Raw genomic sequence first — 72089 nt, forward strand, 5'->3', positions numbered from 1 at the left:
GCTGTTTATGTGGGTTAAATCTATCAATGTGTTAGAAGTTAAATAAGAACTTTAAAAAATGCTTATGTGTTCACTTAAAAATAACAACTTACTACATGTTACCATTAATACTCTTAAGCAAAAAATAAGTATATTTTTCTAAACAAAAATCATTAATGAGAAGAATAGCAGTAATTTTAATTTCTGCAAATCTCTTTTGGACTGGAGACAGCTGAATTATATCTGCCTCTACATTCCCTGTTCTGTGATATCACAGACCAGGTTCTCCCTGGAAAACCCCACAGGTAACTCAGGAGTGCAAGAGTGTGCAAAAGGCAGGTGACATACCGGCGTTTCTACGAAAATAGTCTTGCATCTCAAGGGCCTCGGACACACTTTGATAACTGCTGTTCTACCCTAGGCAAGACTCTCCTACACAAGAGCCAGGCAAGGGTCCTGGCTTCTTTAATGAGTTACCGCAGCCACACCCCTCCTTTCTCTGTGTTAATGTTTCCCACAACCTCCATTACTGCAGATGAGGATGTAATCCTCAACTGGGGCCTCTTATCCCAGAAGACTGCCAACCTTGAGAGGGAGGGCCCATTTACCATCCCTACACCCCACACAGTCTATTTTGAGTCAAGCCCTAGATAACTGCTAATCGGCACTGACCCTTGTCTTATTCCTGAGGTTTATCAAAGGAGCCAACATCTGGATGGAACTGAAATTTCCCTGCAGATAAACAAGGCTGATAAACCACCCCATTCCAACATCTGATTCTGGGGCTCTTCAAAACCCAGATAAGGCCCCGCTTCATAAAACACGGGTCCTCCACCTGCCCTTCCCAGGGGGTTCTGGGAGGCCGCGGCCACGCAGGGCTACCCGGACTCGCGGTCCCAGCCCCAGCGCCCGAGGGGGAGGAAAGCCTGAGGCTGTGCCCCAGCCCTGTTCCCCCCGCCCCAACCCGCTCCCCGGCAACACAGCCCCTCCCCGGCCGCCACACCAACCAGGATCCCACCCCGGTCCATGTCCACTGGCCCCGCCTACGGCGCGGCCGTACGTTTACCGTCTGTGGGACCCCGCCCCAGACAGGATGTTGGCCGCCGACTGACCAGGCTAGAACTAGTCGCCCGGTCGAGCAAGCCGCCATCCCCAGCAGCAAGCACCGCCATGGTCCCGGGCAGCTGCACACTTCCGGAGCCCGCTGCCCGCCCCAGAAGCGCACGCCGGCCAGCGCGGAGCGCGGCGCCTGTAGCCATGGCAACGCCGCGGGGCCCTCCCCTAGGGCTTGCGTCTGCGTCCTCCCGAGGCTAGACGTGCGAGGGCAGAACTTGCGGAGCCAATGGGAGCCAGGGCGCGGCGAGGACTGGGGTGGGGAGAGGCTTATGGGACAGCTGGGCGGGGCCGGCGCGGGCGGGGCCTCGCGGACATCCTCACCTGCAGGTGGCGCCGGCCGGAGGCTGGGGCGGTGCTGCCACCAGTGGGCGGGGCAGCGGGGCAGCGGGGCAGCGGGGCAGCGGGGCAGCGGGGCAGCGGGGCAGCGGGGCAGCGGGGTGTGGGCACCCTCACCTGTCTGTGTGCGGGGCTCAGCCTGGGCTCCGCGGCCTCCGCTTGCCCCGGACGTGGACCCAGGCTATTGGTGGGCAAGATAGAGGACTGAGCCCAGGCACGCACAGCTGGCTAGGTAGGGCACCTGAAGTGCAGATCCGCCAGGCCCACTGCAGGCCTTGAATTCGCGCTGCTGGGCAGTTTCCAAGAAGACGGGATCTGTCCCAAGAGGGGAGGTAGGGCAGGGTTGCCAGATGCCGGGTTGGGTGCGGTCTTACAGGAGAGCCACAGTGAGAGGGCACAGAGCGGCCCCTGTGTAGGTGGGGATAGGAATTTGGGGTATGGGGTGGGGATGGTTTGTGTCTTCCTCTGTGGTCTCCCCAAGAACTCTTACCCCCAAGCAAGGGACCCTGCTCCCTCCACCCTTCACTGCATCCCCTGCCTTCCCCAGCACCACCGCCCCTGCCCCCAGAGTGTCCCATGACTTCTCCCCACACAGGGCACTGTCCCTGTTACAGGTAATGAGCTCCTGGTGGTTCCAGCCCGAGGGTGGGGGCTGTATCTAACCTGTTAGGATGCCTGGAGCCTTTGTATGAAACCTCAGACCATAATGTAGGCATGCACAGAGGCCCCTCAAACAGCATTTCCTGCATGGCCCTCCCCACCACGCACCCACATCACAGCTGCCACACTGGGCCAAGCCTGTCGGAGGACCCCTGGTTCCTCTCCTCCTGTCCCTGATCAAGAGTGCACCGCCCACACTGCTGGGTATTTAGGGGGCCTTAGAAGAGCAGCTGGTATTTTCATGGGCAAATATTTGCTCTTTTGGGAAGATTTGAGTGCAAAGGGATCTAGGGTATGCTTTTTCTGTTGCCCTGGAACTGGTGACTAGGATGCAAACTATAGTCAAAGCAGTTTTTACAGAGAGCCGCAAAATATCTAACCCAAAGATCACTGTTCCCCAACAAAGGCAACACCTCCTGGCGGGTGGGGGCCTGGCCCCTCTTTCTGGAGGTTGGAGTTTGCACCCTCCAGCTGTGACAGAGCCCGAAACAGCTCTGAACACGCTGCAACAGGCTTTCCCAGGACAAACTGCCTTTATTTTGAATCTGGGTGAAGGAACCAGCTGAGAAATCTGGGTAAATCTTCCCGGGTGTAACCATGCCTTTTATGCTGAATGAAAGAGCGGCTCTCCACACGCTAACATCTTAGAACTGAATGTGCGTCGAAGCCTTCATGCATGTAGCATGTTGGGAACAGCGTTTCATGGTGAGAGGAACTATATAACTTACATGTGTATGGGGAAGCCCTCACTCCAACAGGCTTTTCCTGCGCAAACTGCCTTTATTTCAAAATTGGCTCTTGCTGAGAAATCTTGGTAAGCGTTCCTAGGTGTAACCATGCCCATTATGCTGGGTGAAACAGCGGCTCTACACTTGTTCACATCTCAGAAATGAATGTGTGTTGAAGCCGTCATTCATGTAGCTTGTTGGGAACACAGAATTTCGTGGTGAGAAGAACTATGTAAATTACATGTCTATGATGAAGCACTCGCTCGAACTGGGTATTCCAGCGCATACTGCCTTTATTTCGAACCTGGCTTCTCAGAAGACCTGTGGTCTCCACTGCAGGTCTGTCTCCAAGCCCAGGGCCAGCATGGTGACTCGCTCCCCCTGTCTATTCTGGGAGGTAAAGATGTCCTCCATGGCCCTTCCACCATTGTTTCTTTTGGAAACACCCTGCAGATGAAATGGACCTGAGAACAGGAGAGCTGGATGCCAGCAGCCACTGCCCAGTGTGTGGCTCCTGGGAGGGGCATCTCCTCTCTGTGGGCTCTGATCTCCCCTCCTCTCTCCCCTACCCCCACCCCTCTCCTCCTGAATTTCCTGATTGATCCCTGGATAATGGTCCATACCAGGAATGACCTGGGAGAGGTTTTATGAGACTTTAAGGAAAAAAAAAAAACTTTAGACAAATTACTGAAAGTAACTTCCAGCTTTCCCTGGAAAGTCCTCTTTCCAATGTTTAAGGCTAGTTGACGTGGTGTCAAATTGCCTAACCACTCACATCTGAACAAGTGCTACCTCTCTCTCCAGCTCCCCGCAGCATCCACCTGTGGCAACTTGGCCACAAGAGGGCAAGAAAGCTCTTTCCCCACGCCAGCGCCAGCATGGCTCTGGGGGCAGTGGAGGCTGAGAGAAAGGGCCCCCCCCTTGAGGTTTGGGGGGCCTCCAGCCACAGCCAGAGGAGCGGGGGTTTTCAAAGTGGCCCAGCAGGGAAACCAGGCAAGGCCGCCTGGCCCAAGTCTTCCCTGCCCAGAGAGCCCCATGAACTGCTTTGGGCCCCACTCCCCATTTGGGCCCCCTGCAAAAAGTTACCACGGGATCCACACCTTAGAAGTCAGAAGGACGGCCTTTTGGCCTGGGGTCCCAGCAGGTGTGTACTGTGAGACTTGTGGCCACATATCTTCCTTGTTTCTCCAGGTCACTGGAGGTTCTGTGCTGGGCACCTTGGTGGTCAGGGACATGGGAAAAACTCTAAACTCTGAAGAAAGACAGAGAGACTCTTCCTGGAAGCAAGGATTCCAGGGAGATGCCTTGCCCAGAACTGGGGGACTGTGTCCTGAGTAGACCCCTGGGAGGCAGTGTGGGGCTGTGGGGTCCTCTTCAGAGAAGGGAGCAGGTGTGATTTCCGGGGGTGGGGTCCTGCTTTGTCCAGTCATGTCCTTGTGTAAGACTCATTTACAAACACCTCCCAGTCCACCTATGGGTGTCCCCGGGGGGGGGGTAGAGGAGGAGAATGAAGGGTGCAGACTTAGGGCCCCCTGACCCACACAGGGAGCCAAGGGTCAGTGGGAACATCTTGGGAGTCTAGTTCAGGGGTGGAGGAAGAGCACTAAGAACATGGCAAGTCATGCAATAAAGTGACCCGTGACCACGAGACACAGGTGTCCGTACACCAAAGGAGGGAGATAGAAATTTAGACCCAGGCTCTGAGAACCTTGAGAGGGGCTGGAAGGTCCCAGGAGCCCTCAGGAACAGCTCTTCTAGGGGCACAGATATTCCAATACACTCATTTCTCATGGATGCTTTTTGGGGTGCAGAGTGAGTTACCATGATCCTGAACTTAGTATGGAATCCCAAACCCTTGTTCATCACGGTTCCTGGCAATAAATTGCTGTCATTTGTCCCTGGACATGCACAGGAGAGCTGACTGCTGTGGGGGTCACTGCAGGACAAGAATCTTGTGTGTGGGCACTGTGACCACAGAAACCCAGGGGGATTCCTTAACGTGAGCACCTGGAGACCATGCATGCAAGGACCACCCTCATGGGATGGCCAAGGAGCCCGTGGTACCCAGGTCACCAAGTGACGAAGTTGTGAGGTTGCCTGGGGTATGGTGGGGGCATGTAGATTTCTGTGGTCAGCACATGGGCCCAGCACTGCGGGTTGGTCTGCACAAAGAGGGGCCTGCCCTTCTGATGATGGCTCCTAACACCTGCAGGGAAACTGCTCCCAGAGCTCCTGGAGGTCCATATTGAGAGTGTCCTGCCAGCCATGTAGGGTCACCTTCCCCTGATGCAGAGGCAGACCTCTCCCCCTAAAGACCCACGGGACACCTGGCTCCGGTCCCACCTGTGTGCCCTGGACACGTAGAGCCCCAGAGCTCTGGCACAGCCTGGGGTGTGGTCGTGTCGGACCAGGAAAGGCCCAGGGAAGGGGCTCATTCAGGGGCATAGGCCACTCTGCAGGGATGCTGGACCAGGCAGCGATGCACTGCTTCAGAACTCCCCTGGGCTGGGTTTCCAAGCTGTGGGATGGAAGGGCCTCTCCTTCCTGCGGTGCAGTGGGAGGAAATAGATCCATCATTAATGTCAGCCCTGAAAATGGAGGCTGCGCTACCTCCATTCCTGGGAAGAAAAATCAGGCCCCTCCAGTCCAGGTGACCCAAAAAGTCATTCAGCAATGTTCGGGGTCCCCACGTTAGGCTTTGAATTAGAGCTGAACGGCTCAGGAGGCCAGATCTTTGTCCGTGGCTCCAGGAGTAGTCTTTCTGCTGGGGGACAGGATCCTCACAAACACCTGTGTCTTTGTGGGTCACTCCCCTCTGACCAGCTGGGAGGCAGGGTGCAGTTGTGGGAAATCGTGTTTCCATGAGGAGAGGGCCACCAAGTGTTGGGGGCACAGGAGACTGTGAGAATGAGTCCCACAGCCTTTCTGGAATCAAAACACTGGCAAATGTGAAAAAGTGCATAATTTGTTTTATTGAACAGGCTGCTTATGTAAGTTTGGAGGGCCAAGTTCAAGGACTCTGCATCCCTCCAGGAAAATAGCCTCAAGAGAAGAACAGACAGAGCAGGAGGAGATCTGGAGTTTCTCCCAGGAATGAGGCGGAACAGGGATTTCTGCAGATTTGCAAGGAGACCCAAACCACTGAGTACGGGATTACAACCCCACGTGACCCCTGTCGTGTTTGGCTTGGGCTCTGGGTCTGGCCTGATCATGTATTCTTCCAGATGAGTTCTAGAAACTCAGAGGGTGGACTTAGAGGGGTTGCATTTGGAACCTAGTGAGGAGGTGGAGGGTCCTTTATATTGAGTCCCTTCAGCCTAATCACCATAGCTGAAGCCCAACACCCCCCCAGACCCCTAGGGTGGCCGTGGAGGGAGAGCAAACCTGGCAGGCGACCTAGGGGTCCCACTGCTGTGTCCCTCCCTTGTCTTCGTTCCCGTTCACCCCGGAAGGTGTAATTGTCTCGTGTCATGGTGGCCACCGCAGTGTCCCTCCCAGCAATCTCTCTTCTCCGTCAGGTGGGGTTCCCACCCCCGCTCAGCCTTCTCTCTGCATGGATGCTGAAGGTCCAGGCACACCTGAAGTTCTGAGCTTGAGCAGTAAGGTGGAAACAAAGAAACCAATGGAAAAAAAGAAGCAAGTGATTGTGGCAAAGCTCCCCACCACAGAGAAGCTGCCCTGAGTGGAAGGGAGGGTGTGGGCATGCCCATTTGTTTCCTGTCTCCCAGTGCTCTTCGCTTTCTTATTGCAGACCTGCATGGTTACAACAAAATGATCTGCAAAACTGAAAATATTTTCTCTCTGGCTTTTACAGAAAAGGCTGGCCAGCCTCTGGTCCCGGTACCAGGCAAGTGATTGGAGTTCCTTTCCAGTTTGGAATCATCTTGGCAGGCTCAGGTTTGCAAAGGTCTTTAAGAGTAGTTATGGAGTTTTGCTTCTAAAATTTTTTACGGCTGTGTATACTTCTGAGATGCGGTTGTGCTGTGTAATTCTGAGCCGGGATTTTCTCAAACTGTTTCTCACTTCTTATTCCAGACATTCCTAAATTTCAAGGGGAACTGCATATTAAGGAAGCCATGGAATTTAGGAAAAGGATACAGATCTCATTTCCTTTTAAGCATCGGTGTACCTCCATCATGGCAGTATTGGTTATGTGTTATTGATAGGGAACTAAATAGTAACCAGATTAATAGAAAATAGGGGATTTTAGGTACACAGTTTCATCTTTTCAACATTTTTTGTAATGTTTGCAGTTTAAGATGAACATTCCTGAGAAACAGGCAGCCTCTTAGAATAAAATAGCATTTCCTCTGAACCATACTTAATTTTTATTTCGTAGACAGCAGGAAGGGTAATCACACATCACACATTTGGGGACGTCAAAGAGAAAATGTAACTTTCTGGGAGCGCACTCCCCCATCTCCCCCTGCTCTTTTCACTGTCCCATTCTCCCTAAAGGCTCTTTCTTATCTTCTGCTCACGGCTCCAGTAACTCTTTCTTCCTCCTCTTTCCTCAGCTGGTAATGCTACTTTTCTACTTTGAACAAGCAAACAAGCCAACAGAAGAGAAATTTCACCAGCAACTCCCAGCACATCCGCTCGCCTTCTGATGTCTGTGACCTCACTCTCGGTGCCCCACCTGTTATTACAAGTGGCAACGAAAGCCAGATCCTCCAAAAGTCCCCGGGGCCCCATCCCTCCCATCTTCTCTGGTTTGTCACTCCCAAAACCATCCTCTCTTTCACTACCTCATCTATTTTGTTCTCCTGCTAGTTGGCTCCTATCAGCATATAAACGTCCATCCTCTTAAAAGTAACAAACAGCACTCCTTGACCCTAATTCACCCCCATCAATTGCCACCCTGTGTCTTTGCAGCAAATCTTTAAGGAGTTGTTTAAACTCACTGTCTGCATCTTCTCTTGAGCCATCCCGTTTTACACCCACTCTGGCTTTTCCCTGATCCCTTGCTCTATGGAAACTTCCCTGTCAAGGCCATCAGTGACCCCACGTTGCTAAATATAGTGGTCAATTTTCAGTCCTCATCATGCGTGGCCCCTCGGCAGCATTTGACCCAGCTCTTCCATCTCTCCTCCCCCATGTTCCTGCTTCACTCAACCTCCAGCCCATTGCTCTGTCTGTTTTCTGCTTTTGGTCTACTGGCTGGTCCTTTGCCAATATCTCCACTTCTTTCCAAACATATACTGTGGGTGTGCCCCAGGGTTGGTTCCTGGGCCTCTCCTCTCTCTTTCTGCTATTTCTTTGTGGAAGGAACTCAGCCTTGCAAATTGGCATGCCATAAATTTCTCGAATTCTCCAAAACTCCCTGATTTGCCCTTTCCATCTGGATCTTTATCCCTGAGACTCACATTCTTTTTCTTTCATTCATCTTGCTTTCACATTCATACATATGTTCTACTATGTAATTACTTTTCCAAATTTTGAATCAGTACATATATATCATGTAAAAAGCTCAAATCTTTATTATTTCCACTAAGATGCTTATTCTACCTTAGAACATTTCTGCATTTCTGTATTTATGTGAATAAAGCGAATAGTATTTCTACAAGCCTCATAGTTAAACAGTGTGTTTGTTTGGGGCTATTACATAACATGAAATAATGATACATCAACATAGTCCTTTTTCATTTAATTTTATGTAACACCAAGAAGAGGTTTTTGCACTGAAGACTGGTTTTATTGCAATTTTACCTACGTTAAGGACAGTCAGTTTATGTGAAAGCCCTCATTTCTCCCCTTTTCTGATATATTTTCCATTTGGCTATATATAACATATACCTTGGCATGAAATAAAATTCCCAAATCATTCACATAATACAATTATTTCATTTAAATTATATTTATTAAATGTTAAAAAGGAAAAGAAAACAGACTCCTGTCCCTATTAAGCATGTCTGTGGCAATATGTAATACACTCCTTAACCGTGACATTGAAGAACTGAGGTGATTCCAGCCCCTTTCCACCTGCTCAGCCCCACCTCGTCCCATACCCTGTGGATGGAGAGGACATCCCTCCCATTGTCCAGGTCCAGATGTTGGAACCATGTCCTTTCTCTCTCTTTCTCTTGCACACACAGACAGAAAATCCAGCTTGTTAGAAAATTCTGGATACTCTGTCTTCATTATACACCTGCTCCCTGCTCCCGGCCCTCCTAAGAGCCACCTTCAGCCCTCCTGGACACCAATAGCCTCCTGTTTCCATCTTTGCTTTCCTACAATCTCTCATCCACACAGAGTCAGAGGGAGCCTGTAAAAGCATACATTGAAGGGGTGGGTGTAGCTCAGTGGTAGGGCGCATGCTTAGCATGCGTGAGATCCTGGGTTCAATCCCCAGCATCTTCATTAAAATAAATAAATTACCTCCCCCCCAAAACACACAAACACAAAAGCATAAGTTGGACTACATCACCCCTCCCCTCAAAACTCACTAAACGGGTCACCATTTCATTAGGAGCCAAAGTCATCACAAAGGCCTCAGGACCCGGCGTGCTCTGCCTCTCTGCCCACACTCTCCCCCTCACTCTGGGGGCCTCTGGCTCCGGCTCTTCCTTCTTCCTCTGGATTTATTCTGCTTCAAGTTCATTACTCCGTGAGATCTGCCAGGATTGCCTTATTCCCTCCTGCCTGCCTTCCACCCCACTGCCATCACCCGAGTTTGCTCATATGACTTTTTTTTTAATTTTTCCAAGCTCTTGCTACCCCTAACATGCTGCCTGTTTCCTCTGCTAAAACTCTGAGCCCCTAGTGATGGGGAGTCATGTCTATTTTGTGGACTGATAAAGCCCGAGAACCTTGGGAACGGGTATAGTTAGGAGATTCCCGTATGTAGTAGGAGCTTATACACATGTGCTGAATGAATATAGATGCCCTGGTCCAATCCGATGGAGCACTTCTGTGTACTTTTCAAAGAATAACTCTCCTTTCCACCTGAGAGGGGGTGACAACTTCCTTGGCGATCAAAGGTAAAATCTTTTTGCTTTACGCTGTTAAGCTTAGGCGGGGAGACTAGGGGATCTTCATATATATTTTTAAATTTGGTTCATTCTGCAGTTTGTCTTTGGTCTCTGTATAATTTTGAGAAACTCTTTATGAGTGATCATTCTTCCATCAGATTGAACAGTGTCCAGGGGTTAGGACCAAACCTGTCCCATCGGCCATGCTGTGTGTCATGTCCTGGGACCCAGTGGATGCTCAGCACGTAAGTGAACCGACAGGAGTGAGTGAAGAGATGGGAGCATCTCCTTATTGTGGTGGCTGTTCTCTGTCCGATGCCTTGAGATTTGGAAAAGGGTTTACAAGTGCGGAGGGGAGAGATCAGGTACTCTGTGCTCTTCCTGAGTGCCCTGTCCTTACCCATTCCCCCAGCCCCCTCTGGGCAGCGAAGTCGAGGAGCTGGGCAACCGGGGGTTGTGCTGATCAATAATCCACCTTCACCCCAAGTCCGGGGGCTAGGTAGACCAGGCTGTAGACTCTGGAGTCAGGTCCTTGGAGGAATTCCTCACCGAACTATGTTTTGGACCTTTTACTTTTCTCTATAACCTCCAGCTGAAGAAGAAGTTTGTCTTAGACACATGAAATTTGAGGACGCCTACAGTCCCCTCGGAACCCAGGTGGGGCTGGGAGTCTGCTGTTTGTACAGCCGGTGGGCTCGTGTTGCTTTGGGCATCCCTGTGCCTGAATTCCTGCAGTACACTCGGTGGTAAGGACAGGGGATCCTGGCAGGGAGGGAAGCGGGTCGGGAGACTACACAGCTGGGGAGATGTTAACCTGGAGTGAGCGGGAGCCTGCTGATGCATGGCATGTCAGTGCAGGGAACTCTCCACACTCATAGGGGTTCCCACTCCCGCAGGGGTCTTTTGATCAGGGTGCTGGGCTGTCAGGGGACCGCAGGGGTCCCAGTGAGGATTATGGTGCCTTCAGGCGGTGGGAAGTGAGGGGTCCAGTGGCACTTAAATTAACTGTGGACCCAAAACCAGCCCCCACCTCTTTCAGCCTGTTTCCTAATCTGCAAAACTGGAATGATATTAACCATCCCACGGGGTCGTTGATGGGCTGGGACACACTAGACAGCCAGGAGCTGGAATTCCTCTGTCCCCTGACTGTTTTCCTACTTTCTGACTATTTGCTCTCACAAGCTCAGTCTCTCTGTCTCTCTCTCTTTCACTTCTAACTTTCTCTAATGCTCTGATTTCATTTGATTTCCAACCACCGCCCCTCCCCCTCACCAATCCCCAGATGAGTGAACTGGATTTCTGTGTGTCAGTACCAAATTCCCAGGGAAGATGCTCTGTCTCCCTCTGAATCTGTTATCCAACCCATCAGTTGTGGCCAGAGGAGCGAGTCCGTCTGGGACCAGCGGAGGGTCTCTGCCCAGCCCCCCAGCCGCCACTGTGGGGACACATTGCTCTCCGAGGAGGAGGTGCTGGCTGTGATCTTGTGTCAGTCAATATGAATCTATGTCTCCTCTTGCCCCACATTCATCTCCTAAACAAAGATGAAAATTAAACACTCCCAAGATTTGTGTCATGGAACACTCAGGGTTGGGGCTAAGGGGGCTGGAATCTCTGCTGTATTTAAGGGGCTACAGTGAATCCCCAACGAGAGCCTGCAAAGGGAACACCACTGGCCCCACCCGGCACTTAGGGGGCTGAGTCTGCGTGACATTGAGCCAGGCTGCTGACCACAGCTCAGGGGTCTGGTCTGACCAGATAGCCTTTGAAACCAACTAGCTTTGGATTCCTCAATCCCTCCCTGAGGTTTTACCTGAACCACCAGCTTCTGTATCTCTGAAGACAGATGATGAGGACCCTTCACGTAAGCCGTTCTCACAGCCCTGTGCAGGCCTTTGTGCTGCATGGTCTGCCCTGCGAGCTGACCGAGGTTGGTATTTCTGATGTCAGAAATAGTTTGGTTTCCCGATGCACTGTTTCTCTGAACAAGCAACAGAAGCCACTTCTCGCTGATAAAAGCAAAAAAGGGACTTAATGAAAAGATACTGGGAGGGTGTGTGGAGTGGCCAGGACCGGAGCCAAGCCAGGAGCTGTAGGAGGTGTTAGGGAGCCCCAGGCACCAGGCCGGGCGGGGTGCTACCGGGCCCCCTGCCACCCCAGTGTTACGGAAATGACAGGTCAGCCAAGAAACAAGCACCACTCGGAGGGTTGGAGTACTCAGATTTATTACCCCGGCGGGCTCAGAGGGGCTTCTTCTCCAAACCTCTGAGCACCTCCAAGACGTGTGCATGGGGTTTTATAGGGTTAATTAAAAGCTTGGGGTATTTGGCCAATAGGCATGGAACAGCTTTAGCAACATCATTATCACAAAAGTAGAGGCAGGGAGGCAGCAAACCAACATTTCAAGGCCAGATATTTCTCTTTGAAAATCCAGCAGGCTAGCAAAAAAACATGAACAGGGAATCAGCAAAACAACAATAATTAACTCAGATTTACAAGTTAACCCAGCAGAACTCAGATCAGTAATCCGACACTTGTTGCACTTAGATTTGTGAGTTAGCTTGTTAGCCCAGCTGGGCTTTTCCTTCACATTCCCCCCTCTTGATGCTTTCACAACCCTTGTTGGAGTAAGCATCATCATTTACCTGTTGCAGGGGCTCATAATTGGAGGCTAACATCTGAAGTTTTATAGCCTCTATCCACTCACTGACAAAGTGGGTCAGGAAGTTTAGGACACAGGGCCCAAACAGCAGAACTGCAAAAATCAGGAGTAAGGGACCTATGAACGGTGCCAGCCAGGAGGTCCAGCCCCAGGGTCCTGTCCATGGGCTCTTATCAAAAATATGTTTTCTTTTTTTCACTCGGTCTTGTAACTCTTGAACCATTCCTCTGACAATTTCTATTTGATTGGCATAAAAACATCACTCTTCGTTTAGGAAGAGGCATAGTCCCCCCTCTTTGGCCGTGAGTTAAGTCCATACCCCTCCTGTTTTGTAAGACCACCTCGGCGAGAGAGTCAGTCTAATTTTGCAGAGTTCCCAGTGTTTCTACTATTTGTTGGAGATCGTGGCTGAATTCACCTGTAAGCTGATAACAGTAATAAGAGGAAGAGGTGATGCCCCCAATTCCTGTGCCTACCCCTGCTGCCACTCCGAGCCCCACTTGGAAGGGGATCAATTGTATAGCTCGTTTTATTCTCCGTGGATGCTGGTGAGTTATGACAGGGATGGGCAGACTTTGATTATTAGGCATAATGTCTATTCAGTGAGTGAGATAAGCCAAAGCACATAATCCAGCCCATCTGGCAGGGAGGCACCGTAGGCAAATTCGCCACATACAAAATAAGTCCCGTTATTAGAACACCATCCTTGTGTGGGTTGGCACCCTAGTCCCATACAGTGAGTGGTTTTAATACATTGATTTATAGTTAGATTGCCTTCTAAAGGATTAGTTCCATTGTTGAAATAACATTCTGGTGCCTTGTAGGCGAGCTGTACCCAGTTCAGCCTGGAACTCCTAGTGGAAGAAACGGCATCGCTATGAGTTGTGGTGAAAGTCTTATTGAGGCTTGTCAAAGGTAAAGCCAGGTGCTGGATGGGGCCAGGACACAAGCATAGCCAGCAATCTTTAGCCAGGTCTGGATTGGAATGTTTGAGAATCCCATGGACTGCGGCAAACAGCCCATTTATTTGTGGATCCAGATCCCGAGGCTCGGCTAAAGATGGAAGTTTTATTGGCTTCCATGTAGGTAATAACTTCTAGTGTTGCCTCTGGACTGCTTGTTGAACAGCTTGCTGGCATGCCTAGTCCTGTACCCCTCCTCCATCACTCATCCCATAATGTGTTTGCTTGGTCCAGCACACCAGCTTGCAGGGTGTGCCATAGCATTTGATGCTAGATACATAAGAAGCCTTAATTGTGCCAATCCAGTAGGATTTTCCCTGATATGTGCACTCTGAAGCGCAGTCATAGCATTGACTCGGCTGATAAGTATAAGCTGAAAATACAGGCCGGTACATGGACCACCTGTCACCCGGTTCCATGCAGGTGCATTGTACAGCCAAGGAGAGTGAGGGTATTAGCGTCAGTAACATCAGACTTATGATTATCTTAGACATGATGCTGCGGTGATGGCACTAATTAAAAGAAGATATAAAATAGCTATCAGGATTCTATGGCCTATGTTCCAGTCAGGTGGGGCGGCACTAGCTAGCCCCACTGCTAGTACGCAGACTGGTATAGAAAACAAGGAAAGAGGCAAGGGAGCACAAAAAAATACATTTAACAGCTGCGTTGAGCTTTCCTCAAGCTTCAGCCGTGCGTTGACTAGCCAGCTTCCGGGTGTGGCTAGAGCAGGGCTCGTCGATCCTTTTCTGGTCCCTCTTGATCTTGATCTTGAGCGGGTCTCCCGGGACACTCTCAATTTTCCAGGCACCCTCTGTCTGAGGTGCAGTCGCTCTCTTGACCCTGGAGTGGTGGATCCAAGGGATGATTCCTGCAACTTTAACAGCTGTAGGAGTAGTTAATACCACTAAATATGGTCCCTTCCATGTTGGTTTGAGAGGTTCCTTTTTCCAATCCTTCACCCATACCTGGTCACCTGGTTTATGGGGATGCACTTGAACCCCTAATGAAATGGGGGTTTTCTCTATCACCCAACCCCAAAATTCTCGTAGTACTTTTCCTAGTTCCAACAGTTTTTGGTGGATCCCTAAATTTCCTATTTCTGGGGTGGGATTTCTCATCCTGACTAAAGGTGGTGGTCGCCCATAGAGGATTTCATAGGGAGAGTACCCAATATTAAATCTTGGGGTGCATCTAATTCGCAACAGAGCCAGGGTAGAATGTCCACCCAGGGGAGTTGGGTTTCTTGGCTGATTTTAGCTATAATTTGTTTTAGAGTTCTGTTCATTTGTTCCACCTTCCCTGAGCTTCGAGGCCAGTATGCTGTGTGCAGGTTTCAGCGGATGCTCAGTGCCTTTGCCACTTGCTGTACAATTTCTGACACAAAGGCATGTCCATTGTCAGACCCGATGGAGGTAGGCACTCCAAATCGAGGGATAACATCCCTGAGGAGAGCCTTTGTCACTTTTCTTGCTTTCTCTGTCCTGGTGGGGTAGGCCTCTACCCACCCTGTGAAGGTGCAGACGAAAACCAGCAGGTACTTATATCCCTTACTGGGCCCAAGTTCAGTAAAGTCCACTTCTAAATCTTCAAAGGGAGCCAATCCACATCGTTGTATTCCCATTGGCCCAGTGAGCCCTTGTTTTGGATTGTTTTGTGCACAGAGCAAGCAGCGTTGGGAAACTGATGCACATAGAGTAGGGAGACGAGAAATTAGGAAATATCGCTTTAAGAGGGCCTCCAAAGCCGTTTTTCCCATATGTGTGGCTTCGTGTTGTTGTTGGACTAAATGATAAGCTAGTCGTTCTGGGGTGAAAACCCTTCCATCCATCATGATCCACCATCCGTCCTTTCCTTTCTCCCCTCGTTCAGCCTGTGCCCACTTGTTTTCTTCGTGACTATATTCTGGAGCAGTGGGTAGCTCTGGCGCTGCCATAACTTTAATTGCTGAGTGTTCCCAGGCGGCTGCTTCTCTTGCCTTTTTATCAGCTAGCCTGTTCCCCTGGCTCACAGGGTCATTTCCTCTTTGGTGTCCCTTACAGTGAAAAACAGCCACTTCCTTTGGATCCCATACTGTCTCCAGTAACTGTAAAATTTCTTCTTTGTTTTTGATTTCTTTTCCCCTGCAGTCAAAAGTCCTCTCTCCTTATAGATGGCTCCATGTACATGCAAGTTTGCAAATGCATATTTGGAATCAGTGTATATATTGATTTGCTTTTCTTTCCCTTCCCTTAGTGCCTGGAACAGTGCCCAGATCTCTGCTCGCTGAGCAGACCATCCTGGGGGAAGGGACTCTACCTTTATTACCTCTCGGGTTGTAGTTACAGCATAACCTGCACGCCGTTGTCCAACTTGCATTTAACACCTGCCGTCTCTGAAAAGTTCCAGGTCTGGGTTTTGCAGGGGCTTGTCGGTTAGATTGTGAATGAAAAGCCCAGGTGGACTAACATGCTAACTCACAAATCTATGTGTAACAAGTGTCGGATTACCGATCTGAGTTCTGCTGGGCTAACTTGTAAACCTGAGTTAATTATTGTTGGTTTGCTGATTCCCTGTTCATGTTTTATTTTTTCCTAGCCAGCTGGATGTTCACAGAGAAATATCTGGCCTTGAAATGTTGGTTTGCTGCCTCCCTGCCTCTACTTTGGTGATAATGATGTTGCTAAAGCTGTTCATGCCTATTGGCCAAATACCCTAAGCTTGTAATTAACCCTATAAAACCTCATTGCACACGTCTTGGAGGTGCTCAGAGCTTCGGAGCAGAAGCACCTCTGAGCCCGCCAGCATAATAAATCTGAGTAATACAACCCTCCGAGTAGTGCTTGTTTCTAGGCTGGCCTGTCATTTCCATAACATTTCTGGAGGCCCCAGCGAGATACTACCATGCCGAATTTTGAGCCGCTGGACTGGTGGCTCCGGCCGACCGGGGGACGGATCTCAGGCAGCGAACGGAGGTGGCGCAGACCGACGGTATTCAGGGTTCGCTTTCGTGAAGGCAACTCGGCCCCCCGGTTGGCTGGGCTACAACCAGAGCCAGACTCCGTGGAGGACGGACAGACTCACCAGGTGGCCGTCCGGACAAGGTAGGATCCCCTGGGAGGAATCAGGTCCTGTCCCATTGGACACAACAGGAGGCTGATCCCCTCCTACAGGCTCTCCGTCTGATGGTATTTCAGACGGGGAAATCAGGAATCAGGTCAGGAATCAGGTCCTGTCCCAGTGGACAGAAGAGGAGGCTGATCCACTCCTACAGGAAACAGGATATTGGAATTGGTGGGAGGACTGTTGTTAACCTGTGTGTGTGCGTGTGTGAGGGAATGAGAGGCCTGTGAATCATGCGATCAGGCTCGAGTTTGTAGCTCCATGGCATTCTTCTACGGAGTTCGAGAGAGTCCCAACCTGCGGTTCCGTGGTGACCTCATATGGCTCAGGGAGCTATCGGTCCCTCAGGGTCCCCATCGGGGTCAGCGGCTTATACTGACCCGCCAAAGCTAAGAGGCACCTTCGTCCCCACGAGGGGAGCGGCCAGGAGGATGCAACGAAAACCCTCCCTTGTCATGTCTGCGACACCGGCACAGGGTGGCTACACTGGGAGGGAAAAGGATATAGACAGCCAATGAGTCAACGCCCCTGTGCCCTCGGAGGCTAGGATGCTATTTCTTTGAGAAAGTCTCCTACCTGTCCCTGTCACAGAACACCCAAGTCTTAGTGTTCCCCTACTGAACTGAACCAAGTCGTGCCCCTTTTGCCTAGCATCAGACCATCAGGATTCAAGTTAAGAAGACGAATTCCTTTAGGACCGGGCTTGCCCGGCCCTGAAGGTCCCTTTTCTAGTCCATTTGTTTTACCATCTGCCGACAGGCAAACGCCCCTGATACGTTAGTTCAGAATGTAGAGAGGATTTAATGAAGAAAGTCCCTGAAACTGCTTGAGGCCTTGAGATCCAGAGACATTAGCTGTGACTGGAATCCAGAGTCCCTGAACAAGTTAGCCTAAAAACAAATCATAGACCCAGCAAGAGAGCAGTCTCTCTGGGAACTCCGGTGTTTTGAAGAGTGAAGAAGAAAAAGATATAAAGGCTACCTTCCCAAACATCTAAAGCAAAAGAACTATTATCCTTAAACATCTAAAAGACTGGGAGGCCCTAAGTGAAAACCCACCACTCTAGACTGCATGATAAAGAATTTCAAAACGGGGTTCTCGGGAGACTGTGGAATTCGAATGACCCCTGGCAGGCTCCGCACTTTGTGTGAGCTTGAATGGACTGCCTTTGGAGTCGGGTGGCCCTCAGGAGGAACTCTGGACCTAGCAACAGTGCCAGCAGTCTATCAAATAATCACTGGAACCCCAGGCCACCCAGATCAATTCCCTTGCATTGACTCCTGGCTGAATATCGCCCACAATCTACCCCCATGGTTTCGGTTTTGCTAAAATGGACCTGGACAATGCAAGATATTAGCAGCTCAGCCGGTGCAGACCAAAGAGACAGACAGAAAGAAGCCGATTTTCTAGGGAGATGCAGAAGACGAGATGTGCCTGCCCCCTCCATATGCCCCCAAGGCACAAACACCTCCAGTCCCATTGGAGAACCACCACCCTCTGTGTCACCACCTCCCCAAACTGAGGACCCAGAGGCAGAGCCCAGCCCCCAGCCTGAGCCGGTAGGGAGGAGACTCCGCTCAGCACAAGCCGAGAAGCCAGCACCACCGGCCCTCCAAATGCAGCTGCCGGAGACACAAGGGCCGCAGCAAGTTGGGGAAGACGGGACTGTTCAGCCCGGGCACCCCGTACACTACTACCAACCTTTTAGCACCACAGACCTTCTCAATTGGCGCCATCACACTCCTTCCTACTCTGAAAAGCCGCAGGCTATGATTGACCTCATAGAGTCTATCTTCCATTCTCACCGGCCCACCTGGGAAGATGTCCGCCAGCTGCTTCTGACTCTTTTCAATACAGAGGAAAGGAGACGCATTCTCACTGAAGCACGAAAATGGCTGCAGGGCCCAGCACCTGGGGACACAATGGATGTTGAACTGTGGGCCATGACACGTGCCCCTGACACCAGACCACATTGGGACTTTAATACCCAAGAAGGAAGAGAAGCACTACGTGAAAACTGGGAGGCCATCCTACAAGGGCTAAAAGCAGGAGCCAAGAAGCCAACTAACATGTCTAAAGCGACCACGGTGACCCAGAGGCCAGACGAAACCCCCACTGACTTCTATGAGAGACTATGTGAAGCATTCCGAGTCTACACTCCTTTTGATCCTGAGGCCCAAGAAAACCAACGGATGGTCAACGCTGCCTTCGTAGCCCAATCATACCCAGATATACGCCGGAAACTCCAAAAACTGGATGGATTCGCAGGGATGAACACTACACAGCTGCTGGAAGTAGCAAACAAAGTTTTTGTAAACAGAGAACGGGAATCCCAACCAGAAGCAGACCAGCGAATGAAGCAGAAAGCCGCGCTCCTTGCAGCAGCCCTGGGGAAAGCAAGCTTCAGCCAGAATCCTGCACCACTTCGGAACAGGGGACCCCAACCAAGGATGCCTCTGGGCCGAGACCAGTGTGCATACTGCCGGGAGACAGGGCACTGGAAGAACGAGTGCCCAAACAGAAAGGATAGAAAGAGAGCACTCCCTAAAAGGCCTACTTATCAGCTGGAGCCACCAGCCAGTAATCACATCGGACTGGCTGGGATTAACTCAGAATAGGAGAGACCGGGCTCCCTGCCCCTGGGCCCCCGGGAGCCCAAGGTCAAGATGTTTATAGGGGGCCAACCAATGACTTTTATGGTAGACACAGGAGCAGAGTATTCTGTGGTGACCCAAACTGTAGCCCCCCTGACCAAGAAAAAGGCGACTATTATTGGGGCTACTGGGGACTCAACTGCCCGCCATTTCTGCCAACCACGATCCTGTCAAGTAGGGGGCCATCTAGTGACACATGAATTTTCATATTTGCCTGAATGCCCAATACCATTGCTCGGAAGAGACCTTCTGTCTAAATTGGGGGCACAAATTACCTTTGTCCCCGGGAAACAGGCACATCTGACCCTACAGGGAGAGTCTACGATTCTAGCCATCTCAGTTCCCCGAGAAGAAGAGTGGCGTCTGTATGAGAGGAGAGAACTCCAGGAAAATCCTTGTAAACTCCTAGAAGAGTTTCCACTAGTCTGGGCTGAAAATGGACCACCAGGCTTGGCACATAATCAGGTACCACTGGTGATTGACCTCAAACCTGGAGCCAGCTCAGTCAGACAGAAGCAATATCCCATGCCTCGAGAGGCCCACCTAGAAATCCAGAAGCATATACAGCGTCTCAGACAAGAGGGAATCCTAACTGAGTGTAGATCTCCTTGGAACACACCGTTGCTCCCAGTGAAGAAAGCAGAAGGAACAGATTATAGGCCAGTGCAGGACTTAGAAAAGTAAATGAAGTAGTCACTACAATACATCCAGCAGTGCCAAATCCATACACTCTTCTGGGCCTCATTCCGGCAGATGCCAAAGGGTTTACATGCCTAGACCTTAAAGATGCTTTCTTCTGTCTTCCACTCTCACCTGTGAGCCAGCCCATATTCGCATTTGAATGGGAGGATCCCCACACAGGAGGAAAAACTCAACTGACATGGACACGTCTCCCCCAAGGCTTTAAAACTCGCCCACCTTGTTCGGAGAGGCACTAGCCGCAGACCTTGTAAAATTCCCTAGGAAAACATTAAACTGTACTCTGCTCCAGTATGTGGATGACTTGCTGTTAGCCAGCCCCAGTGAAGAGGACTGTTGGAAAGGAACTCGAGCCCTCCTAGGGTTACTCCAAACAACTGGGTACAAGGTCTCGTGGAAAAAGGCCCAGATCTGCATAAAGACAGTCAAATACTTGGGATTTATTATCTCAGAGGGACACCGAGCCCTAGGACCAGAACAAAAGCAAGTTATCTGCACCATACCCATACCGAGTGGAGAAAAGAAAACATATTTTAGATAAGAGCCCATGGACAGGACCCTGGGGCTTGACCTCCTGACTGGCACCGTTCATAGGTCCCTAACTCCTGATTTTTGTAGTTCTGCTGTTTAGGCCCTGTGTCCTAAAATTCCTGAACCACTTTGTCAGTGAGCAGATAGAGACTGTAAAACTTCAGAAGTTAAAATCCAATTATGAGCCCCTGCAACAGGTAAATGATGATGCTTACTCCAAAAAGGATTGTGAAAGCATCAAGAGGGGGGAATGTGAAGGAAAAGCCCAGCTGGGCTAACAAGCTAACTCACAAATCTAAGTGCAACAAGTGTCGGATTACTGATCTGAGTTCTGCTGGGCTAACTTGTAAATCTGAGTTAATTATTGTTGGTTTGCTGATTCCCTGTTCATGTTTCTTTTTGCTAGCCAGCTGGATGTTCAAAGAGAAATATCTGGCCTTGAAATGTTGGTTTGCTGCCTCCCTGCCTCTACTTTTGTGATAATGATGTTGCTAAAGCTGTTCCATGCCTATTGGCCAAATACCCCAAGCTTGTATTAACCCTATAAAACCTCATGCACACGTCTTGGAGGTGCTCAGAGCTTCGGAGCAGAAGCCCCTCTGAGACTGCTGGGGTAATAAATCTGAATACTCCAACCCTCCGAGTGGTGCTTGTTTCTTGGCTGGCCTGTCATTTCCATAACAAGGTCAGGCCTGCTTGTATACACCTCTTCAATGATTTCTTCGCAGTTGTGGTCAGTCTGCCCTTCCCCCTCAGGCAAATGTGTGTCTGGGTTTAAGGTTTGCACAGTCTCTAGACGGATTCTTGGATTTTCACATAGAAGCCACTGGTAGTGAGTCATCCTTGTGTTAGTTATCCCTTTGTAACCTGGGCCATTCATCAGGGCCACCACAGAATTGGGCACTTTTGCATATAAATTCTGTCCCAGTGTGAGTTTGTCTGCCTCATTGACCAGGAGGGCTGTGGCATCCAGGGCCCATAAACAGGGTGGCCATCCTGATGCTACAGGGTCCAGTCTTTTAGATAAATAGGCCACAGGGCGCTGCCATGGCCCCACATTCTGAGTTAGGACTCCAAGAGCAGTTTGGTCTCTTTCATGTACAAACAAATTAAACTCTCGTGTTTCATCTGGTAAGTCTAGTGGTGGGGATAGAGTTAGTAGTTTCTTTAATTGCCTAAAGGCATTTTCTTGTTTAGTTTCCCATTTGAGGGTTTCTTTTCCTGATCCAGCAGTTGCTTCGTAGAGGGGCTTGGCTGTTCTTGAAAACCCAGGGATCCAGATCCCTCAAAACCCAGCTGCGACCAGGAACCCTCGCAGTTTTCTTCCTGTTTCTGGTGTGGGTATGGCGTAAATAACTTGCTTTCGTTCTGGTCCTAGGGCTCGGTGTCCCTCTGAGATAATAAATCCCAAGTATTTGACTGTCTTTATGCAGATCTGGGCCTTTTTCCACGAGACCTTGTACCCAGTTGTTTGGAGTAACCCTAGGAGGGCTCGAGTTCCTTTCCAACAGTCCTCTTCACTGGGGCTGGCTAACAGCAAGTCATCCACATACTGGAGCAGAGTACAGTTTAATGTTTTCCTAGGGAATTTTACAAGGTCTGCGGCTAGTGCCTCTCCGAACAAGGTGGGCGAGTTTTAAAGCCTTGGGGGAGACGTGTCCATGTCAGTTGAGTTTTTCCTCCTGTGTGGGGATCCTCCCATTCAAATGCGAATATGGGCTGGCTCACAGGTGAGAGTGGAAGACAGAAGAAAGCATCTTTAAGGTCTAGGCATGTAAACCCTTTGGCATCTGCCGGAATGAGGCCCAGAAGAGTGTATGGATTTGGCACTGCTGGATGTATTGTAGTGACTACTTCATTTACTTTTCTAAGTCCTGCACTGGCCTATAATCTGTTCCTTCTGCTTTCTTCACTGGGAGCAACGGTGTGTTCCAAGGAGATCTACACTCAGTTAGGATTCCCTCTTGTCTGAGACGCTGTATATGCTTCTGGATTTCTAGGTGGGCCTCTCGAGGCATGCGATATTGCTTCTGTCTGACTGAGCTGGCTCCAGGTTTGAGGTCAATCACCAGTGGTACCTGATTATGTGCCAAGCCTGGTGGTCCATTTTCAGCCCAGACTAGTGGAAACTCTTCTAGGAGTTTACAAGGATTTTCCTGGAGTTCTCTCCTCTCATACAGACGCCACTCTTCTTCTCGGGGAACTGAGATGGCTAGAATCGTAGACTCTCCCTGTAGGGTCAGATGTGCCTGTTTCCCGGGGACAAAGGTAATTTGTGCCCCCAATTTAGACAGAAGGTCTCTTCCGAGCAATGGTATTGGGCATTCAGGCAAATATGAAAATTCATGTGTCACTAGATGGCCCCCTACTTGACAGGATCGTGGTTGGCAGAAATGGCGGGCAGTTGAGTCCCCAGTAGCCCCAATAATAGTCGCCTTTTTCTTGGTCAGGGGGGCTACAGTTTGGGTCACCACAGAATACTCTGCTCCTGTGTCTACCATAAAAGTCATTGGTTGGCCCCCTATAAACATCTTGACCTTGGGCTCCCGGGGGCCCAGGGGCAGGGAGCCCGGTCTCTCCTATTCTGAGTTAATCCCAGCCAGTCCGATGTGATTACTGGCTGGTGGCTCCAGCTGATAAGTAGGCCTTTTAGGGAGTGCTCTCTTTCTATCCTTTCTGTTTGGGCACTCGTTCTTCCAGTGCCCTGTCTCCCGGCAGTATGCACACTGGTCTCGGCCCAGAGGCATCCTTGGTTGGGGTCCCCTGTTCCGAAGTGGTGCAGGATTCTGGCTGAAGCTTGCTTTCCCCAGGGCTGCTGCAAGGAGCGCGGCTTTCTGCTTCATTCGCTGGTCTGCTTCTGGTTGGGATTCCCGTTCTCTGTTTACAAAAACTTTGTTTGCTACTTCCAGCAGCTGTGTAGTGTTCATCCCTGCGAATCCATCCAGTTTTTGGAGTTTCCGGCGTATATCTGGGTATGATTGGGCTACGAAGGCAGCGTTGACCATCCGTTGGTTTTCTTGGGCCTCAGGATCAAAAGGAGTGTAGACTCGGAATGCTTCACATAGTCTCTCATAGAAGTCAGTGGGGGTTTCGTCTGGCCTCTGGGTCACCGTGGTCGCTTTAGACATGTTAGTTGGCTTCTTGGCTCCTGCTTTTAGCCCTTGTAGGATGGCCTCCCAGTTTTCACGTAGTGCTTCTCTTCCTTCTTGGGTATTAAAGTCCCAATGTGGTCTGGTGTCAGGGGCACGTGTCATGGCCCACAGTTCAACATCCATTGTGTCCCCAGGTGCTGGGCCCTGCAGCCATTTTCGTGCTTCAGTGAGAATGCGTCTCCTTTCCTCTGTATTGAAAAGAGTCAGAAGCAGCTGGCGGACATCTTCCCAGGTGGGCCGGTGAGAATGGAAGATAGACTCTATGAGGTCAATCATAGCCTGCGGCTTTTCAGAGTAGGAAGGAGTGTGATGGCGCCAATTGAGAAGGTCTGTGGTGCTAAAAGGTTGGTAGTAGTGTACGGGGTGCCCGGGCTGAACAGTCCCGTCTTCCCCAACTTGCTGCGGCCCTTGTGTCTCCGGCAGCTGCATTTGGAGGGCCGGTGGTGCTGGCTTCTCGGCTTGTGCTGAGCGGAGTCTCCTCCCTACCGGCTCAGGCTGGGGGCTGGGCTCTGCCTCTGGGTCCTCAGTTTGGGGAGGTGGTGACACAGAGGGTGGTGGTTCTCCAATGGGACTGGAGGTGTTTGTGCCTTGGGGGCATATGGAGGGGGCAGGCACATCTCGTCTTCTGCATCTCCCTAGAAAATCGGCTTCTTTCTGTCTGTCTCTTTGGTCTGCACCGGCTGAGCTGCTAATATCTTGCATTGTCCAGGTCCATTTTAGCAAAACCGAAACCATGGGGGTAGATTGTGGGCGATATTCAGCCAGGAGTCAATGCAAGGGAATTGATCTGGGTGGCCTGGGGTTCCAGTGATTATTTGATAGACTGCTGGCACTGTTGCTAGGTCCAGAGTTCCTCCTGAGGGCCACCCGACTCCAAAGGCAGTCCATTCAAGCTCACACAAAGTGCGGAGCCTGCCAGGGGTCATTCGAATTCCACAGTCTCCCGAGAACCCCGTTTTGAAATTCTTTATCATGCAGTCTAGAGTGGTGGGTTTTCACTTAGGGCCTCCCAGTCTTTTAGATGTTTAAGGATAATAGTTCTTTTGCTTTAGATGTTTGGGAAGGTAGCCTTTATATCTTTTTCTTCTTCACTCTTCAAAACACCGGAGTTCCCAGAGAGACTGCTCTCTTGCTGGGTCTATGATTTGTTTTTAGGCTAACTTGTTCAGGGACTCTGGATTCCAGTCACAGCTAATGTCTCTGGATCTCAAGGCCTCAAGCAGTTTCAGGGACTTTCTTCATTAAATCCTCTCTACATTCTGAACTAACGTATCAGGGGCGTTTGCCTGTCGGCAGATGGTAAAACAAATGGACTAGAAAAGGGACCTTCAGGGCCGGGCAAGCCCGGTCCTAAAGGAATTCGTCTTCTTAACTTGAATCCTGATGGTCTGATGCTAGGCAAAAGGGGCACGACTTGGTTCAGTTCAGTAGGGGAACACTAAGACTTGGGTGTTCTGTGACAGGGACAGGTAGGAGACTTTCTCAAAGAAATAGCATCCTAGCCTCCGAGGGCACAGGGGCGTTGACTCATTGGCTGTCTATATCCTTTTCCCTCCCAGTGTAGCCACCCTGTGCCAGTGTCGCAGACATGACAAGGGAGGGTTTTCGTTGCATCCTCCTGGCCGCTCCCCTCGTGGGGACGAAGGTGCCTCTTAGCTTTGGCGGGTCAGTATAAGCCGCTGACCCCGATGGGGACCCTGAGGGACCGATAGCTCCCTGAGCCATATGAGGTCACCACGGAACCGCAGGTTGGGACTCTCTCGAACTCCGTAGAAGAATGCCATGGAGCTACAAACTCGAGCCTGATCGCATGATTCACAGGCCTCTCATTCCCTCACACACGCACACACACAGGTTAACAACAGTCCTCCCACCAATTCCAATATCCTGTTTCCTGTAGGAGTGGATCAGCCTCCTCTTCTGTCCACTGGGACAGGACCTGATTCCTGACCTGATTCCTGATTTCCCCGTCTGAAATACCATCAGACGGAGAGCCTGTAGGAGGGGATCAGCCTCCTGTTGTGTCCAATGGGACAGGACCTGATTCCTCCCGGGGGATCCTACCTTGTCCAGACGGCCACCTGGTGAGTCTGTCCGTCCCTCCACGGAGTCTGGCTCTGGTTGTAGCCCAGCCAACCGGGGGGGCCGAGTTGCCTTCACGAAAGTGAACCCTGAATACCGTCGGTCTATGCCACCTTTGTTCGCTGCCTGAGACCCGTCCCCCGGTCGGCCGGAGCCACCAGTCCAGCGGCTCAAAATTTGGCGTGGTAATATCTCGCTGGGGCCTCCAGAAATGTTATGGAAATGACAGGCCATCCTAGAAACAAGCACTACTCGGAGGGTTGTATTACTCAGATTTATTACGCTGGCGGGCTCAGAGGTGCTTCTGCTCCGAAGCTCTGAGCACCTCCAAGACGTGTGCATGAGGTTTTATAGGGTTAATTACAAGCTCAGGGTATTTGGCCAATAGGCATGAACAGCTTTAGCAACATCATTATCACCAAAGTAGAGGCAGGGAGGCAGCAAACCAACATTTCAAGGCCAGATATTTCTCTGTGAACATCCAGCTGGCTAGGAAAAAATAAAACATGAACAGGGAATCAGCAAACCAACAATAATTAACTCAGATTTACAAGTTAGCCCAACAGACCTCTGATTAGTTATCCGACACTTGTTAAATTTAGATTTGTGAGTTAGCTTATTAGCCCAGCTGGGCTTTTCCTTCACACCAAAAGGGACCCCCCCTCCACCCGACCCTCCAACTCAATCACTGCAGGTTAATATCCCGGCTTAGCCAGGTCACACTGAAGCCACCAGCACAAACCTCAATCGGTGTGTTGTCCCCGTCTCAGCTGATGGCGTGTCTGGTGTGGGATGAGGCCCAGTTTGAGGAAGGCTGTTCCCCTACTGTTCCGATTTAACATGCAATTCAGTGCCCATCACTCAGGAGAGTCAGGCTGGTCGGATCTCAGTGTGGTGACTAGGCCGTCTGAGTTCACTTATGTTTTTTTTAACATTTTTCAGTGTTTTATAATCATTTTACAATGTTGTGTTAAATTCCAGTGTTCAGCACAATTTTTCAGCCATTCATGGACATATAGACACTCATTGTCACATTTTTTTCTCTGTGAGTTATCATTACATTTTGTGTATATTTCCCTGTGCTATACAGTGTAATCTTGTTTATGTATTCCACAATTTTGAAATCCCAGTCTATCCCTTCCCACCCTCCACCCCCCTGGCAACCACAAGTCTGTATTCTCTGTCTGTGAGTCTATTTCTGTCCTATATTTATGATTTGTTTTTATTTGTTTGCTTGTTTATGCTTTTGTTTTTTAGATTCCACAAATGAGCGATCTCATATGGTATTTTTCTTTCTCTCTCTGGCTTACTTCACTTACAATGACATTCTCCAGGAGCATCCATGTTGCTGCAAATGGCATTATGTTGTCGGTTTTTATGGCTGAAAATAATTCCATTGTAGAAATATACCACCACTTCTTTATCCAGTCACCTGTTGATGGACATTTAGGCTGTTTCCATGTTTTGGCTATTGTAAATAGTGCTCCTATGAACATTGGGGTGCAGGTGTCATCCTGGAGTAAATTTCCTTCTGGATACAAGCCCATGAGTGGGATTCCTGGGTCATATGGTAAGCCTATTCCTAGTCTTTTGAGGAATCTCCACACTGTTTTCCATAGTGGCTGCACCAAACTGCATTCCCACCAGCAGTGCAGGAGGGTTCCCCTTTCTCCACAGCCTCTCCAGCATTTGTCATTTGTGGATTTTTGAATGATGGCCATTCTGACTGGTATGAGGTGATACCTCATTGTAGTTTTGATTTGCATTTCTCTGATAATTAGTGATATTGAACATTTTTTCATGTGCTTTTTGATCATTTGTATGTCTTCCTTGGAGAATTGCTTGTTTAGGTCTTCTACCCATTTTTGGATTGGGCTGTTTACTTTTTTCTTATTGTGTCGTATGTGCTGCTTATATATTCTGGAGATTAAGCCTTTGTCGGTTTCACTTGCAAAAATTTTCTCCCATTCCGTAGGTTTTCTTCTTATTTCACTTCTGGTTTCCTTTGCTGTGCGGAAGCTTGTAAGTTTCATTAGGTCCCATTTGTTTCTTCTTGCTTTTATTTCTTCTAGGAGAAAAATTTTGAAACTTATATCAGATAATGTTTTGCCTATGTTTTCCTCTAGGAGATTTGTTGTAACTTGTCTTATGTTTAAGTCTTTAATCCATTTTGAGTTGATTTTTGTATATGGTGTAAGGGTGTGTTCTAGCTTCATTGTTTTACATGCTGCTGTCCAGTTTTCCCAACACCATTTGCTGAAGAGACTGTCTTTATTCCATTGTATATTCTTGCCTCCTTTGTCGAAGATGAGTTGACCAAAAGTTTGTGGGTTCATTTCTGGGCTCTCTATTCTGTTCCATTGGTCCATATGTATGTTTTGGAACCAATACCATGCTGTCTTGATGACTGTAGCTCTATAGTATTGTGTGAAGTCTGGGAGAGTTATTCCTCCAGCCTCTTTCTTTCTCTTCAGTAATGCTTTGGCAATTCTATGTCTTTGATTGTTCCACATAAATTTTATTATGATTTGTTCTAGTTCTGTGAAATATGTCCTGGGTAATTGGATAGGGATTGCGTTAAATCTGTAGATTGCCTTGGGTAGTGTGACCATTGTAACAATATTGATTCTTCCAATCCAAGAGCATGGAATATCTTTCCATTTTTAAAAGTCTTCTTTAATTTCCTTCATCAATGGTTTATAGATTTCTGTGTATAATTCTTTCACCTCCTTGGTTAGATTTATTCCCAGATATTTTATTAATTTGGGTGCCATTTTAAAGGGGATTGTCACTTTACTTTCTTTTTCTGTTGATTTATCATTAGTGTAAAGAAATGCAACTGAGTTTTGAACGTTAATTTTGTAACATGCTACTTTTCTGAATTTTTCAATCAGCTCTAGTAGCATTTGTGTGGACCTTTTAGGATTTTCTATATGTAGTAACATGTCGTCAGCATATAATGACACTTTTACCTCTTCTTTTCAAATTTGGATCCGTTTCATTTCTTTCTCCTGCCTGATTTCTGTGGCTAGGACTTCCAGGACTATGTTGAATAGCAGTGGTGATAGTGGGCATCCTTGTCTTGTCCCAGATTTTAGTGGAAAACTTTTGAGTTTTTCACCGTTGAGAACTATGCTGGCTGTAGGTTTGTCATATATAGCTTTTATTATGTTGAGATATGTTCCCTCTATACCCACTTTGGCGAGAGTTTTTATCATAAATGGGTGTTGAATTTTATGAAATGCTTTTTCTGCATAGATTGAGATGATCATGTCGTTTTTGTCCTTTCTCTTGTTGATGTGATATATTACATTGATTGATTTGCATATGTTGAACCAGCCTTGTGTCCCTGGGATGAAACCCACTTGGTCATGATGTATAATCTTTTTTATGTGTTGTTGGATTCTATTTGCTAAAATTTTGGTGAGGATTTTGGTGTCTATGTTCATCAGTGTTATTGGCCTATAATTCTCTTTTTTTGTAGTGTCTTTGCCTGGTTTTGGTATCAGGGTGATGGTGGCTTCATAGAATGAGTTTGGGAGTATTTCCTCCTTTTCAATCATCTGGAAGAATTTGAGAAGGACTGGTATGAGTTCTTTGAATGTTTGGTAGAATTCCCCGGTGAAGCCATCCGGTTCTGGACTTTTATTTGTATGGAATTTTTTTATTGCTAATTTGATTTCATTTTTATTGGTAAGTGTGTTCAAGTGGTCACTTTCTTCTTGATTCAGTCTTGGTGAACAGTATGTTTCCAGAAACTTGTCCATCTCCTCTAGGTTAACGAGTTTGGTTCCATATAGTTTTTCATAATATTCTCATAAGATATTCTGTATGTCTAATTTGTTTGTTGTAATTTCTCCATTTTCTTTGTTATTTTGCTAATTTGTGCTCTCTCTTTTTTCTTCTTTGCGAGGTTTGTTGATTTCCTTTACTTTTTCAAAAAACCAGCTTTTGGTTCGGTTGATTTTTTCTTATGGTCTCGTTAATCTCTATTGTATTTAATTCCTCTGTGATCTTTATTATTTCCTTCCTTCTGCTGCTTTTTGGCGCTTTTTGTTCTACTTTTTCTGATTCATTCAGGTGGTGGGTTAATTTGTTTATTTGAGATTTTTCTTTTTTATTGAGGAAGGCCTGTATCGCTATAAACTTCCCTCTTAGCCTTGCCTTTGTTGTGTCCCATAGGTTTTGAGTGGTTGTGCTTTCATTATCATTTGTCTCAAGGTATTTTTTAATTTCAGCTTTGATATCCTCATTGATCCATTGTTTTTTCAATAACATATTGTTTAATCTCCATGCTTTTCTTATTTTCTCCTTGGTATCTCTGTTGTTGATTTCCAGTTTCATGGCATTGTGGTCAGTAAAGATGCTTGAGATAATTTCTATCTTCTTAAATTTGTTGAGGTTTCTTTTGTGCCCAAGTACATGATCGATCCTGGAAAATGTTCCATCTGCACTTGAAAAGAATGTATATTCTATTTTGGGGGGTGTAATTCTCTGAAAATATCCACCAAATCTAGTTTTTCTATTGTAGTATTTAATTTCTCTGTTGTCTTGTTTATTTTCTGTCTGGAAGATCTGTCTAGTGATGTTAATGCAGTGTTAAAATCTCCAACTATGATTGTATTCCCATCAATATCCCCCTTTATCTCTGTTAGTAATTCTTGTATGTACGTAGGTGCTCCTATATTGGGTGCATATATATTAATGAGTGTAATATCTTCATCTTGTATCACTCCTTCAATCATTATAAAATGTCCCTCTTTATCTTCCTTTATGGCCTTTGTTTTAAAGTCTATTTTGTCTGAAATCAGTACTGCAACACCTGCGTTTTTGGCTTTTCCATTTGTATGGAATATCCTTTTCCATCCTTTCACTCTCAATCTATGTGTGTCCTTCTCCCTAAAGTGGGTCTCTTGTATGCAGCATATTGAAGGCTCTTGCTTTATTATCCAGTCTGCCACCCTTTGTCTTTTGACTGGAGCATTTAGTCCATTAACATTTACAGCAATTAATGATAGATGTGTGTTTATTGCCATTTTGAACTTTTCTTTGCAGTTGAATTGGTATATCCTCTTTGTTCCTTTCTTCTTTCTTTTGTGGTTTTGTAATTTTCCTTTGTATTATCATGGATTTTATTTAATTTTTGTGACTCCCTTGTAAATTTTTGAGTTGTGGTTACCCTTTTTGGTAAATCTATTAACCTATTACTATAACTGTTTTGATTAAACTGATAGTAACATGATCTCAAACACATCCTACTATTAAAAAATGTTTAAAATAGAAAGAGAAAAATTTCTTTATTTCCCTGCCTCCCTCTCCCACTCTCAGTGATTTGTATGTCTTCTTTTATAATTTCGTGATTCTTTATTTGTAATTCATGATTTATCACCTTTCCAGTTGTGAGTTTCTCATTTCTGTAGCATCGTGCTGCTTTTCTATTTAGAATAGCCCTTTCAATATTTCTTTTAGCATGGGTAAAGTGTTGCTAAACTCCTGCAGCTTTTTTTTTTTGTCTGTGAAACTCTTTATTTCTCCTTCTATCCTAAAGGATAGCCTTGCTGGGGAAAGTATTCTAGGCTACATGTTTTTTTCATTCAGGTGTATTAATCTATCTTGCCACTCCCTTCTGACCTGTAGTGTTTCTGTAGAGAAATCAGCTGAGAGCCTTATGGGGGTCCCCTTGTAACTTACTCTTTGCTTTTCTCTTGCTGCCTTTAGAATCCTTTCTTTATCCTTGACTCTGGCCATCTTGATTATGATATGTCTTGGTGTTCGTCTATTTGGATTCTTCCTGTTTGGAACCCTCTGAGTTTCCTGTACTTGGATATCTGATTCCTTCTTTAAGTTTGGGAAGTTTTCAGTCATGATTTCTTCAAAAACCTTTTCAATCCCCTTTGATCCTTCTTCCCCTTCTGGGACCCCTATTATGCGAAGATTGGGATGCTTTATATTATCCCATAGGTCCCTTATGCTATTTTCATTATTTTTTATTTGCTTATCTTGTAGTTCTTCTGAATGGGTGCTTTCTATTGCCCTGTCTTCTAGATCACTAATTCATTCCTCTGCATTAACTAGTCGGCTTTGCACAGCTATTGGATCATTCCTCATCTCTGTCAATGTGTTTACCCATTCTATTTGGCTCTTCTTTGTAGCTTCAATTTCATTTTTGACATATTTTATATCTCTAAACACTATCTCTTTTAATTCCTTCAGCAATTTGATCACTCCTTTTTTGAAATCTTGATTTGTAGGCTATTGATATCTATTTCATTGATCTTTCTTTCAGGGGATTTCTCTTTTTCTTTTAATTGGGAAAGGTATCTCTGCATCTTCATCTTGCTCTTACCTCTCTGGCACTGTGGTTTATGGGGTATCAGTTTTCTATTTTGGATCTTAAGGATTTTATCTATCTAATGCCTATTTAGGAATAGAACTTAGGCACAAAAAGAAAAAAAATAAGAGAGAGAAAAAGAATTTTAAAAGAAGGGAGAACGAGGGTTTGAAAACAGTGTATAATGAATAATAGAAGAGAGAGTTGAAGCAGAGTATTAATCGGGTTCAGACGTCCTTTTAAAACCTTTAAAAAAGGGGGGGGAGATGAATAGATATATTTGAAACCTGTGTCTAATCAATAACAGGACATCAAAACCCAAAAGAAATAGAAATGTATTAAAAAGTAAATATTAAGAGAGTAATAGAAAATTGAACATGTAAAAACAGGTTTAAAAAAAAAAGGGGGGGTGACGGTGTCCTCCTGGAGTCTGTGTGCTTTTAATGTGAAGCCTTTCTGTCTTCATCCTGTTTTGGAAGCTCAGCTTGTGGTTTTCAGAGGCCCTACGTTGGCTCCCTCTTCTGTGCTGCTCGCAGCACCTGTCAACAAGTAAATCGCGCCTCCTCCTAACACGGGGTCAGGTGCAGCTCTTCTCTGCTGTGGGCAGGCGGTCACTGCCCCTCCGTATGCCGCAGTCAGATGTTGCAGACTGGCCAGATAGGTGGGCGGGTCGTGCCCCCTCCCAGCACCTCGGTCAGGGGCTGTGTTCCTGCCCGAAAGGCGGGGGGCAGCTCTCCTTCTATCTGCACCGCTGGTAGCCCCGCTGCTCTCTGCAGCTGCGCGCTCTGCCCTGGTCGGGCGGAACGGCGCTCCGCATGTGGGCTCAGGGAAGGCCGAGGGAAAGCCTTGTCCCTGCTCCGAGCCAAAACCCAGCTCCTTGTTGGTCTTTGTGGAGCAAGTTCTCTGAGGGATCAGGATGGAAGGATCCTATCTGCCCCGGGCTGTAGGCCCGTCTCAGTCTGGCCCTTGAGGCTGCTAAGCCCTTTGGTGCGGATGCAGGTTTCTCTCCTGCCCCCGCCTGGGTGCTGAGCACCAGAGAATATGGCGGCTGTGCCTGAGCCCCGCCTCTCTTCCCCTGAGAAGTTTCCGCGGGTTTTCAGATATGAGGGTATGCACCCTTCCCCCGAGAGCACATCAACCTTGCTGTTTTATGGAGGGCCCAGGTTGTTCTGCTCTGTGTGCCCACAGCCAAGGCGCCCAGCCCCTTGCAGTCCCCCGGGGCTGCCTCCGTGCAGCCGCCCCCGTCCTCCGCCCGGCTTGTGCAGCCTGGCCCTGCCCGCCGCTGCCAGCCCGCGTCTCAGGCTGGGTGTCGGGGGGACGCTCTCTGCCCGTTTAACTTAGTTCTGTCAGACAAGGGCCGCTCTGTACAGATCCGAGCCTCGGAGGCTCCCCCTCCGTCCCGCTGGCCTCTCAGTTGGAGAGGGGAGGCCCAGCGAGCGAGCGCCAGTCCTCCTTTGCCGCTCCCTCCCCGCAGGACCCATCTCGCGCAGCTTTGCCTGTTGTTCTTTCTTTTTCCTTTTCTCCAACCAGATTTTTGGCGTCTTTATCTTTTGAAGAGGGCGATGTTCTGTCGGAGTTCCGCAGGTGCTCTGGTTGGCTGAGTGGGTCTGTAGATGTGGGTCTCGGTGTATTTGTGGGAGAGGGTGACTTAAGAGCGTCCTTCATCTCCGCCATCTTTTCCGTCCTGAGTTCACTTATTAATTTCTATATTTGAAGGCCCTGGAGGGAGAAAAAGTGAAGGTTCTAGTACTTATTTTGTGTTTCCCTCCCTCCAGGTGCGGTAAGCAAGCCGCTTCAGACAAGGCCCAGAGCAACCACGTTAATAGGCCACGGAGCAAGTCGTGCAGTCAGGCCTCTGTGGTCCCGAAACCCGTGTCCCCATCGACTCCGTAGTTACCAGTGGAAACTGGGGGGATTTATGGGACTGTGTGCTCCTGTGGGGGCTGGGATATGTGTGTTTAAATCCACATCTTCAGAAACTCGGCTAGAACCACAGCCACTGATTGCACGGAGGCAGAGGAGGGGAGGCTTCCAGTCTCTGGTCCAGCTCGTGTGGAGCTCAGAAGTTGCTCCTTCTGTCCTGAAAGCAACAGCAGAACTGAGGGAGCTGCAAACGCACTGTTCTTATTAGATCCCAGAAAACTGAGGGGAAAAGCTGCTCCCAACACAGAGAGACAGCCGGGCGGGTTTGGAGAGTCACAGCTCCCAGGGCAGAACCCGCTTTTGTAAGAACCCCAGGGGCAGGCAGATTTAACAGGTCCCTGAGGCCAGCGGGAGGCTCAGCATGGGGAAGTCTGAGTGTGACAAATCCAGGGGGCCAGTCACAGGGGCCCCATGCTCTTTTTCATGCATTTTACCTCCAGGACCATGCCCTGTTCTCAGAATGAAGGTCAGAGAAAAGCCCCTCATGCTTCCTGCCTGGAAAGGAGAAAATAACTCTATTGAAATACACCCAGAACATTCTGTTTCATTGGGGGAAGTTGTTTTTTGCTTGTTTTTTTTTTAATGAGAAATTATTTTACCAGAGCCTAACCAACCCGGGGGAAGTTAAATCCCTTCTGTCTCACCCAAATTGTGGTGGGGGGAAAGAGACACACTAGTGGAGGTCACAGTTCAGGGCACAGGCTCAATGAGAACTAACCACAGAACTACAGATGCTCCCCTCTGTCCCACCACCACATCGCCTTACCTGCATGTCAGTAGGGCCCCTGTGTAATAACAGGAATAAAACTAAAAGAAGTAAATGTCTCAGGAGTGTCTAGGGAAAACCCAAACACAGCGGGGAGATGAAAACAAGGACACACAGGTGGCTTTAGCCTCTCACACCAATAGCTGTAGCAAACTACACACAGCCCAGCCCCAGTAGATAAACAGAAAATCTCACAGAAGAAACTATTTATTTTGGTTCTCTTACCCAGGGCATCCCACATTGCATGCTCGCCTAGAATTGAGTGGAAGCAAGTCCATCTCAGAAGAGACATAACTGAAGAGGGAAGGCTTTCCAGACTCTGAGGGGCAGAGAGAGCACCAGTCTGGGTTAGAGAAAGGTGAGGGGTGGGGTAGGGGGTGGGCTGCCTTCTTCCCCAAATAAGGAACCTTCCTGAGGCCAGCACAGAGGGAGGGAGGGCCATGGGGTGGAAGCAGCCAGGCTTCTTCCTCAGAACTGATGAGATGCCTCCAAGGCGCCATTCAGGTGCCCAAACTGGGCCCTGAGGGTGGGAGCCAGTCTGTCAGCCTCAGAGCCCAGGACTGAGGTGGGCGCACAGCAGGCCGGTCTTACTTGGCTGGATCCATTTCTCTTCTCTGAAGCCCTGTGTAAAACATGAAGCGTGGACGGCCTGGTGAGCACAGCTCTGCCCTCAAGAGCGGTTTCAACTCCTCTCTTCCCAGAGAACAGCATCTCTGAGCCCGTCCTGGGTGACCTCACAGAGTTCACCCTAGTGGCCCAGCCTACTGGCAGGGAACATATACTTTCTGGCAGGCAACCCCAGAGGTTCACTGATGCATCATGTGCTGGCCAGGATAGGATATGAGTCCCTGCACGCTGGTGCAACAGCAGAGGCTCTGCCACAGGCCTAAGAGGTGGCGTGTGGGACATGCAGGGGTGCAGGGGTGTAGGTGGTGCAAGGTGAAAGTTGTGCCAGGGGTGCACGGGCTGTGGAGGGTGCAGGCAGTTCAGGGGCGTAGGGAGTGCAGGGGTGCAGGGAGTGCAGAGGTTCAAGAGCGCATGCAGTGCAGGGGCTGCAGGGTTTGCAGGGGTGTTGGGGTGCAGGGAGGTGCTCAGGCTCTTGGCCAGAGTCAGAAGGCTGGTGCACATCCTCGCAGTCAGCCTGACCCCTGGAGGCGGATGCGGTGCGTTTGGGGTGGCGGCGGCGGAAGGGGGCTGCCCAGGGAAGCCGCTTGTTTACTTCTCTTCCCCGCAGCCTGGCCTGGAGGAGGCCTTGGCCACAGGAGATTTCCCGGAAGTCGGACTCCAGGTGAGCTTGCTCCTGGGAGGCGGGGCGGTTCGGTCAGGGGCGGCCGCAGCGGCAGCGGCAGCAGCAGCGGCAGAGGCAGCGGAGGGGAGTAGCACTGCCCCTGGCGAGCTGGTGGATTAGCTCCCATCTCCCCGGAGACCGGGCCTGGGAGCGGCCTCTGCTGCCCGGGAGCCCGGGAGCCGGCAGTTTGCTCCGCTCCACCCCGCGGCATAGCCTGGGGGCGGCCTCTGCTGCCCAAGAAGCCTGACTCCCGTCTCCAGGTGGGCTTGCTGCTGGGGGGCAGGCGCGGTGCGGTCAGGGTGCGGGTAAGCTGGCGCAAATAGTTTCTCTCTATGGCTTGTCTTTTCATTTGCTTAGCAGTGTTTTGAAGAGCTTTGAAAAGTCTTCATTTTGATAAAGTTCACTATATCAGTTACTTTTTAAAATAGATTATACTTTTGGTGTCATAGCAAAGAAGTATTTGCCAAACCCAAGGCCATATTGCTTAAGCCTATGCTTTTCCTCCTAGCTGTTTTATAGTTTTGGATTTCCTTTTAAGATCTATGATCCATTTTGAATTAATTTTTCTGTATTTTGTGAGGTATGGGTCAAAGTTCATTTTTCTCTTTTTGCATACGGATGTCTAATTGTTCAGCATGACTTGTTGAAAAGATCCTTTCTCCACTGCATCCTTACTGAGATTCAACTGTCTATCTAAGTGTTGGTTTAGTTCAGAACATTCTGTTCTGTTCCATTATTCTATTTTCCTGTTTTACAACAATACTATACCATCTGATTACTGTAGCTTTATTTTAAAAAGTCTGAAAATCAGATAGTGTAAGTCTTCAAAATTTTTCTTGTTCAAAGTTGTTTTGGATATTTGCGATTTTTTGCACTTTTATATGAATTTTAGAGTTAAGTTTTAATTTTCTTACATCCTGTTCTGCCAAATTTCCACCCATGTTTTTGGCCATCTTCAAAGCTACATTTTCTGAAGAATTTCTCTAGATCCCAGGTGAAAGGAATTTTTCTTCTTCTGTGCTCCATACACACTTCATAATATTTGATTGTATTTATTCATATTTAGCTGTATTTATTTGTCTGATCTTTCCTGCCATATAGTAAACCTCTCAAGATTAGAAATCTTGACTTGGTTCCCTGCTGAGAAAACTAGTTCTGTGCTTTGCAGGATTGAGCCCTGCAGTAAGAGGTATCTGCAGCACACATCTAGCTCATGGCTTGCATATTGTCAAGGAATCCTGCAGATTTAGAATTGTTTATTGTTTATTATCTCCAAGACAGGTCAGTGTTTATTATTTCTGTTGCTACTGCTGCATTTTCAGAGAGCAATGGGCTAATTATTTTCCAATATCAAAACATGATACAATTGACTTGTGATGCTAGTTATGTACTGCTGTGTCTTAACAACCTGCTCAGAGTTCACAGGCTCCTTGACTCATGAAACTTTTGGTAGGATGTCTTTGGCTACTTGAGCAGCACTATCTGAAGTGACTCCCCCTGTATTTCCAGCGTCCCCTCAATCTTTCCTCCAGCCCTGCCTGGGGGACCAGTAGTTCTGCCCTCAAAAAGCCTGTTGTTTCTCAAGAAGAGTTTCCTGTGAAATATAATCATGTCCCTCTTGTGGGGACATTCACTCCAGAGATTTGGTGGCAGGGGAAAATGTTTAGTCTGCTTTTGGTAGAGGCTAAACTGTTCCATATTTATTAGAAGCAAATCCAATGAGGGAACTGTGTTGGCATCTAACAAATCAGCATAAATGTCTGATGAGGAAGATCAGCTTCCCCATCCCACTCAGGCGTCATGTTGTTGTGACACTCACCTTGGCTAACGTGTTCTCCTGTGTGCAACGTAAGTTTGAAGACATTATGAATGGCTTTTTGTTTTTCTTCCTTAGTCTTTCCACATTCAGTGTGTCTGGTGAAATTATATGAATCCTACTTATTTGCAGCCCAGCACTAACTTTTTTTTTTTTAAGAATCACGTGTTTAAAAGGCTAGTGGACAATTTGTTAGAAGATAGAAGTCCTCTTAGATTTTGGTCCTAAATTCAAATCTTGGTTAGTGGTGAATGAAAATTCACCTTAAAATTTAAAATACAGTGATATAAATTTTTAAAAATAGTTAAATTTTAGTCGATTTCATTAAACACTATAACAGTTATTTACCTTTAACCGGTTTCTGGGGCAATTTTGCAATAATTCCCTCTCTTCTTTGATTCCCTCTTTATCAGAGTCCTTGAGAGGCCCCTGTCATCACTGTCAGTATCATCATCATCACCATCATCATGATGGAACGGATTCCTCTGGAAGATTCTAGTAAAATAAAGAGATGGGTGGGGAGACATGTAGGTGAGTGTGTACGTATACACTGAGGACAATTATTAGACGTTAGATGCACAATATCCATTCCATTTAGAGAAGAATGTGGTCATGAAATCCTGATGTGCTGAACGAAGGAAGGGGTGGGAACAGGATCGTCAACGGAATGGAGGGGGAAGTGAGCAAAGCTGGGAGCATAGATCCTCTGTTAGGAGACCAGCACGTTGGTGTGAATGAAGGGACTGTGGTGGCAGAACAATGTGTCCCCCACCCCCACAGAGAAGCCACCTGTGACATGTTACTGTAGACAGTAAAAGGGATGACAGGTAGGACAAAAATCTTAAAAAATCATAGAGGGTTTTCCTTCTAAATTGGCTATTAGCCTTTTAAACGCATAATACGTTGTTAAAGATTAGTGCCAGGTTACAAATAAACAGGATTTGTATAATCTCACCAGACGTACTGAATGTGGAAAGACTTAGGAAGAAAAACAAAAAGCCGTTCACAAATGTCTTGAACATTTAATTGCTCACGAGAGGAAATGTTACCCAAGGTGAGTGTCACAGCCACATACATAATGCCTGAGTGGGGTGGGACAAGGGGATCCTGAGATGAGGTGATAGGGAGAGTAGCCTGGATTTTCCAGGTGGGCCCAGTGTAATCATAGGGGTCTTTACAAGCATAGGACATTTCCCATCTGAGTTTAAGTTCAGAGGGAGGTGCAGCCATGGAGCGATGTTAAGAAAGGCTGCTGGCCATGAAGATGAAGGAAGTCGTGGGGCACAAGCTAAGGAAGGTGGGTGACCGCTGGAAACTGGAAAAAAGAAAAAAACAAAGAAACATTTTCTTCTAGACCCTCTAGAAGGAAGGCACCCTGCTGGTACCTTGAATTTAGTCCAATGAGAACTGTGTTGGATCTCTGACCTCCACAGCCATAAGGTGATAAATCTGTGCTGGTTTAAGCTATTAAGCTTATGGAAATTTGTTACAGTGGTAATAGGAAAATAACATAGTGAGCGGTAGTGTAAGGGATTAAAGGTCTAGGATGGGGTGTGGAGAGGATTCTGACATTTACACCTAACAAACAACCAGGTGAAGTGGGAAGGTATTTTAAGGAAGACCTACCTGGCAGGGCTGTTAAGCAGACTGTTTGGAGTGAGGAGAGCATTGGAGTAGAGGAATCAGTTAAATCTCTACCAGAAAAATAAGGAATAAAATCTAACAGGGCTTCAGTGTTAGTGGATTTATGAATGGAAATGGGCAGAGAGATATAAACATGACTTTGAAAATAGCTACAGGTTTGATGACTGCATGTTGGGGAGAGTTAGCCAATGTGTGGACTAAAGGTTTGCATCCCCTCAAAATCCATATGTCAAAACCCCATCTCCCAGGGTGATGGTATTGGGAGGCAGGGACTTTGGGAGGTGATTAGTAGGATAAAATGAGGTCAAGAGGGTAGAGCCCTCATGAATGGGATTAGGGCACTTATAAGGGGCCCCAGAGTGCTTGCTTCTCTCTGCTCTCCACCCCATGAAGATAGTGGGAAGACAGCCATCTTCAAGCCATGAAGGCAGTCCTCTCCCAGATACCTTGATCTTGAATGTCTCAGCCTCCAGAACTTGAGGAATATGCTGGTTGGTTAAGCCACCTGACCCATGGTAATTTTTTACAGCATCCCAGACTGAGTAAGACAGTGAAGAATGCCTCTGAGTTTGACACTGATTGCCTGGAGAATGCTGAAACCCAGGGAAGTGGGCAGCACAGACGTTAAATCACTTAATCCTGCCAGCACAGTAGGAGATAGAGTCTACATATTCCTCACCATTAAAAGGTCAGGAAAAAGAGGCACAAATAAGTAAAATAACAACAACAACAGCAACAACAATAATAATAATTTCTCCAAGATTCACACAGAACCCCCCAGAGGCAGAGTGAGAGTTTATACTTAGGCAGGCTGTCCCCGGAGACCATGCTCATAACTACTAAATCAAATGGCCTGGCTTATGTGGATCTTTTTTTTTCAACTGTGATATGACGGTACTGTGTCTAGTAACTTATAACTTCAAAATACCTCACTATAAGGGAATCATTAGTCACGGGCGTTGCAAACAACAGAAAGCAAGACATACAAAGATAACCTGTTAGGGCAAGAAAACCACTAATGTTTCTAAACATCATACGTGTTGAGCCTTTGCTATAAAATGTTTATTTATAATTCTGCCTGGCTACAGAATAACTTCATAATTCTGCATGTGGCTGGTGGTTCACACGTTGGACAGCACGGGCCTAGAGAACTTAAATGACTTGCCGAGCCTCACCCAGGAAGCTCATGGTGGAATCAGATCTACAATCTGGGACTTTTCCTTCTTATCCAGCAAGTCCTTCATGGAGGCTTAGAAGCTTCTCCTTTGGTGCCCAGCTGTCTATCCATGCTTATGACATCTTGTCAGGTGTCCCAGCCTGCTCCTGAACATCAGCCAGTACACACTTCTGGTCTTTTCTAACCATGTAATATCTCTTAGCAATTTTGGTGACATCAGTTCTTATCTGGAAGGGTAGTGGCTAGAGATGTAAATGTGTCCACAAGAGCAGACTGACAGATTTTTCATAAACATAGCAGGAATAGTCAAGGAAAGAAAAAGTCAGAAATAAAGACCAGCAGAAGCAAGTCATTTAATATACCAAATGAATACTTTCAATGTTTGGTTATGTTACTGAGTCCAAACTCATTCTGCTCACTGCAGGACAGGCCGATAAATTGGAAGACCAAGTTTTGTGGCAAGAAAAAGCGTCTTTAATTGGAAAGCCATCTGACTGAGGAGATGGCAGAGTAATTGTCCTGGAGAACCATCTTTCCTAGTCACAATTCAGGCTCCTTTTATATTAAAAAGGGGAAGGGGGTGTGCTTGGTTGTTGCAAACATCTTGGTGTAGGAATACTTTGTTGTTGCAGCTGTCCACCTGGGTCAAATCCCTGTAAACCTCCAACAAAACAAATGTTATTTTCTGTTCTGCAACATGTTATCTTTATAAGAATGGAAAAGTGTTAATATCCCTAAAGGTCAAAGCCTTGCGAATAGGTTCTCCTGTATATTTCAGGCTCTAGGCAACATTGCTTTATAAAAGGTGCAGAACCAACAAGACTAAGCCTAGGAAACAGAGCACAGGGTTAAAGTCAAAGAAAAAGATGTAATATGGAGTCAGATTTCTTCTTTCCTATTACAATAGTGCCATGGAGAAACCACTTTGGGCAGCTTTTTGTGGGGCCCTGGAGGCTTTCTCTCTCAGCCTCTGGGCATCTCTGTTGAAAACCCTTCCTAGCTGTCTGGCCTGCTGGAAACCCATTCCACCTGGTTTGCCCTGAAGATGTGTTCTGTTTATAACTCATTTATACTCCTTGGAAAACAACTCAATAAAAACTCAATAGGTTTTCCACCAGCTCCCCTGGGCAGGGGTCAGGGATAGCATGTTATTATTTTATAAAAAATATACATAATAAGTGAAGTCATAAAACAGCACTGGGCACATAGGAGAGAGTAAATAAATGCTTCCTGGCTTAAAGCGAAAGTGACGGCTCAGTTTTCCATGGCTGCTGTACTTGCTGCGCTAGTTACTCCTTCCCTCCATTACACTTTTTTTAACTGAAAAAGAAACCCATGCATATGGCAAAACAAAACAAAAAAAAAACAAAAAAAACCAATCAAACAGCACAAAAATACACAAGGGAAGGGTTTCTCTCATCCTTTGTTCTCTCAGCCCTCCCTGGAGATGCCACTGTTTACAATCTTTTGTGAGCTTTTCCAAATATTTTATGCACATTTCAACATATGTATGTAAATTCCTTTGAAGTTTTACTTATTTTTAACCTAAAAGGATTTAAATCCTCAAGTGGCTTCTGCCTCTATAATAGCGAAGAACAAATCAGACTCTGTATTAGATCTGTTCCTTTGACTTTAACCCTGTGCTCTGTTTCCTAGGCTTAGTCTTGCTGGTTCTGCACCTTCTGTAAAACAATGTTGCCTAGAGCCTGAAATAGACAGGAGAGCCTATTCTGAAGGCTCTGACCTTTAAGGATATTAACATTTTTCCATTCATATAAAGATAACAAGTTGCAGAATAGAAAATAACATTTGTTTTGTTGGAGGTTTACAGGGATCTGACCCAGGTGGATAGCTGCAAGAACAAAGAATTCTAACAACAAAAAATTCCTACACCAAGAAGTTTGCAACAACAAAGCAAGTAGGAAAGGAGCCTGAATTCTGACTTGGGGAGATGGTTTTCCAGGACATTAGTTTGCCATCTAGGTCTACAGAAACTTGCTATTCCATGCCCCAACACCTGGTCTCCTGATCTATTGGCCTGTCCTGCATTGAGGAGAATGAGTTTAGACTCGAGAACACTCCTATCTACATAGCAAGCTGGGCACTGGTACTGAGGACAGCTCTCCCACACCAAGGGACGTACTGTGACCCCTTCATTGTTCCACTAGGGTGGAAAGTGGTTTACCCAGGAGAGATGGGGACTATGCACCGACACTCCGGCAGTCTGCTCTGTCTGGGTCTCTGAACTTGTACCTCCCGCTCCCTGCCAGCCCAACACCTGGGACAATGCAGCTAAGGCAAAGATCATGCCTGCCTCCGTTTCCCAGCTTGTAAAAGGGGAATTTATACTCTTCCCAAGGTAGTTCTAAGCGACAACGCCTGTGGGTGTTTGGTTCCGGGAGCAACAGGAAGCCCAGCTTCTCTTGGGGGCAACAGGTGTGATCCCTGTAGGGGTTCTGCAGGGTCTTGGCTGCAGGGCATGACCAGGGAGGTGAAATTTGAGCTTCTGGCCTTGAGGGGCTAGAGAGGGGCATGGAGGCAGGACTGGCGCCTCCTTCAGTGTGCCCTTAAAGGTAAAGCTTTTTCTCTTCATGTCTGCTACTCCCCTCCCCCTTCTCCCTCCAGATCTCTCGCTTCTCCTTGCTCCTCCTACGTCCATCTCTCTCCCTCCACTTTTTGCTTCTGCTCCTACTCCTCCCATCTTCTCCCCTTCCCATCTTCTCCCCTTCCCATCTTCTCCCTCCCTCGATTCCTCAGTGTATCTCGCAGAACCCAGAGCCCAGAGCGGATCGCTGGCCCTCCCGCGCATGCCCACGGTTGGATGCCAGCTGGACCGCGGGTCCGAAGCTCCAGCTTCGAGCCAGGGATCAGCCCCAGTGGCTGCTCGGCTCTGTCGCCCAGTAGGCCTTTGGCTCCTGCCCCGGGTCGGGACCTCCGGCTGTGTAAGTGGAAGGTTGGGGGCTCTGGGGAAGGGGGTCCGCGTGTCACAGCCTGCGAGGGCTCGAGTCAGCGAGTATCCAGTTGAGGGTCTCGAGCCAGCGCCCTCTGCCTGCGCCACCTGCCCTGGCGCCCAGGCCACACCTGTCCAGGGCCGGGCATGAACCTCCCGTGGACATGGCCTTCCCCGTCCATACCGCGGCCCGCACCTGCCACCTCTCGCCCCAGGCGGGCTCCCCTCAGTCTGCGGCCGGCGCCCCCTTCCGTTCTCCCGCTGCGAGCCCCCTCCTCCCGGGCTCCCTCTCCTCGGCCGCAGACCCCGCCCCGCCCCTGGGACTGCTGCGTCCCGGGCTGGCGGGACCTGCGGAGCCGGGAGGGGGCGGGGACAGTGGCTTGGACTGGCCTCCGAGCGGGGCTGCAGCCCGCGCTCCCCGCCGCTTTCCCTGCCCCGCCACCCCTAGACTGCACCCCTCTCCTTCCCTGTCCCCGAGGTCCAGCTCAGTGGCGTGGACGCTGTTCCCTGGGGCTGAGATCCTCTGGCTGTAAAGCCTAGCTTCTCCTGGCGGAGACTTGGGAAAAGAAAGCGCCAACGCTGAGCATGCTTCTTTCTCCTCCCTCAGTGTTTCTTCCCCAGGTAAATACCCTTAATACTTTTTCTGCGGTTAGGATGGTGGTGCTTGTTGATGTCACCTGTGTTTATAGTGAGCGTGATCACAGTGTTGAAAGCAGGGCTTGGTTCACTTAAAAATGAGCTGAGGAGTAGGGGCAGGGCTATACTTAATATGTTTGAGTTGTTCTGCAGGAGCTAAGGCCCCCACCCAGGTGGAGGATGGTAACTTCAGGCTGAGCACGAGATTCCTGGAACAGGGCCCTATTACCCACCACCAACTAGTCAGAAGAAAGTCACACACCTGGAAGCCCTCAATCCTCATTTTGCCTATTAAAAACTTTACCCTAATAAAAAAAAATTCACCTCAAATACTATCAGAGAGTTCAGGGTTTTTGAGCATGAGCCACTGTTCTCCTTGTTTGGCCCTGCAGTAAAAACTTTTGTCTACTCCAAAAACAAAAACAAAACAAAAGAGATGAGGGCATGAGGCTGTGACATTCTCCATCCTCCCGTCTCCCAGGGTGAAACATGTGACCGTCGATTTTAAAAAGATATAGTCCTTAACTAGTCCAGCCCAACTAGTGTGTGTTAACAGGAGCAGCAACATCAGAGGCATTTTGGAGACCCACGAACATTGCAGTCCTAAAGATCTCCTGGCAAATTTTTGTTGGGTTTTGTTTTCTTGTTTTTCTTAAATTGTGGGGCAGACTAGTAATATAGAGGGAAAAATAGTGGTCCAGAAATATTTTTTCGTAGAACAGCTTTTTTGCGATATTGTTCACACACTGTGAAGTCCACCCATTTAAATGGTACAATTCAGCGGCTTTTAGCATATTCACAATGGTGCAACCATTATTACTCCAGAACGTCTTCATCACTTCAGAAAGAACAGTGGAAGTGAATGATCTAACCACCCCTCCCCAGTGGTGGTTCTAAAGAAGTTTCCTGGCTTTTCCTGACCCTAAATTAACTTGTTGCATTCCATAAAATATCTGGTAGGAATTCTAATCAGAATTGCATTGAATCTATATATCAGAACAGGAAGAATTAGTGTATTTGTGGCATAAATTTTTTCTACCCATAAATGTATCTGGGACCCTCTCTTTTCATCTGTCCAGAGCCTGGCCTATGGAAAGTCTGCACTAATTTGTTGGGTCTGTAAATAATGAGATTATATATATATCATTGGTTGCAACTGTAGCTTTTCAGAAAAGAGAAAAATAACCTCTGTGAAGCCAATTGACTCCCTGATGGTCAAAAATAGTGACAGCCATTGCTGGAGTGATCGAGTGGACTTGGTGCTTGTAACCAGTTTTCTCCACCACCTACAGCTAAGGGGATTACAGTGTTCTTTTATTTATTTATTTATTTTTAAAATTCTTATTTTTTATTAAAGTGTAATCAGTTTACAATGTTAGTTTCAGGTGTACAGCAGAGATTCAGTTATATATATGCATGTGTACATGTATATTTTTCAGATTGTTTTCAGTACAACTCATTACAAGAAATTGAATATAGTTCCCTGTGCTATACAGTAGGTCCTTGTCATTTATTTATTTTATATATACTAATGTGTATCTGATCATACTAAACTCCTAAACTGTCCCTCCCCCTTTCCCACTTGCTAACCACAGTTTGCTATGTCCATGAGTATTTCTAGCTACATCCTTTTTGCTAGTAATATATGCTGGTTAGCTGCCTTCATTTTCAGTAATTCCATCTTACCTGTGGGCGTTTCTCTTCTGGTGGGCCTGCATGTGGTTTGCACACGTATTCATAGAGATCTGTATTTGGGACAACTCCATGCCTTGTGTTGTGCCTGGCACGGAGCTCCCGCTGAGCTCATGCTTGAACTGGGAAAAACCATATAAAAGTTGGAACTTCCACTGTGGTTGAGACTTCCAGGTTTCTATAACCTGTTTAGCCCACCTTAATGTTGGCGGCTCCCATACTGGATAATTTGGTGGAACTGCTTGGTACGTCGGTGTAGAGAGAGGGCTTGTATGCTTCTTCTCTTTCCTTTTTCTAACACTCATTCTCCTGGGCCTCCCTCGTCCTTCCCCAGCAGTGTCCAGCGCTGGCTTGGTGCTGCGCTGAGGCAAGATTTGTAAATAAGGCCCTTTCCTCATCTCTTCTGAGCCTCCGTTTCCTTCTCTGCACAATGAGGGCTTAGACTAGAGAAGTGCTTTTTGGTTTCTTTTAAACCCATGTCTCCTTTTGAGAAACTGAGAACTCAAATCTCTGCTCCAACCCTAATTCTTCAGATTTTGATACGTCCTCCAAAGGGTGACACAGCTCTTTGTGGAAAGTTAATGTGACTTTGGTTCTTTCCAGGTAGCACAGAAAAGACTTAGGAGATTTATTGCAGGGAGGGGGCAGGAAGGGGGCAGTATGTCACACTTTCTGGTGTGAGAACTGGAGCAGGGGCTTGGATTTAAATACAGCCTCTGACGTGGCCTCTCTCAAATCTTGCACAATGTGATAAACCTCTCTTTTCCTCCGTTTCTTCACGTGTCAAGTTGGAGTGATATTATTTTAGGTTTTCATGAAACAATATACACATAAGCCATTTGTTTCTCAATAGAAACCTGACCTGTTAGAGAATCAGGGGTTTCTTTAAAAAAAAAAAATCTTGTCCATAGCACTCTGTCTATGTGTAATTTGAATTTCCTGGAGTGTGTGGGTTGAGACTAAATTCCATCATGGGGCAGGTGGCCCCTGGGCCTGGGGGCCCCAGTTTCCTCCTCCTCCCCAGTCCTCTTTCTCTCAGTCCAGGATGAAGTTCCTGCCATTAGAATTACACAGACTTCTTGTGGATATGGCTTTTAATTTTATTGTTTCACTGGGGAGGGCTGCTGTCATGATTTCCGTGGTCAGGTTTTGGTGACCTGAAGGCTCTGCAATTGGGTATTCCTATTTAAGTATAAGAAAAGAAAGTTACAAATACAAAATTAGACCTAGGGTGGAGGCAGGGGATCCTGGAAGTGGGGACCATTAGCTTTGTTAGCTTCAGGTGCAGTGGCCTCTGGCCATGAGGACCCATACTTGTGCTCTGGAGTTGGAGGGACCGGTGGGCTCGGTGGGAAAGTTTACTAAGTATCTCATGGGCTGTGCATTGTCCTATTTGTACTGTGTGTTCCTTATTTAAGACAGTGAGCTCATTTAATCTCAATAGCCTCTTTAATAAAATTGGACTTTTTATTTTGAGATGTAAGGTAGATTCCCATGCAGTTGTAAGAGATAATATGGAGAGAGCCTATGGACTCTTTGCCCAGTTTTCTTTTATGATTCCATCTTGGAAAATTGTAGTACAATTTGTTATTGACTCACTAACACTTTGAGGTTTGTGTTACTACTCCCATTTCTATTCGTGAATAAATTGGGGTTTAGAGAAGCACACAGGCCTGCCCAGGTCACCCACATGGTTAGTGTAGAGTCGGGTGGAACGTGGGCTAAGAATTTCCAGGCAGTATCATTGTGATGGTCTGTGACAGGGGCAGCATTCACTTGCGTGTTTATTCATTCATTCAACAAACATTTATTGAGTAACCTCTGTGTGTCAGATGCTTTCATTGGGTTAACTAATTCTTCAGCAATACAGAGAATCATGTAATATTTTCTTTTTTTATCTGAGAAATTTAGCTCTGAGAGGTTATAACCCCCCCAAAGGAAATATAGCTCATAAAGGAGGGATATTAAATGTGTACAGTCCCCCACTTTTTATGCAGATTGTACCCTAGGCATTATACATTTGCAAACTTCCATAATTCAGATATAGTCTTGTAAGGCAAGGATTTTTTTTTAATTTAAGTATAATCAAGTTTACAATGTTATGTCAATTGCAAGGTCTTTTTCTGAATTTTGAATTAAAATAATTAATATTTGATGTGGGATAATTAGGTTTATTTATTTGTTTCATTTTTTTTTAATAGAAGTACTGGAGATTGAACCCAGGACCTCATACATGCTAAGCATGGGCTCTGCCACAGAACTGTACCCTCCTCCCCAAGGTAAGTTTTCTTATCCATTATTCTGCAGCTTAGGAGTTCAAGTAAATTGGAGTTGAAATCCAGATCTTTTGATCCCACTGTGGTTCTTTTCTTTATATTCTGCTGAAGGGGGGTGGGGAAAGCATTTCCTTTGTTCATTCCTTTATTCAGCATTTTTGAGCACTGACTTTGCATCATGGCCTGGCTAGATGTTGGAAACTGCAAACAAGAAATGACCCTTTTCTGCAGGGGCTGGAAGCCTAGACCAAAAGCTGTGTAATATGACCCGAGCTATGGTAGCCATGTGCAGACGCTGAGGACAAACTGTACCCCTGGCTTTGCTTGGGCTTCCCTGCCTTACGGCTGCTACATACCAGGTCACCGCATCCCAGAAGGGCCTGCAGCCCACAGCAGAGTGTGTACCTCAGTCTCCTCTCCCCTCTCAGCAGGGCCTGCAACATGAGAATCCCTACTATGTGCAGTGTGCTGAGGACAACCAGAATCTCCCCGTGGTGGTCCAACCTGTTGGGGATCGTCTCAGAAGAGAATTTCTTTTGCATCTATAAGTGAATCTCCTCGGTGAGCCAGATCAGCCCGTGCGGCTCCCAGTGGGCACTCTGTATCCACTACAGGCACCACTACGGGCCCAAGAATGGGTGGAGTGACTTCCAGACCCACTGAAAGGTCGTGGGCCTTGTCACCATCACCGACTGCCTCTTGGACAAGACCTTCTAGAAGCTCCACGTGCAGAGAAGCTGTATGGTACCACGCTGTACGACCCTCAGCCCTTTGCCTTTGGGCTGCATGGGGAGGTGGTCAAGCAGCTGCCCACTGATGTGGCCTTCTACCTACAAGGACTGCAGAGTGGTGGAGAAGAAGGTCGAGGACATCATCGAGTCACTCTTCATCTTCCTCGTGTCCAAGAGCCTGGACGGGGCCCCCAACAATTCTAGGGACAAGATCCCCCTCCCCTGCAACCCGTTTGAGAAAGAGGACTTGGTGGGCCTGGACAGACAGCAGATAAGCCTACCTGGAGGCCGGCTGCCCTGGCTGTGTGCTGGGTTGCTTCCTTACATCCAGAAAGGGATTGGCAAGGAGGAGGGCTGTCTTGTAGCCAAGGGGGGAGGGAGGGGCAGCCCGCCAGTTTTCAGACGTTTAAAAGTGAATCCGCCTTTGTTTCAGGTAGATCCTTTTAGTGTTAGTGTGGACACTTACTCTCCCTTTTCAGCCAGGACCCCTGGTGGGACCCCTGGAGTTGCTGTCCAATAGAGTAGCCACAGCCACTGATGCTAGGAGCACTGTGGGTTTCTAATATTTGCTTGTTCCTCTTTTTCTTTCTCTTTTTTCTGTTTTCTCTTGGACCTCCCTGTGAGCATGTTGTTGGGTCTGAAAATGTAGTCTGTGTACACCCTGCATTGGAAATAGCGAGATTGCCCTCCATGCTGCCTCCATTGCTTTAAAAAGCAAGAACTTAATGGTTGCCTTGATTCATGTATTATCTCAGTCATGTTTTTATTTTCTAATTTTTTGGAAATTTTGCTTTGTTAGCATGTCACCTGCTGCTGTTTGATACCTGGTAGAATCCTTGCTTTGAGAAACATGTTTGGTCCTCCTTACATTTGGTGACAAATGAGCCCTTATTAATTTTGTTTGTTTTGAGGAGGTGAGATGCGAATTGATTTAGGCGGCTTCTGAGGGATGTTTTTCATGAGTATTTTCACGTGGAAAGTCAAAGTCTGCAGCACCTTGCTTGATTCTGGCTTTTACACAAACGTGCTCGGCACGCGGCTCCTGGCTGCCGCTGTGTGACGTGCGTGACGGCGCTTCCAGGCCGGCGGTCACTGGTGAGGACGTGGCAGGCTCGGGGGTGAGCAGCTGCAGGGGACGCTGTTGGAGGAAGCAGTCACCGGGTTTTCTTTGCTTTTGCCTTCCCCATGCCATTTACATTACTTTGTCCTCGTAAAGGGGCAGAAGCAGGTCTAAAATCCATGCCACTCTTTAGTTCCCTTTAAGAGGCTGGTTTCTCTGAGTATCAGGACAACATGGTCTTCTCCTAAGTAGCTGGCTCATCTGGAACTGGTGGACACATGGACCGCTAAAGGGGACCATATCTTCCTCTCTGCTTCAGCCAGTGGGCATTCAGAGCCGGGTCTGTGGTTTGCCTCAGCAGCCGTGCAGGCCTCCCTGCACCAGCCTTTACTTTTAACTCATTTTGGCAGTAAATAGCTGACTCTGTGTCTGTTGCAGCTGACGTCCACCACTGACGGCCGTGTCGTTAGTTTGTGGTAGTGAGAATCCAACACCCCAGTCAGCCGTGAAGGTAGATGTTCTGACCGACCTAGGACCTTGCATTTTCACCCCCCAAGCTGGTTCATCTCACCCGGGGGAAGGGTTTGGCCACCACCTTCATGCTGGCCATGAGGCCTTGTTTCTCCTTTCATGCTCTGGTCCAAATGTGGACACTTCATCCTTCACTGACTTGGTCTCGCTTCAGACAGGCCAGACTTTCTGAAAGAGTCTATCACAGTCTGGGAGGGAACAGGACAGAAGTTAAGTGTCACAAGTAGAAGGAGTCTAGGCTATCCGAGTTGGCAAATGCAGGCTGGGATCTGTGATGGCTGGGCTGTGCCCTGGACACAGGCCTTTCCCGTGGCTCCTGAGAGCCTAGGGGTCGGAGTGAGAACAGACTTGCCTGGGTTACTCCATCCTCACCTGCTCACTGGCATGTGTGTCTGCTAATTAGGAGCTCCCCCAGACCTCAGGCCCTTCGAAGTTCAGACCACAGGAGAACTTTGAGTCACATCTCCTGGGCCTCCTTTGTGAGAATCCAGTGCCTTCTGAGGTGACCCATGCCAGGAGATGCCTCCCTCTCCAGGGAGCACCCTTCGGAGGACTGTGGCTCACTGCACCATGCTGTGAGCTTGTGGGGTTACGGCCATGGTCCCTGCAGAACCAGACTTGAGATGAGCTTAGTGACAGAAATAACAGGACTGATTCCAGGGCAGGGCTGGGGTGAGCGAACAGGGGAAATTGAATGTGACCTCAAACACCTATGTGGGTGCTGGGGCTGTTGCTAAAATGGGAACCTGGGAGTTACCTGTAAGGGGTTGAATTCCATAGTAAATGGTGGACATGAGGCATTTTAAGATGCCATTTGTCATCCGAGCTATGAATTCAAAGAGGCACTCTGGTCTATGAGCCTGGGGCTTAGGTGATGGAGCCAGACTAGAGTTACACGTTGGGAGTCGTCATTCTTAGCTGGTGTTCACAGCGTTGCATGTGGATGAGCTCATATCTAGATGTACAGACTGAGGCTGAGGAGGGGCAGGGCTGTGCCTGTGCTGGAGGAAAGCCCAGGTCATGCAGCTTTGGTGTGTCAGTCAGCGGCGTTTGGGATTTTCAGAGCAATGCCATTTATCCTTAAGGGGCCGGGGAGGGGGGCGGTGCCGCCCAGGAAGAAATCAGAAGGGAGGTTCGTGGCCACATGTGCATCTCAGGAAGATGCGGAAGCCGCAAGATCTGGGCGGGACACCTCCTCAGAAGCTGGAATTGAAGTTGGGAGTGGGGAGAAAGTAGTCACACTCACCTGTGAGGGAGGCAGTGAGGCCTGCGGGGCCCCCACCCCAGCGGACTCGCTTTCCGTTTTCCGCTTTCCACGTACAAAAGGCGATCAGACAGAGGATCTGAGGTGAGAGGGGATGGGGGTTGGGAGGGTAGCCAAACTGGAGAATGGTGGTTGGACAGTTCTGGAATATTCTCACTGCCAAGTAGTCTTAAAAAAAACGAAACTCTTAAGAACACGGATAGTGACTAGGGAGGAGGCAGTACTTTTTCTGGCCTCCTAAGGGTAAGGCATGTATCCGGGGATACACAAAAGAATCTGGCATTCTGTCCCGGGGACTTGATCCTTACCGGGGGAACAGTGCAAGTTTAAAGGGGGAGAAGGGCAGCGGAGGGAATCTAGCCAGGCCCCGTGTCAGGTACCAGTCGGCTGCCCTACTTGCATGTTGCATTCAAACCCATGCCTCCCAGGTGGGCGGTGGCAGCCCCCTTTTTCAGATTGGCAAGCCTTCTCAGGGGGGTTAAGGAATTGGTCCGTTTAGCGGCTAGTAAATGCTGTAGCAGGATTCAACCAGGGCCTTGTCAGACTTCAAGGGCATGTTTTCTCTACTAATTCCGGTACCTCCCTGTTGTACTTGGAATGGTGAAGTGGGTCAGTTTTGGATCCTTTCAGAAAACGTGATTTAAGTGCCTCAGGACTGTTTCACAAAGCTCAGTGTTCTTTGATGGTTCGGAAGCACCGCAGTACTTTACGCCCCACAGATGTAAGGTCTTACTCCTTTGACGATGACGTGGTTGCAAATGACGTACAGGTGCAAAACCAGACTTAACAGCTTCTGAAGGGGAACTCTCCAGTTCTCCCTTGATCGGCTTTCTTCCGCGGGATGTAACTGTGCTGCAGCGTAGGCCTGAGATTTCTGTATGGAGTGAGGATTTGGTATCCAATGTTAGCATAAAATGATCAGTTGGAGAAAATCGACGTTGACAGTTCATTTTTGGGTTTCATTAGGCAAGATGCACTATCAGTTAATGGCCCAAATAGCATATGAAATTGAGTACAGAACTTTGCATTTCTTACTTTCTACTTAGAGCTGTCTTCGAATTTAAGGTTGTCTGCTTTGGAACTTCAGCTCCAACACCAGGGCACCTGTCAGTGTGTTGGTGTGATTGCATTTACACAGTGAATGTAATCTGGGCTTCCTTGGTCCCAAATGCTCCACTGCAGAATCAAGGGCTGTAATCATCTTAGTCATGCAAATACTTCTAAAACTATATGATGCCAAAAAAAAAAAAAAGGAGACAGAGAGAAATTACCTTTATCAAAGTTCCTTTGGATTCTAACTGCAAACTGTTGTTTAGCATCTCTGGTTTCCTTTGGACATGAGTACATATATTTCTTTGCATGTAACTTTGTTTTTGGACTAGAACATCAAGCTCTTGATGTCCACGAGCCACAAAAATAGTAGCCAAATTGCACACGTATGAAATAGTTTATTCTTTTTTCTGAGAAAGGCTCCTTGAATTTGGGACTTGGGCTGTGATTTTTGCTTTTTTGCTTCTCCCACCCCTCTTATCATCTCTCACTCCTTATTCCCATGTGGCCTACAAGAGTTCATGTTCTCAAAGGAGCAGGTGGACAAACACCCAGCTGGTCATTATGCAGTGCTGCTGTAGAGGGAGCCCAGCCAAGAGCTAAAGGACATTATCAGAGAGGACTTCCTAGAGGAAATGGACTCTACATTCAGTTGTGAGGACAGAGTAAGAATCAGCCAGGAGAAGGGGTCAAGAGGGTGGCTCAAGTGGCAGGAGCAGCCCGGGCAGAGGCCTGGAGGTTTGTGGGTGGGGACTCAGGGAGAGTGCCCTGTGCAGTCCTGGGTGGAGGGTGCCCCTGCTGGGGAGGACACTGGAGAGGGCCTTGGGTGGAGGGCTTTGGAGGAGCTTGTTTCTTACTAGAACTGACAGAGGAGGCAGTGAAAGTTTTCTGCAGAAAGTGACCCTCAGGAGAGGTACTCCTGGTTTTGTTTCTGATGTTCTACAGAAAGAAGGGGTCGGGACCGGTGAGAGCAGGTCTGTCTCTCCCTATGAGACCCACCCCTTCATTCATTTATTCATAACACGTGCACCTCTAAGTGTCTAGGGGAGAGGGGTGAACTGACAGTAGTAAGCAAAATGTACTTGCTTCTTGCGAGCTTAGCAGTGTCAGAAGTTGATTTAGCTTGGAATGTTCTAGGAGCACAGCAGGGAAACCTAAACCAAAGTGCGGGGATTGGAGGCAGGGAAGGTTTCCTTGAGAAACAATCAAATTGAGCCCGGAGGCAGGTGGGAAGTAGCTAAGCATCAGGTCAGGGGGCCCCTGAGGTCACTGGGTACCTGGGTACTGCGGTGAGGCTGGGCGATGAGAGGCGGGGCGGGGGTGGGGCTAGAACTGTACCAGCGAACCTCCGAAGTGTTTCAGTGGAGGAGTGATGTAATCAAATCTGTGATTTGGGAAAGCTGCCCCTGCTCTCTCGTACTCTCGCACTCTCGCTCTCTCGCTCTTGCTCTCTTTCGTGTGTGTGTGTGTGTGTGTGTGTGTGTGTAGCGGGGAAGAGGGGGTGGGTGCCACTGAGTGGGAGGGTCATTAGAAGACCACTCACAGGCTGGGAGGCGACCAGTGGGAGAGGGGCGTCAGGGCTGCGTGGGGACAACAGGGACAGTGTGGATGTAGTATTTCCTTATGGGGAGGGCTTGTTAGCGGGGCTGCCCTAGCTGCGCCTTGTGGCTGGAAGAAAGCAGATGGTGGCAGCCAGGCTGACTTTCTTCTTCTGTCCTTCCCTGCCTTGTGTGATGGTCTTAGCTCAGCCAATATTTGGAACAGAAGAGCTAAATTCCAGGGTAGCCCAGGACTTTGTTGACCTCGTTCAAGTGAGATCTGATAGGATTTAAGTTTGTGTTGAGATCTGCAAGTTCACTTAGCTAGAAATGCACCGTCTTTTGCATTTCCATAGGGGTTTTTATTCTTGATAAAGATTGCTTTCTTGGTGAAAGGAAATTGAATATAGCTGCTGTTTTTCTCAAAAATATCTTATCTTTAAAGAAATTTAACATTCAAAAGAATAGGAATATTCTGAAATGATAGAGTAAGGCTTCGGTGTAGTTTCTTTGGTTTCAGAGTTGACACGGAATTAGAGCCTTTGCATTACTTAATAGCACATCCTTGTCAGTATTTAAAGAGCTGTTAGTGAGCGCCCCAGGCCCTAGCTCTCAAAGTATCCTTAAATCTTGCTCTGAAATTGTGAATTTGTAAAGAACTTGTTTGCAGAATCCAAACAGTTGGTTTATAATATGCAGCATAGCTCTTTTTATAAAATAATAGGTTAAATGTTAAGAAAGTAGAAGATAGATATTATAGCTGAAACATAAATATTCTTGTGCTAATGTTGCGACTGGAAATTTTGAAAAGAAAAATCCTTCTATAATATCATTTTCATGAAATACTTATATGTCTATCACATTTGAAAAATAACTACGCAGTGTTTTTCGAAGTCAGGACCATTCCAGCTCAGATACTGGCAGTGATGGTTGCTGGTTTTCAATTGTAGAGTCTAAATTTGCCTTCTTTGCTTTTTTGTTTTTTTTTGTATTGAGAGGGTTGAGTAGTGCTTTGCCAGCATGCTTTCGGGGCAGTTTTGGGGCAGACGTCGTGCACCAGCAGTGAGACATTTCTGTGCATTTTACTTTCTGGACATCACCAGGGCGCATGCGGAAATACGAGGGGGTTTGTGCCTGCAGGCCGGGATGCTTCAGGACTCCCTGGTCCATCACCATTTGTTCTGGAGCTGCTCCGGTCAGTGAATGACTTTCTGTGGCTTGGAGGTAAGGTGGTCTGATGCAGATGATCAGATGTGTAGTTAAAGTGCTGTTACTTGAAATAAGAGAAAACCTTGAAACACAGCTCTAAAAATACAGGATGAGGGAGGAGAATTGGCTGAGCTGCTTGCAGTGGTGAGTCTTCTCAGGTGATTCCCTCACCGTGATTCCTGCCAATATCCACCCCAGCCCTGCACGGTAGTCCTGCCGAAGCAAGCATGCCCTTTGCTCAGAAACGCGTCGAATTCCCTTGTGCCTCTGTGTGTTGGATTTTTTAAAGCACAGCTTGCCCTTTGCTTCGAATGAAATTCTTGTTAGGAACCTCTTACACTCATTCTTCCAGACCTTGTCCATATGTAGCTGCTGAGTGGATGAACAGAATACAATATCTCCATGTAGTGGAATATTATTCCGACATAAGAATGAATAAAAAGTGGGGAGATGAAAAAGGCCACCTGTTCTGGGAAGTCCACCCTGACGGCTCAACCCCCCCTTTTCCCATTGAAACCCCACCCCTTATACTCCTCTCTATTTGACAGTACTTACCACCTTCTAATAAACTATAACCTTTAAAAAAATAAGATGCTAATACCACTTTGAAATGGACGACCGTTAAAAACAGCATGTTAAGTAAAAGAGCCAGACACAAAAGGCCATGTAGTGTTGATTTCAGTGATCTGAAATGTCCAGAATAGCCACATGCAGAGGCAGAGGGCAGATGATGCTTGCGAGGAGCTGGCTGGAGAGGGGGGTGGGGAGTGACTGCTAATGGACAGGGGATTTCTTTTGGGGTGATGGTGTGTTCTGGAAATAAGATGATGGTAAGGGCTGCACAACCGTGAATATACAGAAAGCTGCTGAATCGTACCCCTTTAAGTGGGTGAGTTTTATTATATGTGAATTATATCTCAATTATAAAACACTGGAAAAAAAAAAGTCAAAGGACAGCCTCTCCTGGGCCTGCCCCGCAGTGGGGTCTGTCAGTCTCCCTCTGTGCTTAAGATGCTTGTGACATGGTTTTCTCCTGCAGGGACTGTCTCCTGGAGGTGGGAGCGGGAGGCACGGTCCATGTGTCTCCATCATCTAGCATGTTGTAGATATTCCCTAAATGCTTGTTAATAAATGCTCTGGGAGTAAGGACTAAAATGGGGCTCTTTCCTGGAAGAAGCTGTCAGCTCAGAGGGCCTGCCAGCCACTAAGGATAAATACGGGTCAGAATGAAGTAACAAAATTCTCTGATAGAAGTTTAACAAGGAGCTGTAGTACACATTAAGTAGAAGAGATTCTTGAATGGACTTACATTTCCTAATTTGGCTTCTTAAAGAGTAGAAAGAAATAAAAGTGGGAAAGAGAAGAAATCAATGCAAAAGAAAAGAGAAAACATGTAAAAATAATTAAGCTGAATGAGAAAAGGAAATGATGGGAGCTTGAGTACGTTGTATTGAAAGAGAAGTCTGTAAATCCTCGTGACTGATGGCTGGATATATATATTGCATCTTCTTTATCCATTCATCTATTGATATGCACTTAGGTTGCTTCCATATCGTTAATTATAAATAATGTTGCTGATAATAGTGAGGTATATGTATATTTTTGAATCAATTCTTATTTTTGTTTATTGCTTTGATAACTAAGGAAATTTAAAAAGGTAAAGCTCTAAACACTCTTGGAGACACTGAACAGTACTTAAATGTAAATTTAAAATATATGTACTGTATATTGCGTATATGTTTTTACATGCAATATTTTATACCTGCAGTCAAATTGTAACAATTCTACCTCAGAAAACTGAAAAATGAAACAAATGAACAAAAAAAGGTTTCATGGAACATTCTTTAGAATTCACCACATAATAGGACACAAATCAAGTCTCAACAAACTTAATAGGATAGAGATTATTTCAGCATTTTTCTTACCAGAACACTATAAACCTAGATACAAATCACAGAACAGAAAAAAAAAGGGGGGGAGGGATTATCACATGGTGACAAAACAACATGCTATTAATAAAAAAAAAGGGTCAATTATGAAATCAAAGAAGATACTGGAAAATACCTCTAGAGAAATATCGAAAAAAACACAGAATTAAAAAACATATGAGATGCAGTAAAAGCAGTTTTAAGAGGGGAGTTCACAGTGATACAGGCCTTCCTCAAGAAACAAGAATAATCACAAATAAACATCCTAAGCTACTACCTATAAAAACTAGAGGGAAAAAAAGAAAAATGAAACCTAAGGTTAGCAGAAGAAAATAATAAAAATCAAAGAGGAAATAAAAAGTGATTAAAATCAATAGAAAAGATCAATAAAATAAAGACTAGATTATTTTAAAATGTAAACACAATTGACAAACCTCTAGCCATGCTAACCGTGAAGAAAAGATAATTCTCATAAATAAAATATAAGTGAAAGAGAATAAATAGCAACTGATAGCACAATTTTTTAAATCACAAGAAAATACCATAAAAAGTTTTATTCCAACAAATTGAACAACCAATAACAAAGGGACAAGTTTTTACAAATATGTAGCCTGCCAAAATTGAAGTGAGAAGGAACAGTTAATTTGAACAGACTGACTGTGGGTCATGACTGATAGAAGTCCCACCAAGATGGAATGAATTACTTGAGTCTCTGTGGAAAGTCAAGAGAGTGAGAGGGAGTCAGGGACCAACTCCACGAGCCTCTCAAATTCTCCCACATTTATTGTGTACAATCAAAGGAAAAATCACTAACAGTTGTGTGATGGAACACAGGAATTTAGGGAAAGACAGGATGGGACAGAGATTGTAGAATCCACAAAGAGCACAAAGGCTTAGTGTATCTTTAGGGAAGTCATGGGGAGAGGGGAACAAGATACATTCTTTAGATATGTTAATTACAAAGCAGACCACTGGACCAGCCAGTTCCTTTTCTTGGGGATAATAGACTATCTAAACAGCAGGCATGCCCAGCCATTTATAGCTGAGGGCCTGGGTCATTGCTTTGCAAGGGGCAGAGTGCTATCTAAAACCTCAACTATGCAAGCAAGGCATTGTATCTGCTTTTTATGGCAAGGAGACAGGAATGCGGATGCACAGGCACCTGCTAGCAAAGCAGTTGCTAAGCACATTTGTTCTTCTTAAAGGTGACAACCTGGGGTCTGTTACAATTTGTTAACCCAATCATGGGCTCCCACATATCTGCCTTTTTGTTTTGATTGAAAGAGATCACTCTTTATTGTGGAAAGGACATCATCACCTGGCACTGCTGATTTGAAGAGGCATGAAGGGAGTAAATTAACTTGCAGACTATAAGAAAAACACAAGCGAATACTATACAAAATCCAACAATAACCCAGATGAGGAGGTTGAGACCATGAAGACATTTGGCAGGGTTAAGTCGTTTCATATTATCATATTATCATATAATTCCTGTTTCATATTTGTTTGAGTCTCCTTTTGAATGTAAATGAGCTGTTGATGCAGCTGGAAATAAAGAGTTTCAACATTATTTTGCAAATCAGAAGGAAAAAACTCCTTGAAGGTGTTTTTTAATAACACCCCAAGAATATGAGGAGCGGTTATATTTAAGAGGGGTAACACATATCTTATGTTTTCAATCACAGTGCAGGGGCTCGTGATCAACAATGGCTTGTTGTCAATTATCAAGCCATTCCAAAGAGGCTTCCAAAGCCTGAAGCTGATGCATAATTCCATTATGAATTTGGGTCTGAGTTATCATAACCTTAGTAATATTAGTCATAACATGATTAACAACTTGAGTGGTATGGATGGATTTAATAAGGGACACCGTTGCTACTGAAGTGGTGACAAGAATGATGATGGCTAAGATGATAAAAGCAATAAATAATGCATTTTTTTTGCAATTTGAAATTGCATGAGTTAATCTAATAAAACCATTTTTGCCCTCCTAGGGACAGGTTAAACTAACAGGTAGCCAAACCTGAGGTTGTTGCTTCAGAATGAGTACCTGAGAGATACTGAGAGAAGTAATGTTTATTGGGCTAATACAAGAATTGTACCAGGCCAGAGGCTTGACATGGGTAGTATAAAATCCATCTTCTAGTGTAACATTAAGAATAGAAGATGTCAGAAGTAAAACATAAAGGTGAGTAATACACAATAATGCATGATTAGAGACGTGAGAGTCTAAATCAATACAATACAACTGAGTAGTAGCAACTGTATTAGTAACATACAAACTGTCGACTGAAATAAACACGCAGCCTAAAAGTTAAGAGTTACGTTTTATTTGGCGGGAGGACTCGAACCAGGATGACAGCCTCTCAGATCGCTCTGAGGGACTGCTCTGAAGAGGTAGGGGAGGAGCTAGGATATATAGGAGCTTTACAACAAAGACCAGGTAGTTGGAACAATAAAAGATTACTTGTTATCTAAAGAAAGCCAGGCATCTCAAGTTAAAGAATTTAGTGCTTTTCTGTGTATGGGAGGAAGCAAACATTTGGGCTCACTGAATCCATTCCTTTGACAAGCACCTAGCTATCTAGGGCCAGTATCCTGTTCTTTCCTTTTTGAGTCTGCTCAGGGTGCACCATTGTGAGTGGCTGCAGAGGCTGGGCTACAGGCCTGTCCCCACTGGGGGGTGGTGGCAGCCACTGATGACTTGGTGTCAGCATTCTTTGTTTACTGACATGGTTGCAGTATTTTCACTCACATTGCCGTATTTTCGTTCACAATGCTCCCTCTTGGTCCTAAATTTGACCAATATTTTGGGAGACATTTCGTGACCAATTATGTCCCACGGTGCTAGGAAGGCTCATTCCTAGATCAGGTGAAGAATCTGTTGACATGCCACTCAAAGCGCTAGTTTTGGATCAAGCCCTGTTGATACTAAAAATTCTCTGGATCACCTGTCTTACTAGTCTATTATGATCAAGGAGATGTTTACCCCTCATTGCTCACTCCCATATATAGAACCACACTATTACAATTATTTTATGCAGGGTTATAAATTTTATCTATTTCCTCAAGATGTTTAACCTTCATCAATCTTGTTGAAGGCCTAGTTACACACTGGGAAATGGAGGAGACAACAATTTAATAAAATAGACAGGATATAAGTAATACAGTTAGTAACATTAATAAAGTCACAAGTAAGGATTTAATCATTGAAAAGTTACATTTTGGGGTTAAAATTTTGCTTGTGTTACTGATTGAGCTTGAGTGATCTTATAAGAAAATTCATATTTATGGTCAGGTTCAGAGCAGGTATTATTAATTGGCCAGGTGAGGTCTCCCACTTTGTAATGTCAATAGTGGCTTAAACAGAACTATCATTCCTTTTTAGAATAAATGTTCTGAGGGCTATCTAGTTAGAGCCTTGGAGTAGGGAAACCCACCAAGGTAACAGAGAAGTACTGTTACGGAAATGACAGGCCAGCCAAGAAAAAAGCACTACTCGGAGGATTGAAGTACTCAGATGTATCATGCCGGCGGGCTCAGAGGGGCTTCTGCTCCAAAGCTCTGAGCACCTCCAAGACGTGCACATGAGGTTTTATAGGGTAAAGGACAAGCTTGGGGTATTCAGCCAATAGGCATGGAACAGCTTTAGCAGCATAATTATCACAAAAGTGGAGGCAGGGAGGCAGCAAGCCAATATTCCAAAGCCAGATAGACATCTTTGAAAATCCAGCTGGCTAGCAAAAAAAAACATGAACAGCAAACCAACACTAATTAACTTAGATTCACAAGTTAGTCCAGCAGAACTCTGGTCAGTATTCTGATACTTAGATTTGTGAGTTATCTTGTTAGACCAGCCCAGGCCCTCCTTCACATTCCTAGACTTGTGAGATATCTTGTTAGACCAGCCTGGCTTTTCCTTCACATTCCCCTCTCGTGATGCTTTCACAACCCTAGTTGGAGTAAGCATCATCATTTATCTGTTGCAGGGGCTCATAATTGGAGGCTAACATCTGAAGTTTTATAGCCTCTATCTGCTCACTGACAAAGCAGGTCAGAAGCGTAGGACACAGGGCCCAAATAGCAGAACAGCAAAAATCAGGAGCAAGGGACATATGAACGGTGCCAGCCAGGAGGTCCAGCTCCAGGGGCCTACTTATGGGCTCTCATTTAAAATATGTTTTCTCTTTTTCACTCGGTATTGTAACTCTTGAAACATCCCTCTGACAATTCCTGATTGATTGGCATAAAAACAGCACTCTTGGGAGAAGAGGCAAGACGGTGGAGTAGAAGGACGCTCCTAAGTCACCCTCTCCCACAAATACACCAAGACCCACATCTACAGACCCACTCAGCCAACCAGAGCACCTGCGGAACTCCGACAGAACATCACCCTCTTCAAAAGATAAAGACGCCAAAAATCTGGTAGGAGAAAAGGAAAAAGAAAGAACAAAAGGCAAAGCAGCGCGGGACGGGTCCCGCGGGGAGGGAGCGGCAAAGGAGGACTGGCGCTCGCTCGCTGGGCCTCCCCTCTCCAACTGAGAGGCCAGCGGGACGGAGGGGGAGCCTCCGAGGCTTGGATCTGTACAGAGCGGCCCTTGTCTGACAGAACTAAGTTAGACGGGCACAGAGCGTCCCCCCGACACTCAGCCTGAGACGCAGGCTGGCAGCGGCGGGCAGGGCCAGGCGGCACAAGCCGGCGGAGGACGGGGGCGGCTGCATGGAGGCAGCCCCGGGGGACTACAAGGAGCTGGGCGCCGTGGCTGTGGGTGCACAGGGCAGAACAACCTGGACCCTGCATAAAACAGCAAGGTTGATGTGCTCTCGGGGGAAGGGTGCATACCCCCATCTCTGAAAACCAGCGGAAACTTTTCAGGGGAAGAGAGGCGGGGCTCAGGCACAGCCGCCATATTCTCCTGCGCTGAGCACCCAGGCGGGGGGGGGGGGCGAAACCTGCATCCGCACCAAAGGGCTTAGCAGCCTCAAAGGCCAGACTGAGACGGGCCTACAGCCCGGGGCAGATAGGATCCTTCCATCCTGGTCCCTCAGAGAACTTGCTCCACAAAGACAAACAAGGAGCTGGGTCTTGGCTCACAGCAGGGACGAGGCTGTCCCTCAGTCTTCCCGGAGCCCACCCGCGGAGCGCCGACCAGGGCGGAGCACTGACCAGGGCAGCGCCCAAGCCGAGGCGGAGCGCGCAGCCACAAAGAGCAGCGGAGCTACCGGCGGCGCAGGTACAGGGAGAGCGGCCCCACGCCTGTCGGGCAGGAACACAGCCCCTGACCGAGGTGCAGGGAGGCGGCACGACCCGCCCTCCTAACTGGCCAGTCTGCAACGTCTGACTGCAGCATCCAGAGGGGCAGTCACCCGCCCGCCCGCAGCAGAGGAGAGATGCATCTGACCCCATGTAAGGAGGAGGCGCGATCTGCTTGCCGACAGGTGCTGGGAGCAGCACAGAAGAGGGCGCCAACGGAGGGCCTCTGAAAACAAGCTGAGCTTCCAAAAAAAGGCTGAAGACAGAAAGACTTCACATTAAAAGCACACAGACTGCAGTAGAACACCGACAACCCCCCCTTTTTTTTAAATCTGTTTTTACCTCTTCTATTTTCAATTACTCTCTTAATTTTTACTTCTTAATTCATTTCTATTTCTCTTGGGTTTTGATGTCCTGTTATTGATTAGACACAGGTTTCAAATACATCTATTCATCTCCCCACCACTTTTTTTTTAAAGGTTTTAAAAGGAGGTCTCCACCCGATTAATACTCTGCTTCAACTCGCTCTTCTATTATTCATTATACACTGTTTTCAAACCCTCTTTCTCCCTTCTTTTAAAAATCTTTCTCCTCTCTCTTACATTTTTTTTCTTTTTTTCCCCTAAGTTCTATTCCTAAATAGGCATTAGATAGATAAAATCCTTAAGATCCAAAATAGAAAACTGATACTCCATAAACCACAGTGCCAGAGAGGTATGAGCAAGATGAAGAAGCAGAGAAACCTTCCCCAATTAAAAGAAAAAAAGGAATCCCCTGAAAGGAAGATCAATGAAATAGACATCGTTAGCCCACTAGATTAAGATTTCAAAAAAGGAGTGATCAAATTGCTGAAGGAATTAAAAGAGATAGTGTTTAAACATACAAAATATGTCAAAAATGAAATTGAAGCTATAAAGAAGAGCAAAGTAGAATGGGTAAACTTATTGACAGAGATGAGGAATGATCAAATAGCTGTGCAAAGCCGACTAGTTAATGCAGAGGAACGAATTAGTGATCTAGAAGACAGGGCAATAGAAAGCACCATTCATAAGAACTACAAGATAAGCAAATAAAAAATAATAATAGCATAAGGGACCTATGGGATAATATAGAGCATCCCAATTATCGCATACTAGGGGTCCCAGAAGGGGAAGAAGGATCAAAGGGGATTGAAAAGGTTTTTGAAGAAATCATGACTGAAAACTTCCCCAACTTAAAGAAGGAATCAGATATCCAAGTAAAGGAAGCTCAGAGGTTTCCAAACAGGAAGAACCCAAATAGACCCACGCCAAGACATATCATAATCAAGATGGCCAGAGTCAAGGATAAAGAAATGATTCTAAAGGCAGCAAGAGAAAAGGAAAGAGTGAATTACAAGGGAACCCCCATAAGGTTCTCAGCTGATTTCTCTACACAAACACTACAGGACAGAAGGGAGTGGCAAGATATATTCAAAGCCCTGAATGAAAAAAAGATGCAGCCGAGGATACTTTATCCAGCAAGGCTATCCTTTAGGATAGAAGGAGAAATGAAGAGTTTCACAGACAAAAAAAAGCTGCAGGAGTTCAGCAACACTAAACCCATGCTAAAAGAAATATTGAAAGTGCTATTCTAAATAGAAAAGCAGCAGGATGCTACAGAAATGAGAAACTCATAACTGGAAAGGTGATAACACATGAATTACAAATAAAGAAAACATACAATTCACTGAGAGTGGGAGAGGGAGGAAGGGAAATATATAATTTTTTTTTCTTTTTAAATTTTTTTAACAGTAGGATGGGTTTGACATCATGTTACTATCAGTTTAATAAAAAGCGTTATAGTAATGGATTAATAGATTTACAAAAAAGGGTAACCACAACTCAAAAATTTACAGGGGAGTCACAAAAATTAAATAAAATCCATCATAATACAAAGGAAAATTACCAAACCACAAAAGGAAGAAGAAAAGAACAAAAAGGATATACCAATTCAACTGCAAAGATAAGTTCAAAATGGCAATAAACACACAATTATCATTAATTGCTGTAAATGTTAATGGACTAAATGCTCCAGTCAAAAGACATAGAGTGGGAGACTGGATAACACAGCAAGAACCTTCAATATGCTGCATACAAAAGACCCACTTTAGGGAGAAGGACACATATAGATTGAGAGTGAAAGGATGGAAAAGGATATTCCATGCAAATGGAAAAGCCAAAAAAGCAGGTGTTGCAGTAATAATTTCAGACAAAATAGACTTTAAAACAAAGGCCGTAAAGAAAGATAAAAAGGACATTTTATAATGATTAAAGGAGTGATAAAAGATGAAGATATTACACTCGTTAATATATATGCACCCAATATAGGAGCACCTAAGTACATACAAGAATTACTAACAGAGATAAAGGGGGATATTGATGGGAATACAATCATAGTTGGAGATTTTAACACTGCACTAACATCACTAGACAGATCTTCCAGACAGAAAATAAACAAGGCAACAGAGAAATTAAATACTACCATAGAAAAACTAGATTTGGTGGATATTTTCAGAACATTACACCCCCCAAAATAGAATATACATTCTTTTCAAGTGCAGATGGAACATTTTCCAGGATCGATCATGTACTTGGGCACAAAAGAAACCTCAACAAATTTTAGAAGATAGAAATTATCTCAAGCATCTTTACTGACCACAATGCCAAGAAACTGGAAATCAACAACAGAGAAACAAAGGAGAAAAAAAGAAAAGCATGGAGAATAAACAATATGCTATTGAAAAAACAATGGATCAATGAGGAAATCAAAGCTGAAATTAAAAAAATACCTTGAGACAAATGATAATGAAAGCACAACCACTCAAAACCTATGGGACACAGCAAAGGCAGTGTTAAGAGGGAAGTTTATAGTGATATAGGCCTTCCTCAAAAAAGAAGAACAATCTCAAATAAACAAGTTAACCCACAACCTGAATGAATTAGAGAAAGAAGAACAAAAAGCCCCAAAAAACAGCAGAAGGAAGGAAATAATAAAGATCAGAGAGGAATTACATACAATAGAAATTAACAAGACCATAGAAAAAATCAACCGAACCAAAAGCTGGTTTTTTGAAAAAGTAAAGAAAATCGACACACCTCTGGCCAAACTCACAAAGAAGAAAAAAGAGAGAGCACAAATTAGCAAAATAAGAAAGGAAAATGGAGAAATTACAACAAACAAAATAGAAATACAGCATATCATACGAGAATATTATGAAAAACTGTCTGGAACCAAACTGGATAACCTAGAGCAGATGGACAAGTTTCTGGAAACATACTGTCCACCAAGACTGAATCAAGAAAAAACTGAACACTTGAACAGTCCAACCACTAGAAAGGAAAAAGAAATAGCAATTAAAAACCTCCCTACAAATAAAAGTCCAGGACCGGATGGCTTCACCGGGGAATTCTACCAAACAAACAAAGAAAAACTCATATCAGTGATTCTCAAAATCTTCCACACGATTGAAAAGGAGGGAATACTCCCAAACTCATTCTATGATGCCACCATCACTCTGATACCAAAAACCGGGCAGAGACACTGCAAAAAAAGAGAATTATAGGCCAATATCTCTGATGAAAATAGACGCCAATATCCTCACAAAAATTTTAGCAAATAGAATCCAACAACACATAAAAAAGATTATACATCATGACCAAGTGGGGTTCATCCCAGGGACACAAGGCTGTTTCAACATACGCAAATCAATCAATGTAATACATCACATTAACAAGAGAAAGGACAAAAACCACATGATCATCTCAATTGATGCAGAAAAAGCATTTCATAAAATTCAACACCCATTTATGATAAAAACTCTCTCCAATGTGGGTATAGAGGGAACATATCTCAACATAATAAAAGCTATATATGGCAAACCTACACCCAGCATAGTACTCAATGGTCAAAAACTCAAAAGCTTCCCACTAAAATCTAGGACAAGACAAGGATGCCCACTATCACCCCTCCTATTCATCATAGCCCTGGAAATCCTAGCCACAGCAGTTAGGCAAGAGAAAGAAATAAAAGGGATCCAAATTGGAAAAGAAGTGGTAAAAGTGTCATTATATGCTGAAGACATGTTACTATATATAGAAAACCCTAGGAGGTCCACACAAAAGCTACTAGAGCTGATTGAAGAATTCAGCAATGTAGCACGTTACAAAATTAACGTTCAAAAATCGGTTGCATTTCTTTACACTAATGATAAAGGAAAAGAAAAAGAAAGTAAAGAAACAATCAACTTTAAAATAGCACCCAAAGTAATAAAATATCTGGGAATAAATCTAACCAAGGAGGTGAAAGAGTTATACACAGAAAACTATAAACCATTGATGAAGGAAATTAAAGAAGACTTAAAAATGGAAAGAGATTCCATGCTCCTGGATTGGAAGAATCAATATTGTTAAAATGGTCACACTGCCCAAGGCATTCTACAGATTTAATGCAATTCCTATCCAATTACCCAGGACATATTTCTCAGAACTAGAACAAATCATAATAAAATTTATATGGAACCATCAAAGACCTAGAATTGCCAAAGCATTACTGAAGAGAAACAAAGAGGCTGGAGGAATAACTCTCCCAGCCTTCAGACAATACTATAGGGCTACAGTCATCAAGACAGCATGGTATTGGTAACAAAACAGACATATAGACCAATGGAACAGAATTGAGAGCCCAGAAATGAACCCACAAACTTTTGGTCAACTCATCTTAGACAAAGGAGTCAAGAATATACAATGGAATAAAGACAGACTCTTCAGCAAATGGTGTTGGGAAAACTGGACAGCAGCATGTAAAACGATGATGCTAGTACACTCCCTTACACCATATACAAAAATCAACTCAAAATGGATTAAAGAGTTAAACATAGACAAGATACAATAAACCTCCTAGAGGAAAACATAGGCAAAACATTATCTGACATACATTTCAAAAATTTTCTCCTAGAAGAAATAAAAGCAAGAAGAAACAAATGGGACCTAATGAAACTTACAACCTTCTGCACTGCAAAGGGAACCAGAAGTAAAACAAAACGGAAACCTACGGAATGTTAGATAATTTTTGCAAGTGAATCCGACAAAGGCTTGATCTCCAGAATATAGAAGCAGCTCATAGGACTCAATAAGAAAAAAATCAACAACCCAATCCATAAATGGGCAGAAGACTTAAACAAGCAATTCTCCTAGGAAGACATACAAATGATCAAAAAGCACAAGAAAAATGCTCAATATCACTAATTATCAGAGAAATGCAAATCAAAACTACAATGAGGTACCACCTCACACCAGTCAGAATGGCCGTCATTCAAAAATCCACAAATGACAAATGCTGGAGAGGCTGTGGAGAAAGGGGAACCCTCCTACACTGCTGGTGGGAATGCAGTTTGGTGCAGCCACTATGGAAAACAGTGTGGAGATTCCTCAAAAGAGTAGGAGTAGACTTACCATATGACCCAGGAATCCCACTCCTGGGCTTGTATCCAGAAGGAAATCTACTTCAGGATGACACCTGTACCCCAATGTTCATAGCAGCACTATTTACAATAGCCAAAACATGGAAACAGCCTAAATGTTCATCAACAGGTGACTGGATAAAGAAGTGGTGGTATATTTATACAATGGAATACTACTCAGCCATAAAAACTGACAACATAATGCCATTTGCAGCAACATGGATGTGCCTAGAGAATGTCATTCTAAGTGAAGTAAGCCAGAAAGAGAAAGAAAAATACCATATGAGATCACTCATATGTGGAATCTAAAAAACAAAAACAAAAACAAACAAACAAACAAACAAAAACAAAGCATAAATACAGGACAGAAATAGACTCATGGAGAGAGAATACAGACTTGTGGTTACCGGGGATGTGGTAGAGGGTGGGAAGGGATAGAGTGGGATTTCAAAATTTTAGAATAGATAAACAATATTACACTGTATTGCACAGGGAAATATACACAAAATTTTATGATATATCACAGAGAAAAAATGTGACAATATGTGTGTATGTGTCCATGAATGAGTGAAAAATTGTGCTGAACACTGGAATTTGACACAACATTGTAAAATGATTATAAATCAATAATAAATGTTAAAAAAAAAACAGCACTTTTGGTTTAGGAAGGGGCATAGTCTCCCCTCATTGGCCGTGAGTATGTCCAGACCCCTCCTGTTTTGTAAGACCACCTGTCACCCCGTTCCGTGCAGGTGCATTGTACAGCCAAGGAGAGTGAGGGCATTAGCGTCAGTAACATCAGCCTTATGATTCTCTTAGACATGATGCTGCAGTGATGGCACTAATTATAACAAGGTATAAAATAGCTATCAGGATTTTATGGCCTATGTTCCAGTCAGGTGGGGCGGGCTAGCTAGCCCCACTGCTAATACGCAGACTTGTATAGCAAACAAGGAATGAGGCAAGGGAGCACAAAAGAAATATATTTAACAGCTGCGTTGAACTTGCCTCAAGCTTCGGCCGTGCGTTGACTAGCCAGCTTCCGGGTGTGGCTAGAGCAGGGCTTGTTGATCCTTTTCTGGTCCCTCTTGATCTTGATCTTGAGCGGGTCTTCCAGGACTCTCAAGTTTTTAGGGACCCTCTGTCTGAGGTGAAGTCACTCTCTTAACCCTGAAGTGGTGGATCGAAGGGATGATTCCTGCAACTTTAACAGCTGTAGGAGTAGTTAATACCACTAAATATGGTCCCTTCCATGTTGGTTTGAGAGGTTCCTTTTTTCATTCCTTTATCCATACTTGGTCACCTGGTTTATAGGGATGCACTTGGACCCCTAACGAAATGGGTGTTCTCTTTATTACCCAACCTGAAACTTCCCGTAGTACATGTCCTAGTCCCCACAGTTGTTGGTAGAGCCCTAAATTTCCTATCTCCGGGGTGGGATTTCCCATCCTGACTATAGGTGGCTGTTGCCTATAGAGGATTTCAAAGGGAGAGTACCCAATATTAAATCTTGGGGTGCATCTTATTCGCAACAGAGCCAGGGGGAAAATGTCCACCCAGGGATGCTGGGTTTCTTGGCTGATTTTAGCTATCATTTATTTTACAGTTTAGTTCATTCGTTCTACCTTCCCTGAGCTTTGAGGCTGGTATGCTGTGTGCAGTTTCCAGCGGATGCTCAGTGCCTTTGCCATTTGCTGTACAACTTCTGCCATGAAGGCGGGTCCATTGTCAGACCCGATGGAGGTAGGCATTTCAAATCGAGGGATAACATCCTTGAGGAGAGCCTTTGTCATTTCCCTTGCTTCCTCTGTCCTGGTTGGGTAGGCATTTACCCACCCTGTGAAGGTGCAGATGACAACCAACATGTACTTACATCCCTTACTGGGCCCAAGGTCAGTAAAGTCCACTTCTAAATCTTTGAAGGGAGCCAATCTGCATTGTTGTATTCCCATTGGTCCAGTGAGAACTTGTTTTGGACTGTTTTGTGCACAGAGCAAGCAGCGCTGGGAGACTGATGCGCACAGAGTAGGGAGACGAGAAATTAGGAAATATCGCTTTAAGAGGGCCTCCAAAGCCATTGAAAGTAGAAGCAGCAGCGACAGTGTAAGCACCCATGTTCTCAAAGAGCATCCAGTCGCCCACATGCATCTCGGGCAAGTTACAGTGCTCAACATCGCAATCCAGGCCATCGCATGTTGCCCCCCTACTTGACAGGATCGTGGTTGGCAGAAATGGCAGGAGTTGAGTTCCCAGTAGCTCCATTAATAGTCGCCTTTTTCTTGGTCGGGGGGGCTACAGGTTGGGTCACCACAGAATACTCTGCTCCTGTGTCTACCATAAAAGTCATTGGTTGGCCCCCTATAAACATCTTGACCTTGGGCTCCTGGGGGCCCAGGGACAGGGAGCCCGATCTCTCCCATTCTGAGTTGACCCCAGCCAGTCCGATGTGATTACTGGCTGGTGGCTCCAGCTGATAAGTAGGCCTTTTGGGGGGTGCTCTCTTTCTATCCTTTCTATTTGGGCACTCGTTCTTCCAGTGTCCTGTCTCCCAGCAGTATGTATATTGGTCTCGGCCCAGGGGCATCCATGGTTGGGGTCCCCTCTTCCGAAACGGTGCAGGATTCAGGCCGAAGCTTGTTTTCCCCAGGGCTGCTGCAAGGAGTGCGGCTTCCAGCTTCATTCGCTGGTCTGCTTCTCGTTGGGCTTCCCGTTCTCGATTTACAAAAACTTTGTTTGCTACTTCCAGCAGCTGTGTAGCGTTCATCCCTGCGAATCATCCAGTTTTTGGAGTTTCCGGCGTATATCTGGGTATGATTGGGCTGCGAAGGCAGCGTTGACCATCCGTTGGTTTTCTTGGGCCTCAGGATCAAAAGGAGTGTAGACTCGGAATGCTTCACATAGTCTCTCATAGAAGTCAGTGGGGGTTTCGTCTGGCCTCTGGGTCACCGTGGTCGCTTTAGACATGTTAGTTGGCTTCTTGGCTCTTGCTCTTAGCCCTTGTAGGATGGCCTTCCGGTACTCACGCAGCACTTCTCTTCCTTCTTGGGTGTTAAAGTCCCAATCTGGTCTGGTGTCAGGGGCATGTGTCATGGCCCACCTCTCAACATCCATTGTGACCCCAGGTGCTGGGCCCTGCAGCCATTTTCGTGCTTCAGTGAGAATGCGTCTCCTCTCCTCTGTATTGAAAAGAGTCAGAAGCAGCTGGTGGACATCTTCCCAGGTGGGCCAGTGAGAATGGAAGATAGACTCTACGAGGTCAATCATAGCCTGCGGTTTGACAGCCTGATTACAGTCGTCACATACCATCAAGCAGAAATCATCGTGGGCTGGACAGGGACCAAATATTCGCAAGTCTTTGCGACGGAGCCCTATTACTATCCCAGCATCGCTTCGGGACTGGGCAAGGTTCAGCTCTCCCCAACAGTTGCCATGGAGGTGGCGGCGGCCGAGGTGGAGGCGGTGCTGAGGCTGTGGGGGCTGCTGCTGCTGCTGTTGCCAGGCAGACATGGTCGCTGTTCCATCCGCCACCACTTGGCGTGGCTCCCCTTGACGTCTTCCGTGGTCCTCTCTGATACTTTTTATTCCTTTTCTTTGGAGGGCAGGCCAAAAGTCCTCACTGGTTTACCAGTGGCTCTTTATCTGTTATTATTGTGGAAGCTCTTCTTAATTTTGTTTAGACCATAATGTGATTGAAATGCCTGCAGTTTTTCAGAGTAGGAAGGAGTATAATGGCACCAATTGAGAAGGGCTGTAGTGCTAACGGGTTGAGAGCAGTGTACGGGGTGACCGGGCTGAATAGTCCCGTCTTCCCCAACTTGTTGTGGCCCTTGTGTCTCCCGCAGTGGCACTTGGAGGGCTGGTGGTGCTGGTCTTCCGGGTTGTGCTGACCGGAGTCTCCTTCCTACTGGCTCAGGC

At 46.4% G+C, this 72089-nt stretch overlaps 1 long non-coding RNA gene across 2 annotated transcripts; it reads left to right on the forward strand.

The window, feature by feature from the left end:
* The first annotated feature begins 36059 nt into the window (after nucleotides 1-36059).
* LOC116278547 (uncharacterized) lies at nucleotides 36060-48813 on the forward strand. Of its 2 annotated transcripts, none has more exons than XR_012067550.1 (3): nucleotides 36060-36199; nucleotides 48056-48133; nucleotides 48562-48813. It is a non-coding gene; the product is annotated as an uncharacterized lncRNA (long non-coding RNA). The 2 variants fall into 2 exon arrangements; XR_012067549.1 differs by having other exon boundaries at nucleotides 48559-48809.
* Nucleotides 48814-72089: the final 23276 nt, after the last annotated feature.

This window comes from Vicugna pacos, chromosome X (genome assembly GCF_048564905.1).
Source record: "Vicugna pacos chromosome X, VicPac4, whole genome shotgun sequence".
NCBI classification, from domain to species: Eukaryota; Metazoa; Chordata; class Mammalia; order Artiodactyla; family Camelidae; genus Vicugna; species Vicugna pacos.